At 42.5% G+C, this 72,089-nt stretch overlaps 1 long non-coding RNA gene across 1 annotated transcript; it reads right to left on the bottom strand.

Moving 5' to 3' along the window:
• Positions 1–8,004: 8,004 nt before the first annotated feature.
• Positions 8,005–36,640, bottom strand: LOC147635946 (uncharacterized). Its single transcript, XR_015266466.1, has 2 exons — positions 36,500–36,640; positions 8,005–8,227 (listed from the first exon to the last, which is right to left on the bottom strand). It is a non-coding gene; the product is annotated as an uncharacterized LOC147635946 (long non-coding RNA).
• Positions 36,641–72,089: the final 35,449 nt, after the last annotated feature.

The following is a 72,089-nucleotide window of genomic DNA, read 5'->3' on the forward strand; positions in this document are numbered from 1 at the left end:
CTACTACGTTCCAAAACTTTATGGACCCGAAGTCGATACAAAACCCTCGTCTAGGGGTGCCATAAAAATAGTATGCATGTTAAGAGTCGAAGAAAGAAAAAAACCTAAGAGTTGAAAAAGCAATGTGTTGGAGTTTTCACTAGATGGAGCCACTACATGGGCCACACCTTTAGTCCCAGGCTCATAGCATAATTCACTACCATCATCACTTCTTTTTTCATATCTCACACCTTAGCACACACCAACACATACACCGAATAACCTCATCAATGCCAATCCTCCAAGTGCATCTCTAGATGGGGGTACCATGGCAAGTGCAAGCCTCACCCATAATATAAGCCATCACCTGGATAACCATCAACCTTGGAAATACTCCAAAGAGCTTCAATGTATTCAACCATTGCTTCAACATCTAGTTCAACACAACCACACCACGTTGCCCTAGCCTTGAGACATATCTCCCCCAACAAAGAATCTCAGCCTCTAGCATCAAGCTATGGGATCTGGGAATATTATCTTATCTTTCATGCCTAGAAGGTCCAGCCCACCTATGCAAAGCATTCATTGGTGATCTTGGAATTCATTTTTTCCCATCGCAAGGGGCACGCTGCACAACCTCCTTGATTCGCATGGCCCCCAAGCCACTTCCACAATTGAAAGAAGCTTTGCATAAAGAACTTCCATAGTGCATATACCTTTCATGCCACCTCAACAAGCTATCTACCTCTAGTGCTACCCAAAGCCAATGACTAATCACCTTTCATACCATCTTAGCAAGGAGCATTCTGGTGTGACACTAAGTGAGAACACGACAGCGATAGACGAGCTACTACACCTACATCACAGATTTGCATTGCAGCTCAAATGCAAGACCCAATGACACATGATTCAATAAGGCTAAGGTAAGTTGTTGACTTGAACACCATGGTAGAGTGCATCAAGTGCTATTCAATAGAGGCTAAGGTATGGCACAGTGCATTAACACCATGGTAGAGTGCATCAATTGCTATATAATTTAGTTGGGATATGAGAGTCCCAATTCAAACTTCCTCTTCTTCTCTTCATCCAACCATGAGGAGTGTTTTCTAAGATTTTATTACATATGAGGAGACAAATTCTTCTTCATCTTGGGACATCCATAGTCCCACTCTTTGCATACATCCTTATGAATAATGGGTCTTAGCCATGGCAGAGATTGGCAGCAGCAAATACTTTTTAATACCTGGCAAAAACAAGACTTCTAAGAGAGTGATTGTCCTATGATTTGTAGCAATGAGAACAACCTTACCAACTCCTTTCACTGGATATGAGGAGTTGTTTTCTCATGTCATTGTGCCTCCTTGAGAAGCAGACTTAAGGGAGAAAAATAAATCACGCTAAGAAGTAATTTTCTTGCTACACCACTATCAAAGTGCGAGACATGATGATTGAACACATTTATTATGCACTGTAATTATGATCCTTTTGTCCATGATGTATGCATGTCAGTAACAGATCATGTTTCAGCACTTGGTGGTGATGCATCAGCCACCACAGCCATGCCTGACTCTTTCTTCTTTTCCTTCTCGAGCCTTTTTTTACATTTATATAATGGCCTAGATTTTGACAGTAGTTGCATTTTCTTTTGTTAACCACATATGGTTAACACATTCCTATGACAACTATGTCTGCACACTTTTGTAATAGACATCCGCACTATATTGTAAATCCCGTCATTTGATGAGGGAAACACCCTAAAGATGCTCCCAAGTCTTGATCTTCAAAGGACAAACAAGAGAGTCTCTGTCAGTTGGCCAAACCGTAGAGAAAAGCTAACTATGTTCTGGGCACCTCGAGGTACTTACTCCCAGGCGGCCTAGTGGGAAATGGCTCGGAACTATAAAAGCCAATTTCTCTTGTTTGTAACTCATTCTCCTATTTATGCAATAGAAGTGGAGTGTTCTCTCTCCCTCCCTCTTACAACTCTAATCTAACATGTGTGGTGTGCTTAGGGTTTGGGTTTGGGTTTGGGTTGGGATGTGATTAGTGCTAGCTCGTTCCCTCTTGCTTCTTCTCTCCCTCTTGCTTCTTCTCTCCCTCTCGCTTAAGTGATTAGGCTATCACCGCGATTGTCTATGGAAATCCCACACAATATTTGCGAGAGAGAGGTTGCACCAACTGTAGGATTAGCAATCGCCTCAGTGTGACAAGTGCGGGAGGATCGCGGTGCCCAACGAGTAGCTACAGTGGAGCTCTTAAGCATAGCACAAGCTCGATGGACCAGCAACTTCCCACGACACGTTAGGGTGAGCTTAACATTTTTTATGCCGCTCCCTACCGGGCAATCTCTAGGTGATTAGGAATATCTAGGTGATTAGAACCACGGGCACACCTTTCGCCCTCACCCATGCACAACACTTGCGATTCTCACTAGGCTCTGGCATTTGCGCACACACCGCACAAAGCTTCATCATCAACAACCATCCAAGTACATCTCTGGATGGGGAGACCATGGAGGGCACAAGCCTGGTCAATGCCTGGTCAATGGTATGACCCATTGCCTGGAACTTCTTAATCACCCCTGCTTCACCCAAATAATTGTGCTTCATGCCTAGTCTATCCTATCCATACCTTCTTCTTATGCTACCCTAGCCTTGGACGCCAAATGATCCAAAGTAGCTTTAACTTCCATACTTAAAAGTTTCTCCCCCTATGGATCCTCGCCATCAACTACAAGTCTCATCAACACAGGATCCCATTGTGTTCAATGAAAGAAGAAGACAAACCACTAAAAGAGAAAGATAGAGAACCAACCCCCAATAAATCAACAACCACACAGGAGCCAAGATGCCCATTAAGGTGTCATGATGAAGATGCTATAGCTACATGTACATCACCATCAAATATAGCATCTCGGAGTGCAAGCAGTTTCCATGAGAGTTACCTCCTTGTCCCTCCGGAACCCCCCCCCCCCCCCCGCCACTTGCCTATAGTAACACCATTGTTTTACTAACCCCTCAGTAACACCACCACCTACAACTTGGATACTCGTCATTAAGAATTCTGTGCTAGTCTTCTCATTCAAGCACTTTGAATTCTCTCATAAGGATATTAAAGAGCCGCAAAGGCAAAAACAAAACAAAAAACAAAAAAACAAAATAAAGAGTACAACTAGGCACATACAAGAAAGCAACTTCATAAGAGTCCATACCACTAGATGGATACTTATAGATGGATACTTAATCGCCAGTACTCCACTAACTTCTTTCTATCTTTACTAACTCCCCCATTCCCTCTCAATTTCGCAGAGACATGAGGACCAACCAAGTGGTGCGACACTTCCCAGCACACCTCACTAACTTCTCACCGATCACGAGGACATGATCGAGTTTAGGAGAAGGAGTATGTTAACCACATATGGTTCACATTCCTATGACAACTATGTCCGCACACTTATATAATGGGTGCCCCACACTATATTGTAAATCTTGTCATTTGATGAGGGAAACGCCCTAAAGATGCTCCGAAGTCTTGAGCTTCGAAGGACAGACAAGACGATCTCGGTCAATTGACCAAACCATAGAGAAAATCCTTATAACTATGTTTTGGGCGCCTTGGGTCACTTACTCCCGTGCGGCCTAGTGGAAAAAAGCTTGGAACTATAAAAGCCAATTTCTCTTGTTTGTAACTCATTCTCCCATTTATACAATTGAAGTGAAGTGTTCTCTCTCCCTCTCTCTTGCAACTCTAATCTATCATATGTGGTGTGCTTAGGGTTTGGGTTTGGGTTTGCGTTTGCGTTTGGGTGTAATTAGTGCTAATCACTTGTTCCCTCTTGCTTCTTCTCTCCCTCTTGCTTGAGTGATTAGGCTACCACGATCGTCTTCCACGGATATCCCACACGTTCTTCGTGAGAGAGGTTACACCACCTGCCGCCGTAGGATTAGCAACTACCTTGGTGTGACACGGCAGCGGGAGAATCGCGACAATGACCGGTTGAGATGGACCTTTTGAGCATAGCTCGAGCTTAGTGGATCGGCAACTTCTCACAACACATTAGGGTGAGCTTAACATCCTTTCTTCTTAAGCTTATAACTTCCCTTCACTACATCCTTTCTAGCATTCTACCTTTCGCTTATAGTCACCCCTTGAGGAAAAGCTTTGCTTTTATCTTTTTGACTGGTAACAAATGCATGATCTCCCACACACATACTCGTTCAATTTTTCTAAGATTGGTCTTCTTATAGAACTCTACAGCTAACTCATCAAAAGTAAGGGCATTGGGCTACCCTTCATCATGAATCGAAATGTAGATGCAAATAGTACGAATCCAATAGAGTTGTGAGAATAATAGATAGCAAAGAATTGTCTAGATAGGCCTCATTGGTACATGCAAGCTGCTCCCTGTATTTCTCATTTATACGCTCGGATTGTAACTGTTTTTGGCACAAGTAGGTCATGTGTGCCTCATTACGTACCTGGCAAAACGCAACAAAGCATATCCTAAGAATGCTTCACAATTTTACACGAGTTAATATAAGGAATAATGGTCCTTTTCACTGAAAGTGCCAACAAAGAATTGTCTAGATAGGCCTCATCGGTACATGCAAGCTGCTCCCTGAGATCTTTAATCCTTGTGAAACAAATCTTTCTCATTTATATGCTTGGACTATAACTACTTACATAAGTAGGTCATGTGTGCCTCGTTATGTACCTAGCAAAGCGCAGCAAAGCACATCCTAAGAATGCTTCGTAATTTTACATGAGTTAATATGAGGAATAATGGTCCTTTTCATCACTGAAAGTGCCACTAATACATGGCTTGTTCCGTTGTGGGAGGAGTGCAGATGGATACCACAATTACATCAAAACTTGTATCACCATCCAAAGTACTTGTATTATGATATTGCGCTAGTGAGATAGAGCATACTTTAATGCCAATAACAATTACATCAAAACTTGTATCACCATCCAAAGTACTTGTATTATGATATTGCGCTAGTGAGATAGAGCATACTTTAAAGCCCTTTGGTGACTAATACATTGCACCATATAGGACCACAATGGGTAGTTGAAACTATCAAGCTTATTCAAAGCGGAAAGCATCCCAAATACATCACTGCTTGCCATTTGAGCATGCAAATGTCCCAACTATCTACAAATACTATCAATGCCCACTGAATGCAACTGAGATAGTTACCACAGTAGATCACTTGTGACAAAGGAAAGCTATAAAGTATATGAAAAATTGTAGGATATAGAGTGTGGAAATGATACTTAGAATGAATACAAAAATCGATAATAATGTTGAGGATGTTGTTGAAGCTCTTGAATATGAGCTCAAAGATACGATGTCGAAGCTGACAATGGTCTTGTCTGCATACCAAATGCGCTGCTTGCTGGGCAAAAAAACCAAAATCGGACAAAAATAATTCAAACTTATACTCCCCAAGGATGTCTACAAAAACCTTACAACATGTGAATGAACCCCTAAACGTGTCCAAAAAGCTCCTAAATGCGACAAAAATTTATTAACGTAGTTAACTTCACACTCTAGAGTATACCTTCTCCACCTAAGAGGATAGCTCAACCTAAGGCAATCAAAAGAGAAACTTGAGGAGAAGATGACAAGGGAGAGAACCAAGAGAACCTATGCTCTAATACCAATTGTTGGAGTGGAGATCAAAGTAACAACACACATATAGATGTAAGAGATAGATGGAAGCACAACACAAGTAAATTGATGATAATGAGTGAAGTACACATAAAGTGACAAAATAAGATCACTTACACTCATACGAGTGCGTATATACCCTTGGAGGAAAAGAAACCTTCTAAAGCGGAAAAAGTGTCCCAACCCACTACTAGCCTACGTCCACACGTCACTGCTATATAAATGACTACATAAGAAACAAGAATTTATCTCACTAATGCCAATATCAAAAATATTCCACATACGAGCACCAAAGCCAACTGTATTTCAAATACCAATGAGACAAAACACTTGAAAGAAGGGTTTACGTGACCCAATTGTGTCTCCACAATAGAATCCATAAATGTTGGGATTAAATCCCAATATCTATAGATAAATCCAAATCCATATAAGCAAGCAAAGTCATATCCCATGCCAATTTATGATCCGAATATAATTCCTGATGTTTTTGTCCCAACTTCCAAAAAGTCAAGCGACTACTATTTACACTCCCGATTGGGTTCCCGACCACAAACTGTGGAGGAAGAGCTAGAGTCAAGTCCAAAGAGTTTCAAATCTTCTTTGAGTAACTATACACAACTAAACCTCAATCAAGCCATAAGCCAAGTCATAGACCCCAATCACAATACCATCATATGGTTTATGAGTCAAATCATGAACCCCACATGGAATAGCATCATATAGTCCATCAGCCAAATCCTAGACCCCAAGTGTAATAATCTAAGATACAGACATTGGATTCCAAGCAAAATGTTTTCATATTATCCAGTCTCACAACCTCCTCACCCACAGGCCAGACGGTGTATCCTCTAACCACTTGGACCATAGAACCTCCCACCATGAGGTCCAAAATTTTCACGATGAACTATACCAAACGGATCTTACCCAAGAATCTCTAGTAAGAATCACAATACACACCTACTACCTAGATCCACATGGCTATGAGTTCTCAAGCTATTCATATCAACAAAATCTAATCGCCACATATAAGCATATGTATGATTTGTATGACAAGATACATCCATAATTGAAACATCTCCGATTGAGATCTCATCCTCGCTGCAAGTAGACATAGCCAAGTGAATACTTGACTAGACTTGAGTGATATCTAAAACAAAATTTGATATCCAAAGAACAATGCCGATAAACCAACAATGGAATAATCATTTCAAATCATCATAGCAAGAATATTTATACAAGTTAATATTGACTTGCAATTTAAAAAATCCTCAAACAACTCCAAAAAATATGCAATGTTCTCCTTGTACAAATATACAAGGGTTAGGTGTTCAAAAAGACTTAAGTCAAATACTTAACTACTTTGCCAAAAAGCATACTTAGCTTTACAATCAACCGAAGTCATCTTCAAGTCAAAAAAGCAAGCTTTCTTAGCACATCCAAATAACTCAAAAGCAAGATTTCTTCTGTAGGTATCATTGCGGGTCAATCAATTGGAGAACCAGGAACTCAATCAACATTAAGAACTTTTAAATAATTCAAAATCCATAACTCATCCCAATCTTGGATATTTCAATGAACAGATTTCATGGACATAGCCACTATACAAATATTGTCCAACAATCACGAACGAAGATACTCCAAGATCTGGCTTTGTCTAGAAAACAAACTTATCCATAGCTTATTCTTCCAAGGGGATTATTTGCACTTACTCTTGACGCATGTCTGGCTCCAAACCAGTAAATGGACCAGCCATGTTTAACTACATTAATAGCCAATGTTTGACCCAAGAGCAGAACCTTTTTCTTCCTCAACAAGAAAGGATGCCTAGGCTTTGACACCAATGTAGCCTGGGGAGATTTACACTTAACTATTGACGCAAATTAACTTATGGATGACCACAACCAAATTTACAATAAAAATTTGAACCACAAGCTATGATAAAAGAGAGATGCAAATGCAACACCACAAGCAAAAATGGACCAACGCCCCCCCCCCCCCCCCCCCCCCCCCCTCCTTTGAATTTTTTTTCTTTTGCCAAGGAGTGTTTCATATATACGAGCCAAGGATCTCCTCTTCTCCGTGATTGAATAAAGGCCAAATTATCCAGAATACAATAACTTCACAACAAAAATCTTCCCCCTGCATAGATAGCAGAGAATGCAATTGAATCGATAAAACCAAGAATACTCTACAAATACCCGCAACAATGAGGATACACTATGCATCTAAAAGAAATGTAACCAAGCAGAGTAAGAGCTTGCCTTTTTAGAAATGTTAATCAAGACACCCTAGTCATACCAATGTTACTGTGTGAAGTACAGGTACAAGACACTTGGATGGATATGGACTGGTTTGAAAATAAACTCCTCACAACCATAAATTAATACAGAAAATATGAAAGCCACACGTCTAGAAGACATTATCACACTTTTGATACATCAAAATCCAGCAGCTTGATAGCCAGTTTCAGTACTACGTCACGGTTTATTGTGTGGTTCAACCACATTGTAAAAAAAGCCCAGCTCATCTCGACTTCCCAGACTCCTTATCCACCTTAGGGCTTTGCCTTTGTTTCTGCACGGCAGACAAACCGTGACATCAGGAAATGGAATACTTGAATGCATGCAAAGATTATCACATAAAACAGCTCCTCTATAAGATATCATTGAACTCTTAACCCATGAATTGGACACATGACAGTCATTGGGCAATTTTTCTCGTAGAGTATGATTTTAAAAGAAGGGATTGGAAAACTTTTGTGGTATTTTGGTAGCAATCTAGACACTGCTGACCTCCCAGAGGCTCCCAACATGGGCTGCCAAACCCTAACCCTAAATGGTAGCCCTAACATCATGACATGCATTAAAATTTGAAGCTGATGCATGTGACATGACACTTGCAACATCACTTGATTGGAGCCACACAAAATTTGATTTCATTCAAAATGAAAAGCATTTACAAACTGTCAGCATAGAATTGTGAGGCTGTTTGAATTAAAAAACACATTGTTTCAAAGAAATGCACCACTATCACACCATAAGGCCATGCAGCATCCAACGAGTCAAACAAAAACATAAATCAACAAAAAAGTCGTGAAGCATTCCTGAAAGTAACCGTCCTAGATTTTAGGAGTGTGATCCTTTGCATTCCAAGATAATCCCCATTTCCCAAAGCTTGTACTTTCCTAACATTTAGATGTCCTGGAGTCCACCAGACCCCTTTCATACTAGGAAATGTCTAGGCTGGTGACATCCTCCCCAGCTTCTTAAAAATTATCTGCAACTTAGTTTCAAGCCATATATCCAAGATATAATCATGTCCCATAAGGTTGATACTGACGGCTAAGGCTCATGGTTAATAATACCAAGTATACTCCCTATTTATGACCAAACAGTTATTTATAGTAGCAATAGCCACTACGTAAGTGAGATTTGGGTTATTATAGTTCAGAGTGAGTTATTCACTATGTGGTCTATGATGGACCAGGATTACCATCGAGAATGTGATTGGATTCGACGATTCATGGACTGTCATGCCGAAGGCCGAAGGCATTGGTGGTATACCAGTGCTGATTGGCATAGTTCATCGGATTGGAGCCTTAGCCTCCGGCACGGAAGTGATTCCAGATGGAATCTACGATTGGGTGGTGAGCTAGCCTCCACCCCTTCTATTTGGTACTACTCTGGTTGTTTGTGTTTAGGGAGATCCTCATGGATCTTTAGGAAATCTTGGGGGGATCTTACAGTCTCTCTTGCATATTATCAAATTTGTGAATGATCTCTTGTGACACACCTCACTTGTGGCAATGACACTAGCAATGATGGTGTGGGCGCGATGACATATGGCAAGTCATGGGCCTGGCCGCCAACAACTGTAAAACAAACTGACCAATAGCATTGGTGCATATATATACCTGGGTAGCCAAACTGTCATAATCATCTACTTTTCTCAAGCATTGGACTTCAGAGAGCGTTTGTAGGTGGAGTGCTAGCCCCGACTCTAAAGTACGTCACATGGCTGCAATTGATGTTTTCACTCAACCATATCCATTGTACCAGAGATTCACTTGTATTACTTCTTTCATGTACATAATACAGGCAATAGTTTAGGATTCGTGTGTGTTGTGCATGATTCTGCCGCACTCTTCTTTCTATCTCTGAAAACCCTAGCACATAGGCACAAGTGTTCTACAATTTGGTATCAAAGCCTAGTGAACCTAAAAAATATTTTTCTTTTCCAACACATAGGGTAGAGTCCCTAGACTCCAGGAATGACACAACTTCGGGTTTAGAAAAAGTCGTTATTTGGGTTCTTTCTGGTAGTTGTGGCATAGACACCCACCTATCCCACCCAACTTTTCTCATTGTCAAAGGCTTTCATCCTTCCCCATCATTCTTTATCCCTGGTTTCACATGACCTATTATGGATCCCGCAAATCTTGCAAATTTTTATACCTAGATGAATCCAGTAACATGCCCAAATTCACCTTTTAGGAACATGCATGTTATATACTCATGGTAGTCAACCCACAAGACTATATAACTATCAACTCCATTATGCATAGTATGGACTAGATACTAGGACATCAACACTAACGTCATCAGTGCCCAATAGTGGGTGTAGAACTCTGTATCAAGATATGTTCTCTCTCTCTCTCTCTCTCTCTCTCTCTTCTCTCTCTCTCTCTCTCTCTCTCTCTCTCTCTCTCACACACACACACACACACACACAAAAAAAAAAAAAATAAGAGCATATATTCACACAAAGCCCTTCGTACCGAGTTTCTGTCAAACCTCCAGAGATGCAGGGTAGACTCAGCCATAATGAAGCCTAGCACTAAGGGAAGTAGCAAATAGAAAGAATTAGTACAGCAAATAAGTAGTTGATAGGGCAAATGCACCTCTAAAGATAGAAAGAATAAGCACAATATCAACTAGCCGCAACTCGGACGAAAACTTCACAATGTGAAATCTGCATGTCCGTTAATACAGCTTAATTATATACCTGAAAGCTTGCAAATTTAATTCAGGTCTCAAAGCAAGCACAGAGGCCATGTCTAACCATCTCCATTGGATAGAGTCAACACCTCGAGCACTTAGCGTTTCAGATTTGGATTCTATCGAGGCTCATGCGCTTCAGCAAAGTCGTGACAATTTCGAGGGTGAAGTGTAGAAACTTCTTGGAGGACGATTTTTCACTCCTTTAGATGGAGGTAAAGATGTACTGGACGAGCTTCGCTCCTGATTGCACAGTCATCATTCCACACCTACACATAGTCAGCATGAGAGACATTGTTCGCATCCCCGACGATATCCTTCAGAACGTCCCTCTCTACCACGGATTCACCGAATAGTTCCCCGTTCTTTACCTTTGCCGACTCGTGCTACCAACTTGCCGAGTTCTTCCTCCATGCCTCATGAGGAATTAAGTCAGTTATTGAAACTTGTAAAGCCTCCCAAGTTCGGCAGGAGGTTGGACAAAGAAGTCGTCAACAACTAGACCTGTGGAATGGCTGCCACGTTGGCGGCAGTAAGTGGTTCCGATGTTTTTCAGCTCCATTTGGTGCGTACAAATTTGACAGTTGCCACCCTCTTGTGGTGGGATGATTGCTACAAGGCGGTCTTGAAGCAGGTTATTTCTATGGACTATTATCATGAACTAAAGCGGCACTAGAAGCGCTTCGCCCAAAAGTAAGGTGAGCAAGTAACCTATAACTATTTGGCCCTCCTAGCTCTATTTCACATGATGAAACCCATGTCCAAACACCAGACAAGTGGAAGAAGACATGGGGACATGGTCCATAAGGTTTGATTAAGAAAAAGCACCATTCTTGGTCAAAAAGCAAGAAAAAGCAAAAAGTCAAACAATGTTGACCGTGAGCCAAGGGCACCATTGGAAAGAGGAGACTGAGGCGGACCAAAAATCTAAAAGTCATTTTTTCAAAAAGCAGCTCCAGGGCCAAAAAGCAAGGCCCTAAAGCTAGAAAAGAAAAACAAGAACTTTTGACTAAAGTTATATTTTACTATTAAAAAGACCAAAAGCAAAAGCATCACTTTTTGGCAAAAAGCAAGGCTTCCCCAAGTATAAAAGAAGCATGAGCCTCTCTTGAGCATCAAGTTGAAGAAGAACCTCTTTCATTGCATTGCCATCTTCATTGAAGCGTGGAGATCATCTTCTCCATCATCATCTACTTGATCATGAACCAAATCATGGAATTTTTCATCACTACCCATTGATTCAAAGTGCCTCCATCAACCATTGTGCCACGTCATCACCTATCCGTATGATTGTACGGTTCCGTACAGCCACACGAAACTGTGCGGAACTATATAGACTGCAAATTTTAGAAACCCTAAAAATTGCTTTTTGGAGGTTTTTATCGCCCGAAAACCATTAAAACAAGTTTTATATCAGTTTTCTTGCCAAAAGAGTTTTTCCATGGTTTTCTTCATCGACAAGACTGTAGAAGCTGTGGAGATTACTCATGGAATGAGCAAGTGATTCTCGGACTCGGACTCGGACTCTCGGACTCGGACTCGGACTTGATCATTGGATTGGAACTAGAACTTGGACTTGATCAATGGATTGGAACTAGAGCTTAGACTTGATCATTGGATTGGACTAGCACTTGGATTACAACTAGAACTTGGATTTGGATTAGATCTGGTACTAGCCTGGTGAGAGATACTTGTGGGTCGTCCCCGTGGTGTGCTCGGCATTAGAGATCTCATGCCTAGACATAGACATCGACGTCAACTTGGATATCCTACATCGGCATATTTGTTTGCTTTTGTATTCATTATTGATCCTCGCCAACGTGCCCATGGATTGTTCCTGAATAAATTCCTGAAAGGAGGCAGGGCCTATTCCCCGCTCAATGTGGTGTATTGTGCAAGATCCCGATTCCCGATTCCCTATTCCCTTCTCTCTCTCTCCCCCCTCTCTCTATATATACCTCTTTATCTCTCAGAAACATGGTTGAGCCTGTCACGGCACACCCCACTAGGCTTACATAACCGACCACCTAGCACATCTCTCGAAGCTTCTGCACATGCTCCCAAGGACCGTCGATGGTAAAGGCAGGTTAAGCACTTTGTGGATGGTTTGAAACTGTCCTTGCATGCGGAGGTTCGTGCTGTGACGGGAGGCGGAAGCGTGAATTGGAATCGTATAAATGTGAACAAGATTTTGAGCACTTAACAATTGAGCATTACAACCACAAAGCTGAAAATGACAGTACACCACATAAAGGGGCCGATGATAGGCTGACCCCCCCCCTTTAGGTTATATTACCAAAAGAGTCTGCAAAGTACAAGATTATGGGTGCCTGGGGATTCACCACCAGCCTGCACCTGATTCTACCAAATACATCATGTATGAATACATCTCAAACAAGAGAATCTGTAGGTACATCCGCCCTACACTCAGGTACATCCGCCCTGCACAAGCCTCTTCACAGGTACATCCGCCCTGCACAAGAGTATCACAATCCTCACAGGTACTCCGCCCTGCTCAGGATGTAAATGGATCTTTAGGCCCTGTTTCCACGCGAGAAACTGATCCAGAAACCTGTGTTCTCCGCGAGCAAGTGTTCCCAATGCTTGCCCTAAACACCTGTTACACCAGGAATCCTTGAGACACATCCATGCTCACATATTCCATTGCTGTCCAGCCTGTTTTATGCAATAACCAGTCCAAAACAGCAACTTTCCATCGCGAGAAATCCACCTGTTAAGGGTCCTACAGTCCTGTGGAGGTCCCTAGAGCTGTCCTGTATTGTCCAAGTTGACTTTGGACACCTGTAACCAGCCCAAAACTCGCAATAACCAGAAAATACAGGTCTGAAATTTACCAACCAGCCCTTTAGAAGAGTGTGGGGATCATTATCCAAGCTTATGTGAGTCCGGGAAGCAAGCAACCAGCCCTGTAGCAACTCCCAAAGCTTCAACCAGCTCTCCAATGTGTTTAGTTATGAATAAAACAGCCCAAATGGCCTCTTGAAGGAGGCGCCTTTCTCCAGTGCCACCTATGGGGCTTGGTGGGTGCACAAACTGGCTGACATGTGTCCCCCATAAGGTGTCCAGGTAGGTGTCCAGCCCATAGTGCTCCATTTGTCCTGTTTGTATAAGTTTAGGTCCAACCAAATGGGAAATGGCCATAAGTTGTCCGGACTTCATTAATTTTGGTCCAACCAAATGCGAACGCATTATAAGTTGTCCGGCCACTTATTAATGAGTGTGGACCTGCAAACTAATAAACTTTAGTAGTAAATGAAATAAACTATAAATTAAATGTGGACGCACTTACCACCTGCAAAACCCATAAGCCCACAGTTTTAGGCCCAAACAGGTGTGCACACACGCGTCCACAAGGTGCCCGGGCGTCCCCGGTCCCTCGGGCTTCGCAAGCCAAAATAACAAGCATTGTCCAGGCAGCAAGACAATGTCACACAAAGTAAAATAAAGTTATGACATGCATCATTTATGCATTGTGCACATGTAAACTTGGAGAACCACCTATCATCATTCTTGTACTTGAAAATATTCCGCCTGCCATCATAACACACCATGTGTGCATGGCCGGAATCCACACGGGCACCGCCCGAAAGTCCACAAATGTCCTGCCATGTCCTTGGACTCATATGCATCCACTCATATGATCCATACACATGCCCAGGTATAATACATACATGCATCCGCATGTTTCTAGGCCTGACACGCATCCGCATGTCCCTAGAATATAGGGATTTGTGACATCCCCCCGGCTTCTAATCAGTTGACCGCAACTGAAAAGCCTCCAGATAGGCCTTCAAAAGATCTGGGTAATCCTCGAAGTAGGCCTCATCCATCCATTTCGCATCCAAAGCTGAATAATTCTTGAACTTCACAAGGTACCTACGAACAAGTTTGCCTCCCGCAAGCTTTCGTTCCTTGTGAAAAACAATCTGTTCAGGTTGAAGAATCTCTTCCAGCTCATCCACCTCGGGTGGGTCTTCCAAAACCGGCTCAAACGGTGTCGGTCCTACATAAGGCCTCAATAGGCTCACATGAAAAGCATTATGCATGTTCCAATGATCTGGGAGTACAAGCCGAAATGCAACATCATTGATCTTCTCCAAGATCTGAAAAGGTCCATAGTACCTGTTGGAAAGTTTAGGATACTTTCCCTCTTTTCCTGGCCTCTTCCGAAGGCGTGCCTTTTCAAATTTCAGCAAGACCCAATCACCTTGTTTGAATTGTACATCCCTTCTATGCTTATCAGCTGCCTTTTTATTCTTGGTTTGAGACCTCTCTATGGCTGTCCGTACCTGTGCAAATGCAGTATCCAAGTCTCTGACATACTCATCTGCTGCAAAAATCTCATCCTTTGTACGAAGGATGGGTGGTAGTACCACCTTGCCATAGATAATCTCAAAGGGCGCCTTGCCCGTAGAAGTATGTACCGTATTGTTGTAGGCAAACTCCACAAGTGGCAAATACTTCTCCCAATCCGATTTGCGGTCGGATACATAAGATTTCAGCAAGTCAAGGACGGCTGAATTTGCTATTTCACTTTGCCCATCTGTCTGTGGATGGTAAGCTGATGAGAAGTTCAGCTTTGTACCCATATTGTCAAACAATGCGCGCCAAAATAAACTTGTGGTTCTAGGATCTCTATCCCCCACAATAGATTTAGGCATGCCATGGTGTTTGAATATCTGTGCCAAAAACATCCTTTCCATATGATCTGGCTTTATTGTCTTGCGCACGGGAATGAAATGTGCCTGCTTGCTAAACCTGTCAATAATGGTCCAAATAGCATCATTTCCCTGTGGCGTCCTTGGCAAATCCATAATGAAATCCATAGCAATGCTTTCCCATGGTTCATTTGGTATAGGCAAAGGTTGAAGCAATCCCGGTGCTTTATGTCTGTCAAATTTGACCTTTTGACATACCATACATTCACGTACATATGCTTCAATATCCTTGCGAATATGTGGCCAAAAGAAATACCTCTCCAAAGCTTGTGCTGTGGCCAAAATGCCTCTATGACCTGCATATGGAGGAGCATGGCACTCATCCATAACCTTATGGCGAAGGTTCTTTACCACACACATACGATTTTGCATCATGAGATATCCATCTCTTATGACATAAGATGGGACAGCAATACCCTCTTGCAAATCAGCCCATACATGTGCAAAATCCTCATCCAGATGATAAGTATTACGCATATCCGATAAGTCCTCATGGTATGCAACTGTAATAGCATGAACCTGTGGTCGTCTAGATAAGGCATCCGCCACCACATTCTTTTTCCCTGGAGTGTGCAAAATCTGAAAATGAAACATTGAGAGGAAATTTGCCCATCTCATATGCTTCTCTGAGAGCTTACTTTGAGTCAAAAAGTATCTCAAACTTTGATGATCAGTTTTGACCATAAAATCAGCCCCTAAAAGATAGTGTTTCCAAATAGTAAGGGCATGAATTACAGCCAACAACTCCTCATAAACCTGTAAGTGAAGCTCTGCATGTTGCAAGCGTCTGCTCTCATAGGCAATGGCATGTCCTTCTTGGTTCAAAACAGCCCCTATGCAGTCCCCACTTGCATCACATTCCACGACAAAAGGTTTGTGCAAATCCGGAATAATGAGTACCGGTCCCGAGATGATTGCACTCTTCAACTTTTGAAAGGCATCTCTCTCTTCTTGTGTCCATTTAAAGATTGCTTTCTTCTTCGTTAAGTCATGTAAGGGAGCGGCAATGAAAGCAAAATGCTTGACGAACCTCCTGTAGTAAGCACATAAACCAAGGAAGCTCCTCACTTCATGGACTGATTTCAGCTCTGGCCATTCTTGCATGGTTTGTATCTTTGCGGGATCCATGCGCACACCATCCTTTGATACAATGTGACCAAGATAGTGAATTTCTGGGAGGAAGAATTCACTCTTTTTTGCATTTATGTAGAGCTGATTTTCCTTGAGCTCTTTAAACACAATAGCCAGGTGCTCACGATGTTGGGCTTCATTCTTTGAGAATACAATAATGTCATCAAAGAATATACCTGTGAACTTTCTATGCTTTCTGAACACCTTGTCCATCATCCTGTTGAAGGTAGCGGGTGCATTTGTAAGGCCAAAAGGCACCACCAAAAACTCATAAAGACCAAAAGCTGTTCTAAATGCAGTCTTGTGAACATCTTGAGGTGCCACTCTCACTTGATGATACCCACTCTTGAGGTCTATTCGGCTGAAACATGCCGAACCTTCAAGCTTGTCCAAGATGTCATCAATGCGCGGAATCGGAAATCGATTCTTGATGGTTATCTTATTGAGGGCACGGTAATCAACACACATCCTGTAAGTACCATCCTTCTTTTGCACAAGAAGTACCGGCGAGCAATATGGCGAGGAACTAGGCCGAATCAAACCCTTTTCCAAAAGTTCATTCACCTGTGCCATAATCTCTTCTTGTTGACTAGCACTCACCCTGTATGGTGGCCTATTAGGTGGAGAGCTACCGGGAATTAGATCTATGCAATGATCTTCCGGCCTCTCTGGTGGCAACCTTGCTGGCAAAGCATTTGCAAAACAATCTTTGAACTCATTCAAAAAGTTAAGCTTGTCTTGATCTAATGTACTAACATCAACACTAGAATGTTCAATGGTATCACGTACAAAAACCAAGTAAGAACAAGCTGATTTCTTTATTGCCTTATTAATTTGTACATGGCTTACAAGAGGTATGGTACCTCCAGTAGTACCAGCATCTATAGAGTGCTCACGGCCTCTATGTACAAAGCTGATTTTCTTCTCTTTGTAAGCCTTAACAGGCTCTAAACGGTGATGCCAGGGCATCCCCAACAAAACATCACAACCTGTAAGAGGAGCCACTAGAAAGCTCTCATAGTCGAGGTAGTCCTGTATATGTACACGGAGCTTACCAATGACCGGAGTTACATCAACATGTTTGTCCTCAAAGGTGGCATCTGCATTCATTTGCATTCCCATGTCTTCCACATTGAGACCTATGGCGGCAGCCATCTGTACGGATATAAAGTTATCTGTGGAAGCATCATCAAAAAGAAACAAAGCGGGCTGATCCTTCAATTTGCCCCAAGCCTTGCATATGACTCTACTCTTGGGCTCATGCCCTGTATTACCCTGCACATCGGGTACAACATTCACAAGAGGCTTTTGCACATTAGGCTCAGCATTCTTAGGATTCTGTGGGCATTTAGGATATATATGATCTTTACTGCCACACTTAAAGCATTTTCCAGCCTTCCTGTACTCTTCCAATTGCTGTTTTGAGAGCCCAAAATTGTGGCGTTTACCCCCCGGCTTCTTTTCGGAGTCATCCTTTGCATCTCGGCCATCTTTGGGAGCATTCTTAGGTGGCTGTCCACCCTTTTTCTGGTCATAACCAGCCCTGAATTTGCTCTTGTTTTGACCTGCAAATGGCTTATTTGTGGGTGCTTTTATGTGCAAGTTCTCCGCAATCATGGCTGAGTGTATAAGCTCTTGTATGGTCTTATTTGGGTACACTCCCAAGCTTTGTTGAATGATGTGATGGAGCCCCGATTCAAACTTTCTCTTCTTCTCGTCCTCTCCAATCTTCATGAAGGGAGTAACCTTGAGGAGGACTTTCCAAAACTTTGCTATGTATGAAGCAACGGACTCTCCCTCATCTTGGGACAGCCAATCCCACTCCTTGCGTACATCCTTTGCAAAGTTTGGTGGTAAGAATTGATCATAAAACTGAATTTTGAAAGAAGACCAAGTTGGGGCAGCACTTCCATCAAGTATTTTTGCAAGCCACCAATCACTTGCCGTATCCTTGAGATGCATTCCCACATGCCTGAGCATAGACTTTTCCGAAAAGTCTTCATTGCAAAAAGCTATCTCAAACTGTCTAATGAAAGCAAGTGCTTTGGTAGAGTCCATCCGTCCCTGAAAGTTTTCAAACTTTACATCCTTGTCACCGGACTTGAACTCTCGAGGCTTCTTCCTTCTATATGCATCCCTATGTACATCCTGTTCATCTGCATGATGATGATGCCGCGATAAAGATTCACGATCCCTCTTCATTCTCTCTTGAGTCACACTCTCCAAATGAGTGGAAAGCTCAACACGAGAACGGACATGTCTTCTTGGAGCAAAGCGGGAATGAGTAGAGGATCCCTCATCCTTACTCTTCTCTTGACCTGCATCAAGCCTAGCACCAGGGACTCTTGTCCTTTCAGCATTTGGCACTTGCTGTGCTCTTTCTGCTTGTTGTGCATCATGTGCATCACCATGGGCAGCCATGAGGGGTGGCTTCTTGAAAGCCAAACTACCATCTGCTTCAGTGTATACATCACCCTTAACCATTAGGTATGCAAGTGCAAGCTCTCGGGGTTTCTCAACATCCATTTCCTTTGCAATTGCTTCAAAAGTGACTTCATGGACCGAAGCCTTTGCCTTCGCAGCCAACACCCTTTGTACATCCGGGTCATTTTTCAATGACCTAAGCTCTTCGGTTTCAGCCCTATAGCGTCGCACTTGACGCCTCAAAGATTCCAAATCAGAATGCATAGTGTCATGAGTACCTGCATCTCCATAGACATCATTGCCTGCAGCATCTCTTGCATCCCTTGTACCATGAAGTTCACGGTCCTGTGTGTTCTCCACACTGTCAGAAATGTGGCTGTCCATGACACTCAAATCAGGTCACCACTTATGATTCCAAGCCTCAAACCGTTTTCCAATGAGGGGAAAAACTGAGCTCTGATACCAATGTGACGGGAGGCGGAAGCGTGAATTGGAATCGTATAAATGTGAACAAGATTTTGAGCACTTAACAATTGAGCATTACAACCACAAAGCTGAAAATGACAGTACACCACATAAAGGGGCCGATGATAGGCTGACCCCCCCCCTTTAGGTTATATTACCAAAAGAGTCTGCAAAGTACAAGATTATGGGTGCCTGGGGATTCACCACCAGCCTGCACCTGATTCTACCAAATACATCATGTATGAATACATCTCAAACAAGAGAATCTGTAGGTACATCCGCCCTACACACAGGTACATCCGCCCTGCACAAGCCTCTTCACAGGTACATCCGCCCTGCACAAGAGTATCACAATCCTCACAGGTACTCCGCCCTGCTCAGGATGTAAATGGATCTTTAGGCCCTGTTTCCACGCGAGAAACTGATCCAGAAACCTGTGTTCTCCGCGAGCAAGTGTTCCCAATGCTTGCCCTAAACACCTGTTACACCAGGAATCCTTGAGACACATCCATGCTCACATATTCCATTGCTGTCCAGCCTGTTTTATGCAATAACCAGTCCAAAACAGCAACTTTCCATCGCGAGAAATCCACCTGTTAAGGGTCCTACAGCCCTGTGGAGGTCCCTAGAGCTGTCCTGTATTGTCCAAGTTGACTTTGGACACCTGTAACCAGCCCAAAACTCGCAATAACCAGAAAATACAGGTCTGAAATTTACCAACCAGCCCTTTAGAAGAGTGTGGGGATCATTATCCAAGCTTATGTGAGTCCGGGAAGCAAGCAACCAGCCCTGTAGCAACTCCCAAAGCTTCAACCAGCTCTCCAATGTGTTTAGTTATGAATAAAACAGCCCAAATGGCCTCTTGAAGGAGGCGCCTTTCTCCAGTGCCACCTATGGGGCTTGGTGGGTGCACAAACTGGCTGACATGTGTCCCCCATAAGGTGTCCAGGTAGGTGTCCAGCCCATAGTGCTCCATTTGTCCTGTTTGTATAAGTTTAGGTCCAACCAAATGGGAAATGGCCATAAGTTGTCCGAACTTCATTAATTTTGGTCCAACCAAATGCGAACGCATTATAAGTTGTCCGGCCACTTATTAATGAGTGTGGACCTGCAAACTAATAAACTTTAGTAGTAAATGAAATAAACTATAAATTAAATGTGGACGCACTTACCACCTGCAAAACCCATAAGCCCACAGTTTTAGGCCCAAACAGGTGTGCACACACGCGTCCACAAGGTGCCCGGGCGTCCCCGGTCCCTCGGGCTTCGCAAGCCAAAATAACAAGCATTGTCCAGGCAGCAAGACAATGTCACACAAAGTAAAATAAAGTTATGACATGCATCATTTATGCATTGTGCACATGTAAACTTGGAGAACCACCTATCATCATTCTTGTACTTGAAAATATTCCGCCTGCCATCATAACACACCATGTGTGCATGGCCAGAATCCACACGGACACCGCCCGAAAGTCCACAAATGTCCTGCCATGTCCTTGGACTCATATGCATCCACTCATATGATCCATACACATGCCCAGGTATAATACATACATGCATCCGCATGTTTCTAGGCCTGACACGCATCCGCATGTCCCTAGAATATAGGGATTTGTGACACGTGCACATCAGCCATATGATCTTTCAAACGCAGTTCGTCTTTCTACTACCCTCCACGTGCGAGAGAGTTCGAAGTCTAGAACTCTACAAAATACCCAACAGCGAAAGAGCAAGGAGAATCCTCAAGATGGAGTTGTTTAAGCCATGGATAGCAATAGTACTAGTGGAGGGAGAGTCGCAACGGATATAACTCTCTCATGAGGAGTTCCAAACAAAGCAACCAGCCGATCGATGTTTCAAGTGTGACTCCACCAAGCACATCGCGAAGAATTGTGCAAGAACCTTGGAGAGGCAATCCGAGGCAGTGGCTTTTTCAAAACCAGAGGAGCAGTCTAAGGAGGAAGCTTCTTCAGAACCGGCGGATGGAAATGCATGTGTGTGTGTCTCAGCTTTTTTCATTTCTCAGATTGAGCACACGCTAGGGGTGCTTCATTGCATTAGGCCACACTCACAAACAAAGAAGTATTCAGCTAGGTCTCTGAGGGAGAATCTTCACAGTTGTCATCTGCACTAGGTGGAAAATCTTTGGACTAATTGACAATTGCTTCAATTTTGGGGATAGTTCAAGAGGAGTCTTCTTGTCACATGCGTGGAAACTCAGTGTCTTCTTTCAACCTTAAGCAATTGAATAGGAACCTTGATACAAATCACCAACAAACATCGAGCGAAAAGAGAGAGTTACTATCTATTGGGAATCAAGGTCTTGCCTATGTGTGAACCCAGTCTTATGGGTGTAACTGTGTGTTTATGTGTGAACCACCTCTTGGAGGGGTTTGAATAATATCTAGATATTTATGTGTTTGACATAGGCAATGACTTCATTGAGGCAACCTCTGTAACCTATAAAGTTGAAATAATAAAGCAAACAATCACATCTTTCAACCGTGTACTCCACTCTCACTCTAAGAGCTTTGTTCTCTTTATTCTCTCTCTATCCTTTTGAACACGCACTCCTATGTCATGAAGATCTTTCAACCTCCATAGCTGAACACTGTACGTGCAGCTCTACCATGAAAATTAACATGGTATCACATGTATCATTTATATGGTAGTGATATGTGGATGTAGGCTAATAATGGACCTGGGCACTTTTTCCCTCTTCAGGAGGTTTTTTCCCCCGAGCGTACGTGTGCATCTTATGTGTGTAAGTCACCTTATCATGTCACTTCACTTATACTTCACTCATTCTCATCAATCTACTTTGAGAGTTGTACTTCCATCGCTCTCTCCTTGCTTGCTACATCTATGTGTGTGTTGCTACATTGATCTCCACTACAACAATTGGTATCAAAGCAAGTTCTCTTGGCTCTCACCGCCTTGTCATCCTCTCCTCGAGTTGCTCTTTTGATTGTATTAGATTGAGCTATCCTCTTAGGTGAAGAAGGTATACCATATAGTGTTCTATGAACTACGTTAATAAAAATTATGCGCATTTTGGAGCGTTTCCGATGCATTTCGGGGTGAGTTCACATGTTGTAAGGTTCTCGCAAGCATCCCGAGGGAGTGTCATTCAATGGGCATTACCAATACCTGCAGGTAGTTGGGATATTTGCATTTGAGGATGCCGAGAAGGGGAGTGATAAGCCTAAGAAGAAAGACAAATACAACTATTGTGGGGAAGCCACGCCATTACATCAATGAATGCAGAAAAAGGTTGAATAAGGAGAAGCAATAGTTAGACATGGCTGTGGCGGATCCATCAGCAACAAGTGTTAAAAAGAAAGAGTCGAACTATGCACAAGATGATTACGCATTCATTATGCATTGCAATTATAATCCTTTTGTCCACGACGTATGTATGTCAATGATGAATCACCATGTCTATTACTTTAATAGTGGTGCTAGCAAGCACATTACTTCTCAGCGCAATTTATTTTCCTCACTTGAGTCTGCTCCTCAAGAAGGAGCAATCACATGTGCAAACAACTCCTCGTATACAATAAAAGGAGTTGGTAAGGTTGTTTTCACTGCTGCAAATGGTGGGACAATCTCTCTTAGAAGTCTTGTTTGTGCAAGGCACCAAATAGAACTTGTTGTCAATCTCTGCCATGGCCCATTACTAAGACAGGCCTAATGTTCAGATTTGTTGATGACACGTATACAATTCATGACCAGAGTGATAGAGACATCACTATGGTATATGGTACTTTAAGCCATGGACTTTAAAGGTTGGATAGGTATGACAAATTGGCACATAATGCTTGTTCACTTTGTAACTATTTGGCCCTCCTAGCTCTATTTCACATGATGAAACCCATCCCCGGACATTAGATAGGTGGAAAAAGACATGTGGACAGGGTCCATAAGATTTGATTAAGAAAAAAGCACCATTTTGGTCAAAAAAGCAAGAAAAAGCAAAAAGTCAAACAGGATTCATGTGAGCCCAATCCAGGACGAGTCAGCCAGGGATCCATCTCAGTCGTCCGAGGTCAGGTGTGCACTGTCTTGCACATGAAACAGTGCCAGTCCGCGCTGCGAGTCTCCCTCTAGAATGATGTCAGTGATTCTATGTATCTGGTATGGTACCGGATGCCAGATCATTGAGTAGATAGTGGTTAGGACAAGGGGCCAGCCCATAGGGCTACCCCGGATCTTAGTGTGGGCATGGGAATGGTGTGGAACCACCTCCATGAGGGCAAGGAAGGCCCAGGCTGAACCCACCAGCCATGGAAGGGCTGTAGGACAGCCCTAGGGCAAGAATAAGGCAAATTCCAGGAATTTACAGCCTTTACATGGCTGTAGGGCAAGTATGGGGCAGCCCATACAGGCTGCCCAGCCCTTGGGATGTGTGCAAAAGGCTTGCCCAACAATTGGAATGTAGGCGCATCACCTCCTAGCTAGCTAGGAATAAAACGCAGCATTTATGGGATTTATTTTAGCATTTATTGCTGAATTTGCATAAGTCGTGGGACTTTAAGGCTGGCCGCCTAGATGTATGCTGGCCGACTGCTCATGAGGAGTAGTATAAAAGGCTTAGCCCACAATCCCATTCATTCATCTCATTATTCACCAAGAGCTCAAGCAAATCAAGGGCTAGACAAGCCAAGGGAGTTGCTAAGCAAAGGGGTGGAGAACTGAAGGTCAAGGGCAGGGATTTCCCAGCCAAGAAAGGTCAAGAATTCTGTATTTTCTTTTCAGATTCACATCATTCTAATAAAGCAAATACACCATCCGTGGTGGGGCCCCTACAAAGGGTAATTGGGACCCAATACTATGTCCTCTCCATCTCTCCCTCTCTCTCTCTATTTTTTGCACATCTCCTTTCAGTTTGTGTGTTAATTTCCGTCGCGAAAAGAGTGCTGAATTCTGAGTATTGAAGTTACCGATTCTTCTCCAAAGCTTCTTCGTGTAACAATGGTATCAGAGCCTACTTCAAGTACAAAGATTCAGCAAAGAAACCAAAATTTTTTCTCGCTCGTGTGCATAGTTTCCAGAAACGCCGTTTCTGGCCCACCGAAACGTTTCCGAAACGTGGAAACGTTTCCGTTTCCAGAAACGGCGTTTCCAAGGTGTTATTTTTCCAGGGTTTAGAAACCCGCGTGCTGTTTTTTGCCGGCATTTTGCGCGCTTGTTTCCGCCGCCTGTTTGGAGCTGCTCTACCCATCTACCTTGCCCTCTACCCCTCTACCTCCACATCAGCCCTCTACCACGCCCTCTACCTCTACTTGGGGCCTCCACCTTTGCCATCTAAGCTCTACCAAGCAAGGAGGAGTCGCACCTTGCTCGTAGCCTGCAGGACCAAAAAAACAGCCTCCACTTCTCGAATCTCTCCGAGTCTCCCGACCTCGAACCGCACAAGTAAGTTAAGTAACATGGCTCGGACTAACAGTGCCGAGCCACAACACCCGCTGCACCACCCATTCTCAAAGCAGAGGGGGGGATCCATCGCTTCCACTTCAGCAGAGGCAGAGGACCACGATCCTACCATTTCTTCATCTGAGCCTGACTCTCATGAGTCGGAGGATGACTCCTCCATGGATGATCTTGATGAGTGATTTTTGGAGCACTTAGCTCTAGGATTTTGTCATGCCAACAGCTGCTGCCAGCCACATGGATATTTTTTGATCATGTTTTGTATTTACTATAGTCTATACATATGGATTATGGATGATGGATGATGGATCTTGTTTTGTATTGACTCTTTTGAGGCTTGAGCCTTGAGCCTACAATTGTCATTTCTGAATTTTGATCTATCATTTGAGTCTTTGACATTGAACTTGAGCAAAGATGTATTTTTCAAGCTTTTGTAATGTTTTTATTAATTATATATGTATGTATTAAACCCTAAAACCGAAACTCCGTTTCCCCGTTTCTTCCCGAAGGCCGAAACTCCGAAACTCCGTTTCCCGCCGTGCTCCGCACCCCCGTTTCCGAAACTCGTGGAAACTATGCTCGTGTGGTTGGTTTTTAGACGCCGGTGGACTACTCCTTTCGGAGTGACTCCTCTCCCTCGAAGGACGGTTGGTTTTTAGCCTCCGGACGTCTCCCACACAGATAGTGGATGGTCACATTGCGTTCCGGAAAGGAAGTGCATTTTCCTACTATGGCGAGCTTCGACGACGAGAGAGACCAAGAACCATGGGACCAGAGTGCACCAGGCAGCCCAGCTAGCGCACCAAGCTTGAGTGTCATAGACATGTTTCAGCAAATGATGCGAGCAATCGCAGAACAGACAGCCAAGTTGGATGAGCAAAAGGCACAGATCTTGGCTCTGGAGGAGCGTACCTGCTCTCCAGCGTCGCGTTTTCCATCTCCTCCTCCCTCTCCTTCCGTATCCCAGATACCAAATCCTCGACACAGGGACCCTCTCGCAGGATCACGGGCGTAGCCAAGCTCTTTGCTTGAGTTGTAGATGCGTGCATTGGAGATCCGACAATGAGAAGACGAAGCCATGCGACACGTGGAACACGAGCGTTACCTCAGAGCATTGGACGCCAGATTGACACCGGTGGCGCCCTCGAATCATTTTCCCGAGAAAATGAACTTTAGTAAGTATAATGGTAAACTCGATCCCACAACTCTCTATTCATGGTTACATCAATTTGAAGCTTACTTTGCCGCAGTTAGGAAAACACATACTGATAGAGTGATCTTAGCCAGTTGGTACTTGGAAGGTGAGGCCATTCCTTGGTGGACTCAATGGGCTCATGCCCACACCAAAGCAAGTATGGCAACTCATGTGTGGGACGAGTTTGTCCGCGACCTTAAGCAGCGGTTTCTACCGCCCCACTACCTTGAGCGACTCGAAGACGAGTTCAGGGGAGCGCGTCAGAACGCGCAACCAGTCCTTCAGTTTGCCAATAGAATTTCGACTTTATGTCTGCAATTGGGCTTATCTGATACGGACAAGAAACGACAGTTTTTGTATGGCTTGGACACACAAATCCAATGGGAGGTGCGTATGTTTAGGCCAGCCACCTTTGAGGACGCACTCTCGCTTGCGCAGAGTGCAAAAATGAAACATAATGGTGGCAAGCCCAAGACTTCCCAGCCGGCTTCTCCCAAGGCTCCCGCCTCGGGGGGCAAAGGCCAGAACCAGACGGGGTCTTGCCCAAGACAGAGCCTGGGAGCCTCTGGCTCCAAGAGCTCGAACAATGCGTCTAAGCTTACTCCAGGCCAGAAAGCGGAGGCAAGCAAGACAGGTGGCAAGTTGAGTGCTGAGTAGCTTTCTCAGTACAAGAAGGAGGGTAGATGTTTCTTTTGTCATACAAAAGGACATACTTCTCGGGATTGTCCTAAGAAGCCTCCAAAGCCCGCCGCCGCCACCTCCACAGCTTCTCTGGTAAGCTCAGCTCCCACACAGACCCCAGCGGCTACCCCTAGTTCTTCAAACCCCGGTGCTTCAGTTGGAGCAATTATTAGCCGAGAGCTCGAAGATAAGCAGAAGGGCGCCCATGACCAGGAGTATGAGCGCAACGAATTGCTCAAGTCCTTTGGCTACATAGGTGGCCAAAGAGTCGTTGTCTTGTTTAATAGCAGCAACGCGGAGGATGTGGTCACGGAACATGCCGCTAGGCGTGCTCGTTTCGAGCTGACTTCGGTGGACAAACAGGTTGAGGGTTTTAGCACAGGCATGACAACGAGCGTCAAGTATGAAGCTCTAGGTGCTAAGTTAGTGATTCAGAGCATAGAGTTTGTGCATGATTTTATGGTTGCCCCTCTTGTAGGAGCAGACATAATTTTGGGTATTCAGTGGTTTCACAAGTTTCTTCCCGATGTCAAGTGGGACAAGCACACATTCCTGATCAATCGGAATGTGTCAAACGCCCCGGTGACCATTAAGTGTGAGCCAAGAATTCTGAACTTTCCGCTCATAAGCCACTTGCAGACTAAGCGAGCAGTCAGAAAAGGCGCACAGTGTGCGATGATTTACATCCAGACAGCCCAGACAATGGCCAATGCTTCCAAGAAGTACTCGGTACTCCATGAAAAGTTCCAAAAGCTTTTTCTTCGGGACAGCCTCCGTCCCCAGCTCCCCCCGTCCAGCCCAGAGGACCACAAGATTGATCTCCTCCCAAGCTCGGAACCCTCCAGCAAGTTTCCGTATCGCCTTTCCAAGGCAACGGAATCGGATTTGGACCGCCAACTCCAAGAATTGTTGCAATCTGGCTTCATCCGCCCCAGCGCGTCACCATTTGCAACACCGATCTTATTTGTCAAGAAGAAAGATGGGTCTTCCCGTTTGTGTGTCGATTATCGTGCACTCAACAAGCTGACTATCAAGAGCAGATTCCCGATGCCTCCAATTGACTATATTCTCGAGAGGCTGAATGGAGCAAAGGTGTTCTCAAAACTGGTATTAAAGAAGGGGTACCACCAGGTGCGGATTGTGGAGGGGGACATCCCCAAGACAACCTTCCGTACAGAACGGGCCCACTATGAATTTGTGGTCATGCCATTTGGCTTAACGAACGCCCCAGCTACATTTAACAGCATGATGATGCGTGTTTTCCGGGATTTGATTGGAAAGTGTGTAATCATATTTCTGGACGACATACTCATATTTTCAGCTACGGTTGAGCAGCATGATGTTAATGTGGAGAAATACATTGCTCGAAAGCAATGAGCTCTACGTCAATGAAAAGAAGTCGGAATTTTATCTGTTCCAGGTGCATTACTTGGGATATATAATTAGTGCTGAAGGCATTCGACTTGATCCGGCTAAAGTGGCCGAGATTATCAACTGGGAAGTACCTCATACAGCCTATGACATCAGATCATTTGTGGGTATATGCCAGGCATATTCCACCCACATCGACAAGTTTTCTGACCTCTCAACAGATCTCACCGATCTGCTAAAGGGAGTGAAAACAAGAAGGCAAAAGATTCGAATGACTCCACGAGCGTTGGAGGCATTCCAGAACCTCGAGGTGGCTTTATCAGAAACGCCTTGTTTAGCTCTTGCGTCGTGGGACGACCCATTTCAGGTGATCACCAATGCGAGTAACATCGCTATTGGAGGTGTATTGCAACAGAATGGTCATCCAGTAGCCTACATGTCTCGTAAGTTACTACCCGCCGAGAAGAACTACTCAGTTTATGTTCGTGAAGTCCTAGCAGTGATACAGGCCTTGAAACATTGGAAACATTTCATGTATGGCCGTGACTTCGAGGTTCACACTGACCATCAGGCGTTACGCTGGATTCAAACAATGCCAAGTGCACAGTGGAGTGATCGACAACACCGCTGGAGTCAGATATTCCAGCAGTTCGGTGGTATGATTGAGTACCTTCCAGGAAAGGCCAATCCAGTGGCCGACGCTTTGAGCAGGAAGGGACAAGTGTCTACGATTCAGACCACTAGACTTGATCTTGTTGGTACAAGACTAGAGGACATGAAGCACACGTACGCGGATTCCGAGGAATTCGGTACACAGTGGGAACAGGCATTGGATGCCACAGGACCATGCCATTTTCTGATACACGATGGTTGGCTTTTCTACAAAGGTCGACTGTGTGTCATGAAGTCGTTCAGGGCAGCTCTTCTCCATGATGCCCATGACGCCATTACAGGTGGTCATAGGGGCATGAATTCGACTCTAGAGAATTGGAACGGCAATACTATTGGCCAAAGATGAGGCGTGATGTGTTTACATATGTACAACGCTGTGACATTTGTCAAAAGGTGAAAGCTCCTCGTGGAAAGAAGATAGGGTTGTTACAACCCTTGCCAATTCCTGAGGATTCTTTCCAAGACATTTTGATGGACTTTGTCACAAATCTACCTGCCAGTCCGAGTAAGCGTAATACGCAGTGCTTAACTATTGTTGATAGATTTAGCAAATTTGTTATGCTTATTCCTTGCAGGGCCAATGTGACCGCCGAAGATGTTGCCCAGTTATTCATTCGGCATTGGTACCCGATTGGCGGGATTCCTAGGACCATAGTGTCAGACCGAGATGCCAAGTTTACCAGTCATTTTTTGAGGGCATTATTTGATAATTTTGGTACTAAGTTGAATTTTTCCAGTGCATTCCACCCACAGACGGACGGCCAGACAGAGATATACAACCAGTTGGCCTTTGATGTGCTGAAGTGTTATATCAGCAAGGTAAGTGGGAATCGTATTTGCCTTTAGTTCAAGCTGTTTTGAATGACTCTTTTTCTTCAGCTATTGGCAAGACTCCATATGAGGCAGCATTTGGAAGACCTTTCTAGTCGTTGTTAACCGAGACTTGGTCTTCAGTACCGGAGGCGAACAGAGTGACGGAGTCTTACCAGGAGATCTTAGAGTCAGTAAAAGACAGATTGGCTAAAGCGCAAGAGGCCTACACTCAACAGGCCAATAAAGACCGAAGGGATACGAAGTTTTCGGAAGGGGATTGGGTTTATCTTCGGATTATGAAGCAAAGATTGAAACAGGTGGGCAAGCGATGTCTAATGTTGTCTTTCAGGAGCTTCGGACCTTTTCCCATCAAGAAAAAGATTAATGAGGTGTCTATGCAATTAAAGCTACCTCCGAGTTGGACTATGCACGATGTATTTCATGTTAGTTGGTTAAAGCCATATGCAGGTCCAACCCCTTCAGAGGTCAAAGAGGAAGCGGAACCAAACATTGTGGATGAAGCAGAAGTTATGGTTCCAGAACACGTCCTTCTGCACCGTTTCAAGCATGGCTCAAGCCGAAGACTACGATAGTTCCTCACGAAGTTTCAGGACCGAGGAACCCATGAAGCAGTATGGCTCGACAAAGAGTTTTTCGAAGACTATCCAGCGTTATTGACAGATTATTTGGAGGCTATGCAGCTTCCGTCAAGTTAAGCAGAAGGGGATGTCACGTGCATCCCGCACTTGGATGCCACGTAGACATTTCTGTACAAATGGTGCAGGACCTGGGATGGTGAACTAGTCCCATGTGAGCCCAGTCCGGGACGAGTCAGCCAAGGATCCATCTCAGTCGTCCGAGGTCAAGTGTGCACTGTCCTGCACATGAAACAGTGCTAGTCCGCGCTGTGAGTCTCCCTCTAGAATGATGTTAGTGATTCTGTGTATCTGGTATGGTACCGGATGCCAGATCATTAAGTAGATAGTGGTTAGGACAAGGGGCCAGCCCATAGGGCTACCCCGGATCTTAGTGTGGGCATGGGAATGGTGTGGAAACACCCCCATGAGGGCCAGGAAGGCCCAAGCTGAACCCACCAGCCATGGAAGGGCTGTAGGACAGCCCTAGGGCAAGAATAAGGCAAATTCCAGGAATTTACAGCCTTTACATGGCTGTAGGGCAAGTATGGGGCAGCCCATACAGGCTGCCCAGCCCTTGGGATGTGTGCAAAAGGCTTGCCCAGCCATTGGAATGCAGGCACATCACCTCCCAGCTAGCTAGGAATAAAACGCAGCATTTATGGGATTTATTTTAGCATTTATTGCTGAATTTGCATAAGTCGTGGGACTTTTATGCTGGCCGCCTGGATGTATGCTGGCCGACTGCTCATGAGGAGTAGTATAAAAGGCTTAGCCCACAATCCCATTCATTCATCTCATTATTCACCACCAAGAGCTCAAGCGAATCAAGGGCTAGACAAGCCATCCCTAAGCAAAGGGGTGGAGAATTGAAGGTCAAGGGCACGGCAGGGATTTCCCAGCCAAGAAAGGTCAAGAATTCTGTATTTTCTTTTCAGATTCACATCATTCTAATAAAGCAAATACACCATCCATGGTGGGGGCCCTACAGAGGGTAATTGGGACCCAATACTGTGTCCTCTCCATCTCTCCCTCTCTCTCTCTCTATTTTCTCCACATCTCCTTTCAGTTTGTGCGTTAATTTCCATCGCGAAAAGAGTGCTGAATTCTGAGTATTGAAGTTATCGATTCTTCTCCAAAGCTTCCGCATGTAACAAAACCCTAGGCGATGCACATGAAGTTTGGTCAAAGTTCGGGGATCTCTATGCTCGGGATTCCTCCATACAGGCACTTACGTTGCAATGTCAACTCTAGAGTCTGGTGTTTTCGACACGCAATTCTATGCAATTGTTTCTTCTGATGGCCAAGGTCATCCATGACCAGTTTTACTAGCAATGGGTACTGCCTTGTCCTCTACTAAGTTGGCTGCATTAATCCTCATGAAGCTTCCTCCAGATACGATGTGGTTTCTCGGGCTTTACGGTGCCAGGTAACAGAAACCAAGCTGGATTTTGATGACCTCAACTGCCTTCTCTTGGAAGAAGAGTCCGTTTCGTCCTCGTCTCACGTGGTAAGGTCACGGTGTCTCTTAATGGTCAAGATCGGGCAGATGCTACAATGCAAAAGAAAGATCGAAGTCGATGCTACTCTTGTGGGAAGAAAGGTCACTTGGCAAAGGAATGTTTGTCCAAGAAGGATGATAAAGCCAAGGTCAAGGACAAGACTTCATCAAAGAAGAAGGGCAAGAACAAAGAACAGGAAAGAGACTCCGATTCTTCTACTTCCAGTGCTCCCAAGGCCCTCCCAACTCAAGAGAACCTGGATGGTGTGCTTCTCTAGCCATAAGGACATGTTTCCCCCCATGTGTCGTCAGCTAGAGGAGGTGTAAGTCGGAGTTCCAAGCATGATTTTTTTTATTTAAAAAAAAGCTGACAGGACAAGGTCAGTTTTGGTAGCTATGGATTGAATGGGTTTCAAATTCATTGCTTGTAGCAGAGATTATGGATTGGATGTGTTCCAAGAGTTTTGCCCGAGGTTTTGATACGTGATGTGTTCACAGTCCGCTATTGAGAGATTATGAGAATGGTATGTCCGTCAGCTCATCATTCCATACTTGGAGTTCACTGCACACTGGTGTAGGAATTCGAAGCCAAGCAGATTTCTTTACTGTTCAGGGTGGCATTATGTTTTGAGGAGACGAGTTGGCAGGTGCATCTTTCACAATGTAACCGATATCTCCAGTACTGGGGTGTCCATGGTGGCGCCTTCATCAGCTTTTCTTCTTCATACATTTGCACATTATGAGCTGCAGAGAGGGTGTTAAAATATGTGCATCTCATGTGTTATGTGGCGAGCTCGGTCTTATATAAGGGTTGGCACTTAACACTTTATTAAAGGCTTCCCTATGTAAAGGCTCCTCTCCCCTCTTGTTGTATTTCATTCATTCTCTGCGCATGATTGTCTCCACCCATTGCGTGGCGAGAATAAGCCTTGTGTAAACCTCTTGCTATAATTCAAGTTGATCGTTGTCTGGCATCTCTCTTTGCCATCACTCCCTCTCTCCTGTGTTTTGCTTCCGCATTGTTCAACTCTTAACACAAAACTCTCTCCTCTCATGCATTTTGCGTTAATGTTCCTACAAGGTACTCAAGGGTTGTGATTAACTGCATGAAGGCTTCCGCTATGTCGCAATGCCTAGACCAATGTAGTCATACTCCTGCCATGGACATGGCAGATCACAAGCAACCTCCAAGGATCCCTTAGCACAAACTTTGGTGGTATGGGACGCCAAGGCTAACTTGATAGGCCTATGGGAGTGAAACCTTAGCCCCTGGCTCGGGTGTTGTTGCGGACACGACCTATGGTTGGGTGGTGAGCTTGCATGCACCCTTCTATGTTGTTTGTACTAACCTTGTTTATGCATGTTTATTAGGAGATCCTCATGGAGGAGTTCTTACAAGCAAAAGTCAATTTTTAAATTATTGGTCAAGTTTATGTGTACACTTATAAGGCTAAGTGTACACATTCACTCATCCATTTGAGTCTCTTTACAACCTCTTCTTCCCTTCTCCTTTCTTTTTTCTCCTCTATTCTTTTTATCTTTCTCCTCCTCCTCCTCAATATTCTCCCTTTCTCTTCATTCCATTCTATTTTAGAAATTGTGCATCTCAATGTATTGAGGGTGTGCCCATTTATTGGGTATTTATCCATTTTCTCCTATTTTGTCGGTCGTGAGCTGTCAGGGTGTGCCCATTTATTGGGTATTTATCCATTTTTCTCCTATTTTGCAGGTTCTGAGCTGTCGGCCAGCTTCTACGGCCAATCAGCCACCTTCCTAGCATCACTTGTGTGAAAATATACCCAAAAGGGTATTTTACCCAGCCCAAAAAAAGAGCTATTTACTCATTTAAACTTTACTTTTTATCTACTAGCCGACCAGCACCCTGCCTTTCCATATAAATATGAGGCGCCTCCTTATGAACTGAACCATCACGAGTACTTCCCTGTTGGTCGCCTGCTTCAGGACTACACCTCAACCCTCTCTGCTGCTGGATTGGTCGCCTACTTCAGGACTGCACCTCTACGTTCTTCTGCTCCGACTGCTGCTGTTGGTACAGGCCGCCTACGACAGGTGGAACCTTTCTCTACTACTGCTGAACTGGTCGCCTACATCAGGGGTGATCATCAGCGTTTTTCTCTCGAGTTGCTGCTACTGACACAGGCCGCATATATCTGCGTTTCACCTCAGCATACTTCTACGTTTTTTACTTCAGCAGCCATTAGGACATAAGCGCTTACTTCTGTGCTTACATCAGCGCTTATATCTCAGCTCACATCAAGCATATATCGACGCTTACATCAAACTTACTTCAGGTCTGTTACCTGCGCTTTTGGGACAACAGCCTTCTCTGCTCGTTCGGAGTCTCACTTAGAGCTCTTGTACTCGACTTCATCATTTATATACGTATCACCATTGCATGCTATGTGATTTGCTCTGATCTTTCATATATTTGGTCCTTTGGTCTCTTTTGCCCTCACGTCAGTATATAAAGGGGCCTCCTCTATTCACTTGTTTATCCATCTAACCTATTTGACAGGCACATGGTTTGCACCATTTGCTGGCTGATATTGCCATTGTAAAAGCCTCTTGCTACATAACACGATGTTAATTGTTTGATGTCTCTCTCTCTCCTTTGCTCTCCCTATTTCCTATTTTTTGCTTCTGCATTGTGCAACTTTATCATGGTATCAATTGCTTAGGTGACCGGCACTTCAAGGCAGCAGCAGTGAGTTTCCTTACTGCAAGAAGTTCAACATTTTGGGAGGAGAAGAAGGCTTGCGTTTTTGCTACATATGTAGCAAAGTGCTGCGTTTTGTGCAAATTTCCAGGCGGCTTCATTTTCCTCACTACTTGGCTGCTGCGTCTTCCTCCTGAAGGCTGCGTTTTCCTCTTGAAGGCTGTTGTGTTTTCATCCCGAAGGCCGCATTTTTTCACATTGGTAGCTGCATTTTCTTCTAGGGTGCTGTGCTTCAGCTTTGGTGGCTGCGTTTTTGTGTTGCCAGCAGCTCTTTCTCTTCTATACTATCTTCTCCATCATCCGTTGGTGGTGGTGGTGGTGCGTGGGCTGCATTTTCAGCCCTAGGCAGCAATGGAGGTGTTGCTTCCCGTGTGCTTCAGCCTTGCCTTCGCTTGAGAGGGGGCTGTCGGTCCTGTGCTTTCGCGATGTTGGCGTTTGGAGAAGATATCTGGACAGCAATTTGTGGTCCTCTTCGTTGTGTGCGGAGCACCACACACTTGTGGCATATTCAGCCTACCTCTTCTTCGATGGATCTACCTACTTTGTGGGTGTTTTCCATCAATTTTTGGTGGACTGTTTGCTACTGTCCAGTCCCTTCCTCAGAGTTTTGCGAGGGGGCTGCTTGTTCCTCATACCTCATTCCGTTGGAGGAGTGTTGGAGATTGGTTGTGGAGTGTTCAGATCATCAGTGGCACAAAGGCTTGCTTGCAAAGGTGCGCTATTGCCGTGGATATGGGTTCCCTCTTGGAGGAGGCATTTATCCTTGTTTCTCAAGAGCACGAAAGGTTCAATCCTAGTGGATAGGATCACGCACTTGCTCCAGTGCAACAAGCGAACTAAGTTTCTATCACTCTCCGGAGGTGATGTGCATACTCAGCCATGATAGAGACTAGCACTCAAAGTCTTCTCTAAGGTATAACAACAAAGAATCACAAAACATAGGAAAGAACCGAACTAGAGCGAGAAAGAAAAGACTTAACAAGGCCTACTCAAAGTTAAAACAACAAACCCTATTCTAAGCTAAACAAGCCACTTTTACAAAAAGAGCATTGAATTAAGGATTAAGTGGGCTTTTCAGCTCCCCACTTCTATAATACTGACTCCTTATCATTTTAAACATTCCAAAAACTGAAATACCAAAGGTAAACACACTACGATTTATGAAAGAACGGACCTTTTTCAAAATCTTATTGAAACTATAACCTTTTTTGATAGGCAGCAAAATAAGATGGCAAGATTTAGAGATAAAGGCAAATTTAGTAGAGCAAAGATGAGAGAATCTAAAAAGTTGAGAGCAGAGATCGTCTACAAAATGTCTCACATTACAAAGTTTGTGAAGACAAACCGGACAAGTATTGGCAGAAATAAGGCATTCCATAATATCAAACTCATAAGTAAATAGATAAAAATTAGCAAGAAAGACGGCACAATTTGTTTATGGGTTATATGACGGTTTTGTACTATGGGACATAGTGTGCTAAGCATATTTAGATGTGTGTGTCCTTGTGCCCAAGGAGTTGAGGAAACCCGAAACGATTATCCCTGGGGGCGTCCTATCTACTGATTTCTCACACATTGCACTTGTTATTTCATCTTGCGATTTTTGTAGCTTAGACATCTAGTGACCCTACAGAGCTCCCTATTTTAAGTACTCCTTTTGTAATAAAGATTAGATGAGGGATGAGCACAATGGAGTGTATTTAATGCCATTGTTGATTTTATTAATTTCAATAGTTAAGCAGTTTACTTCATCCCCCAGGCGGGTGGCTATAGCAGATTTGACCTATATGCCATTTAAAATCTCACATATGCAGAACACTTTAAAATATGATGGGAAATCAGCATCAGTCTTTCAAAGTCTAAAAAAGTGAGGGAAATTAGTAGCAGTCTAAAATCTCTCTCTCTCTCTCTCTCTCTCTCTCTCTCTCTCTCTCTCACACACACACACACACACACACACACACACACACACACACACACACGTATAACATTCCACTGATCTAACTTTAACGGCTAAACTGAGAGAAAGTGAGAGAGGGGTTAGACGAGTACTGCATCCATGAAGTAGGAAGCGACCATGACGGTGACGAAAACACCGCCCAGAATGACCACGGGACCGGTCGCTAAGCTCCACTTGGTGGCGATCACCATGTCTAAGGCAAGACGAAACGCTTCTCTCTGTGCTCGGGACACAGAGACCGTTTGGGCCACCACTCCCTTTATATATACTTTTAACCTTCTGTCCGCTTCAGACGAGTCCGCGGACCATTCAGAGAAAAGGGGAGGTGCCCGCAGATGTGCCATTTGATGATTATGAATAGGGGGCATATTTTGTAAAAAAATGAAAATTGATTGATTAGTGAATGAGTTTTTTTTCCCGAAGGTGTTTGTAAGGTTTTTCGCATTACTTTTCTGTATTATCTTAAGGAAGAGTTTCACAAAGCTGCATGTGGCAAGAATTTGGAGGTTTGGGAAGGGGAGGAGGAGGTTTGGGTAGAATTTGAATTTGGAGTCTCAAAAGACGTGCAAAGCACGGGTTACCCACTACTTTTATCAAATGTTGCATGCAGTTTCTACATAAGTTATTTTGATAGTTATGACAATCTAGGCTTGAGGGGGGGCGGGGGGATACAACCCTTCATGAAGTGTTGCTATCAAAAGACTATCTAGCACTTGTTGAATAATTTTACATCCAACATCGATGAAGAAGATATGGACGACGAGCAGTAGCAACAATAAGCCCAATTCGCCACTAGTAGCAATGGAGGCACCAATCACATGCAAGAGATCATCATCAAAGAAGCCCATGCAAGACACACATTCGAGTAGCACACCGATTACACTAGAAAGACGGATAGCGGCAATGGCGTAAAAATATAAGAGAATTGTTGTTGTGTGTCGCTCTCATGCAAGGCAAACTCTACCATCACAACAATGATTAATCTCTCTCTCATCCCCTTAAGTGTGCAAAGGAGAGAGTATGGGACATTGGAGATTGATGTGTTGGGTGGTTGAGCGAGTACAATATGGAGAATGAGATAGAGATGAAGGAGCAAGAAATGTGGATAATAGCCATATTCAACTTGTTCACGCAACTTCTAAAACAAAACAAGAAATGTGATAGCCACCACTAAGGGGTGAGCATACTTAAATGGGTCTGACAACACATTCCCTTCATAAAACATGGGGGATTGAAAAGTTTTTTAAAGAAATAAGTGCAAAATATTTTTTTGCACTTTTTTGCTAACTATAATAAATTACAATTAGACTATTTGATAAAAATAGGTTTTTAAAAAATAAAAAACCTATTGTATAATGAAACATTCGTATGCAAAAGTTGCATACCCTTGTGAAGATCATCCTTTTTATTCCACTATAGTTCTCCATGTCATGATGTGCATACTCATATCAAGAAAAAAGTGTGGTTAGTGCACGCGTTTGACATGATTTCAATTTATTAACTAAAAATATCTAGTGTGTTGAATAAAATTGAGTGGGTTGATAGAGGAAGAGTTTGTCCATAGCCTTTGCGCGCTAGGATCACTTCTTCTAGGTCCATATACAACATCCTCTCCAAATCCAAGAATGGATCCTTTTCTTCTAATATTTGAGCAATAATGGTCTTCAAAGTAGGTTACACAACCCAATGGATTTAAAAAAATTTATTATAGAAAACATTGGACACCTCTTTCACATAGCACATGAGTTGATGTTATCTCCTAGCTAGCCCTACAACAACATTCTCTTGAAGCACAACATTCTTCTCCATCACAAAGTGATAAAGCACCTCAGTGTGCTGCTTCATCCTAACCTGATACATTGGGTTACTCGCCAATTGTATTATTTGAACCACTTGATAAAATTACTTCATACACATATCAACAAACATAAGCGTAGACATAGGCCTTGAGCAAATTAAACACAAGAACCATATCATAAACAATAACCATAGCATCAATACAAGATTAGGTAGAATCTCGTCGTGTAGCTCCCTTCAGAACATGAGTTATTTTGATATGTATTTAAAATTAGCCCTTGGAGCTAAAAATATTGTCTCGTCCAAAATTAGGCTTGCACTTTTCAAATATAGAGTGGTTCACACATAGAGTGTGCATAAAGTGTGTTATACTAATGAATCTATTTCACATGCGCTAATAGAGGTGGATAAAAATGTAAGGTCCATTCCTCTCCATAACTAAAAATCTCAGTCGTTTTTTTTTATTACACTTCTATGTTGTAGAAAGTAAACTTTTGAATTTTACCCAGGTAATAGGCTAGAAAATTTCTTAAGCTGCCTATTATACAAAGATATAAATTACTTTTAGATTCCAAGACCCAGAGATAGATGATAATTAAATTTTATAGGACAATGGTGTAGTAAATATTATATAAGAGAATTTGTATTGGGTAAAGAGCTATAAAAATTCTTAAATTGGACATTATCAAGAGTTATGCTGATAAATCTTGATTTCAAGCTGGGCATGGTACATTATTAAGAAATCCAAGAAAAATAACAATTATTAGGAACAAAAAAAAAAATTGGTGCTTTTTGTGAGTGAAAGGTGAAATTTTGGTCGAGTGTAAGTGACCATAGGTGTGTACGAATTGTAACCTTAGTTAATTAAGCCTTATTGGTAAGAGGCCTACGTGAAGAACCTTCTCAAGTGGCTTGATTGCCCATCCCCGGCCATGTATCCACCATACCTCCTTTTGGAAAGAGCAAGATACTTCTCACCTTGCCTCTCACCATCCCTTTTCCATTTTTGACCATACCCATAATATCACTATTGTATTTGGGTTGTCTAGAGACTTCTCTTTCCTATCCTCTTACTAAAAAATATGCCTACTTCCCTAGCCCTTGGGAGTTTCCTTTTGTCATAACAATCCCTCCCTTTTGTTGCCTATTGCCTCCTACTTTGGAGTAATTTATGGAGCTAAAAGACAACTTCCCACTGTCACAAAGTCAAATCGTGTAGTTTCCTTTTGTCATAACAATCCCTCCCTCTTGTTGCCTATTGCCTCCTACTTTGGAGTAATTTCTGGAGCTAAAAGACCACTTCCCACTGTCACAAAGTCAAATCGTGTATATTGTAAGTAAAATTTTGATTTTTCTCTAAATTTCCACCAATTAATCTTAATTAAGCTTTCCCTAGGGTTTAATTATGCTGCTAATGTGCTGTTGAGTATTGCTTAGACTTTTCTATGCTTCTTTCTTTCTTTTTCTCTTAATTTTTAAATTAGAGAGCTCTTTATCATCTTAAGTTAAGATAAAAGAATTCAATTAATTAAGATTAGTAATTAAGCATAACGAATTAGGATAAGTAGAGAAGTGAAACTGTGTGAATATCTCTCATAGAAAATCTTCCTTTTCTTTATGTTTTCTTAGTTTTTAATTAGCTTAAACATCTCTTTTATGGTTTACATAAAGATTAGAGACAGCTTCTCTTAATCTCTCAAAAAGAGTAAAGTAATTCCTATTATTGTCATTGTTTTATCATGCTATGAGTTGTGGATTAATATGGCTAATTATGTCTCTCTATAAGTAAAGAAAGGTTATTTTGTATTTCTGATTTGGGATTGAGAGAGGATGAATTAATTATGTATATTTAAGCATAGCACTGGCTATGGTTTCCTTATCTTTTACTATGAGAGAAGCAAGGGTTTTACGAGAGTGTAGGAGATTAAAGAGAGTTTTCATTCCTTCATTAGTAGAGAGCTTGGTGTGCATGAGAAAAGGATTGTCTTCTCTTAATCTAGGTCTTGTTGTTCCTGCTTAGAGCTAATTTACAAGTGATGATAATAAGAATATTATTTAAGTACCATAGTACATATGTAAAAGGGAAATTAAAAAAAGCATGCCAATTACTATGATAATTTTCTTTGTCATGGAAAGAAGTAAAAAGGATTAAGTTGGTTCCTAAAATGTTGTAATGATGTCTTTATATGCAATTGTTATGTTAAAGAAAATGAAATGAAATCTAAAAAAGAAGATTAGAATCAGAGCCAATAGATAAGATAGACGAGGGTAGTGAAGGAGTTCACACTCATCATGGAAAGTGGCGAGTCTAGGGTCTAACCAACCCTGACTCGGGTCCTTTCGATTTGGCTTGGGTGAGGTTAGGATTAGCGGACCTAGCTGTGGAGAATCCCTCAACCAAATAAAGGGTTTTAAATAAATTCATTTCGGAGCTCACCACTCATAGCAGCTTTATACTAGTAGCTTTGATGGAGAGAGAAATCTGGGATGGAAAAAGGAGCTAAACATTAACAAAATCTAAAACCTCTTCCACTTAGGGGCATAAAGACAATGAGTTTATATTGCAATCACCGCAAATCAATCACTAACACAAGTTGTACACCAACTTTGGTGGAACGGTGCCACAAATTCAACTCAACGAAATACAACACAAATGATTCAATGAGGTGCAAAACCCTCCAACCTAACAAATCCAAGAACTCACAGTAGAAAATATAGTGTGCTTAGCCTAGAATGAGACAAGGGGTAGAAATTATTAAGGATACAACAAAACCATCATATCCTTAACAATTGTTAAGGATATGACAAAACTGTCACTCCAATGCTTTTATTGTCGTGGACCACACAAGATAGTAGATTGCACACCTTGTCACATCAGCAGTTGCCAACACTTTGAAACCCCTATATGTCAACAATGTGTGTTACACCACTTGTTTAAAGACTATCCAAAACTAAACACTGCAATGCCAAACACAATAGAAGCTGCACCTCTCAACATTGCTAGTGTTCATAAAATGAACGGTATACCATTAAATATGTTACCACACACGACTATAAGCAAAGGTGCAAACCAAAACAAAATTAGTCAATGTTGAAACTTCAAAATGGTCAAATAAAATCTTATAACACATCAGACCAACGAAGATCCAAAGTTAAAGGATGAATCCCAAAAATCAAAATAAGAACTAAACGGAGACAAACAAGCCTAGATCCAACCAAAAGCTCAACCAAAGAAAAGGGATATGGAACCTCAGAAACCCAATAAAACTGAGGATGTGGAGGTCGAAACAAACTCAGATGAGGGTAGGAAAATAAAAACAATCTCACCAAAGGGACTCAAGTCAACTCAAAATGTAGGAACATCCACTGTCCAAGAAACAGTAAAACTCACATGTGAAACTAATGATGTTGATAGAGCAAAAACCAAGTTTTTATAGTAGAGAAAGAGATTGGGAGATGCAAGTGCTACATGGAGGGACAAAAACAAAAACCTAAAACAAACCTCTATCCTATGCCACAAGATGGGAAAACAAGGGATTAGAAGCAGAGAAAGAGATTGAGAGATGTAAGTGCTACATGGAGGGACAAAAAAAAAACCTATGTCCAATGCCACCGCATGGAAAAATAAGGGATTAGAAGCACGTGCACCCTCCTAACCTAATGAAGAAGAATTGACTCCAATTGATAATTTCAAGAGTGAAATGTGGGAGAGCATGGTAAGACTGTGGACCAAGTTATCCGTTGACTACTCTCCATTGATTTCCAAAACATTCACACAAGAGAAACAAGACCAACGACAAGATTATCAGTTTCCCTTTCAAAATGAACTAGATTTGCTAAATGAAACTTAACCTTTGAGACAAGGTGACTAGAGAGAACTTAATGTATTGTATGGAGGTGGAACAATGTCATTAGCTTATTTGCAATAATAAGCTAGAGGCAAAAGAAACCAAAGTGTCCATGTAAATGAGATGACACAAACATCAACACAACCACTAGGAAGGGGTAAACAATATGAATCTTTGTACACAATTAGTGTTGTGGATCTTAACAATGACCTTTAAACTCGATCAAACTTTGGCAAATAAATGCAGACCGAAAAGTGATCTAGGAGAGTATGAGCTGAGGGATAAAGATCAAATGAATGAATTTGGAGGTGAATGGGCCTTGTGCATCGAAACATCTATGCTACCTCTTGAGGATCCAATCAACATTTGGCTAGATTTCCTAGTGGGGCAACCCACACTCACTCCTAGTCAAATGAATGTGCTAGATGCTAAAGGCCAAGACCTCAAAGTCTGGGATTATTTCTCACACACAATTTTCACTAAGGATGATACACTAAGGATGATGACATCAAATGTGAATTTCACGTTACCCCTTTAGGAACTAGAAGAGGTTATCCTAGGTGGTGGTTAGTTGGTCAACACTTGGTACTCCATTGATGAAAGCAAGAAAACTATCCTCTTGGAGACCCTTGAAACATCCTTCACATTGCTCTTTACGACCAAATGAACCCTTGCCTTAAAGTGAGACCATAGAATCTAAACTCATCTTACCAAAGCCAAAACAACCAAAAGCTCAATAACTCAAAGCCCCATAGCATGAACCATTCCAATGGATTCCTAGAATAGAAAAATGGCTTTGAAATGAGCTTGGGAGTCCAAACCATCCAATCTCAAATCTATCCTTACTACATGCAACAAAATATCATTACATATGAGCTATGGCGTTGTCTAGGTGAGCGAAGCTTGCACACTCATGAATGGATTTTGTGGAGTGACACTCAAGGCATGCCATGTCCAGGATCTTTTGAATGCATAGTTTATGTGGAGTCTAGCCCCTTGAAATGTAAGATTTGTGTGTTGACTATGTGCTAGAAGTAGATTTTATCCTAGGGAGGGATTGGGATATTTTGGTGTAAGCTATACCAAACTTCATTAGCCAAATGTGTGCCATGAAGATTTCTAACAAAGAAGTGGTAGTGCCATTCTACGACAAGGATAAACTAGCACTCAAATGCCCTTTATTATTGGAATTAGGGTTAGGGTTTCAACAATGCACACACACAAGATAGAGAAGCTTGAGAGCACACACACTCACTAGAATAGAGAAGCTTGAGAGCACACACACTCACTAGAATAGAATGAGAAAATGTGTGCCAGATACAAAAGATAAGTACACACCCCAAAATGAGTAGATAAGAGGGTGTATATAATGCTACAAATCCCCCCTAGAGTGATGATGTGAACATGTACAAGGTATGGCCAATCAATCCTGAAAAGGCAATAAGCCCAAAGCTTTACGAAAAGGTTTGAACTTTTCACGAGGAAGAGCCTTCGTGAATAAATCTGCCGTGTTGTCATGTGTAGACACATAGATCAAGCTGATCTCTACTGTAGAGAGTCTTTCCCTAACATAGTGGTAATGCACCTCAATGTTCTTAGTGTGAGCATGAAACACTGGGTTCCTAATGCGCTCTAGCTGCTCTGTCAGTGAAAATGGTAGTGCTAGATGACTGCCAACACCCAAATCAGCCACCATAAGACGTATGAGCCACATACACTCAACTGTAGCTGTAAAAGGTGCCATGTACTCAGCTTCACAACTGGAAGTGGCCACTGTAGGCTGCTTCTTTCTAAGCCATGATATACATGAATCACCAAGGCGAAAGCAAAACCCACTAGTGGACACTCGTGTGTCATAACATCTAGCCCAATCTCAATCACTAAAAGCATGCAGTTGTGACTCACCCCCCTTTGGATAAAACAATCCAAAATACTTAGTGCCCTGCAAATAGCGGAGAACCTACTTGACAGCCTGCCAATGCTTCGTACGTGGGCTATGCATAAATTTGCTCAACTGTGAGACCGCATACTGTATATCCAGTCTCGTGTTGCATACATAAAGAGAAGAGATCCAACAACCTGCTAATACAAACTAGCATCTTTAAGACTAAGTTGAGTACCTGTCTCCATAGGTGTAGCCACAGGTTTACAGTCTTCAAGATTAAACCTCTTCAATAGCTTATGTATATATTTAGATTGTAGCATAACAATGCCATTATTGTGCCACATAAACTGAATCCCCAAATAATAATGCAAGGACCCCAAATCTGACATCTCAAACAATGACTGCAAATCAGCCTTAAAGGCTGAAATCTGATCTATATTGGATCCCATGAGCAGCATGTCATCAACGTATAGAACGATGACCAAAAATGTATCCTTACTTCTCTTCACATAGAGGGTACTCTCTCTTGGACTGTTGCAAAAATCATTTGCAGCCAAGTATGCATGAATCTTCTCATACCATGCTCTGGGAGTCTGCTTAAGGTCATAAAGAGCCTTTCTCAACCTACATACTTTAGACTCTTCCCCTTTCACATCCAAACTAGGAGGCTACGATACATACACCTCCTCATATAAATCACCATTCAAGAATGCAGTCTTAATGTCCAACTGATGTACATTCTACCCATGATGTGCTGCCACCCAAAGCAATGAGACACCTAATGGTAGTCATATGAGATGTGGGTGCAAAGGTCTCATCATAATCAATGCCCTTTTGTTGGGCATACCCCTTTGCAACAAGTATGGCCTTGTAGCGATCAATGCTACCATCTTCTTTGCATTTTAACTTGTAAACCCACTTAGTACCAATGGCCTTCTTGCCATGAGGTAGATTTGTCAAATACCAGGTGTCATTATTGAGTATAGAGTTATACTCATCCTACATAGCATGCATCCCAATGATCATCATATTGTGTTTCCTCGAAGGAAACAGGTTCCTCCTCATTAGATAAAGTAGAAATGAGAACATGATCCACATGAGAATAATCTGCATGATGAGAACCTGCACGAGTTCTGCTAGGTAAAGGAGCTACCAACTTGCTATCCCTCAATGTCTACATAAGCCATTTTGGCATACGCCTAGATTCTTTTATGGCTGCTCTCTCCTCTTCTATTACATCCTCAATAATTGCCTCATTAAAAGGCTGATTTGCAGGGCTGATTTCGTACATGCAAAGGTTGAATGTCAGCACTTGGTTGAGCATTCAATTGCTCCACATATGGTTGTCCTCCATTTAACAAAGGTAGGAGCGAATCATACAGGTCATGTGAGCATACATTCTGCTGTTTTTTGCATGAAAGCATGGGCTGAACTGAGTTTTTGACAAAAACAACATCTCTACTTACTAAAATCCGCTTTCAGGCCGGATGGTAGTATATCCCTTGCTTTCTGAACTGTATCCCACAAATATGCATTTAACTACCTTATCACATCAAGCTTACTACATTGTTGCTCATGCACAACAGCATAAGCAAGACAACCAAAAACACACAAATGAGCCACAGAATGCTTCCTGCCACGCCAAGCTTCATAACGAGTTTTAGACTGCAAGGCCTTGGTAGGGCATTTGTTCAGTTTGCACACATAGTTGCCTCTAACCAAAAACCATGAGGTAAATCTTGGGCTTTTACCATACATCATGCCATCTCCATGAGAGACCTGTTCTTTCTCTCAGCCACACCATTATGCTGAGGTGTGTATGGCATTGTACATTGATGCCTTATGGCTTTTTCAGCCATATATACATGGAATTCCTTAGACATATACTCCCCCCTCGATCTGAACGAAGGGTGCCAACTGTACATTCACATGCATTTTCAGCCACATGGATATGAAGTTCTTAAAGCACATAAAAACCTCCGACTTCTGCTTTAATGGATACACCCAGCTATATCTAGAGTAATCATCAATAAAAGTGACAAAGTAGAGATATCCCCCGATAGATGGTGTCCTCATAGGACCACATACATCATTATGTATAAGCTGTAATTTCTTAACAACTCTCATAGATCCATCCTTTGGAAATGATACCCAATGCATTTTACCAAGAATACACCCCTCACATACATGTCTAGTTAGGGTTTCAAGAGTTGGCAACTCAGACACCATATCATGCCTTTGAAGGCGTAACAAACTGCCATTTTTCTAGATGGCCAAATCGTGCATGCCATAATTCCGCATCACTCATAGCACTAGTCGTAGACACCGACATCATGTTGCAACTTCTCAAATACATCCATCTTATATAGGCCATGAAACAAGGTACGTGAGGCAATGATTGAATAACCATCATTTCTATCCTAAACTGTACATCTGTCATCCACAAATTTCACTGTCAAGCCTGACAAGGCTAAGGCTGAAACTGACAACAAGTTCTTCTTGATGCCTGGCACATATAAAACTTTCAAAAGAGTAAATGTGCCCCCATTTGTATAGCAGTGTGAGCACAACTCTACCAACTCTTTTGACAGGATATAAGGAACCATTTGCACATGTGACGGTTCTTGCACTTGGGAGGACAGATTCCAGAGATGAGAACAAACCTTTTTGTGAAGTAATGTGCTTACTAGCACCAGTGTCAAAGTACCAAGCATTCGATTCTGCCCCACTGACATGCATACATCATGAACAGAAGGGTCATAACTGCAATATACAGTCCATGCCCAATCATCTTGAGCAAAACTTATAGATTCCTTCTTCTATGCAATTGGTGCAGATGCATCAGCCCACCACATCCATGCCCCATTCTTTCTTTTTCTCCTTCTCTAGCCTTTTCTTGCACTCTTGTATGTAGTGCCCTGGTTTCCTGCAATAGTGACACTTACCCTTCTTTTTAGGCTTATCACCTTCTTTCTCTGCATCCTTACCTGAGGATTCTGATTTTGGCTTATAGATAACATGCGAAGAAGCTTTACCTTGCCTTTCTGATTGGCAACAAAAGCTTGGTCACCAACTCATATATTAGATCTGTTTTGCCTAGACTACTCTTCTTGCAAGAGCACTGAAACCGGCTCATCAAATGTAAGGGCATTTGGATTTTCTTTTATCATGAGTTTAAGGGTAGAGGCAAAACTCTAATATAAGAATCTGGCAATGCATTGAGAATTGTGGGCACCAATGTACTATCAGGATATATCTCATCCACATTAGCATGCTGCTCCTTAAAATCTTTGAACTTGGTCAAGACGTTATCCATTGAGTCTCTCTCATTCATGTGCTCAGACTCCAACTGTTTGTGTAGATATGTAAACGTGCTTCATTGCGCACTTGGTATAATGCAGCAAGTGCATCCCATGCCTGTTGTAAAGTCTTACATGACTGAATATGAGGAATAATGCTTCGCTTCACAGTGTAAGCAATGCATGTGCCTGTGCATCTCTTCCATTCCACTCGTTTGAGTAGCAGTTGGGAGGTACTGGTGGTGCATGTGGAGGAGCCACATCTGTATATCAGATTCTACTTCAGATGTACCTACAGCACATCGTTGCACTGGTAGTTGTGAAACAGGATGAGTTTCACTACCACTGACCACATTCCAAAGGCCTTTAGCAACCAGTACATGCCTCATCATATAGGACCACAATGGGTAGTTAGTCCCATCAAGTTTGTCCTCAGCAGACAACATGTTGAATACATCACTGCCAGCCATGACTTTCTACCAAATGCAAAATCTTTCAACATACTGCAAAACAAGTACTCACTGGATGAAATCTTGGATGGCTACCAAACTGACTGAATCACCTGCAAAGTGTATGAAAAATAACACAGAGTAGAGAATAGAGTGTAACTGGCAAAAGTATGTTGGTCGATGTTGTTGAAGACACTATAGGTGTTGCTGCACACCAAAGCTTTGCTGCTACACAGCCCAAACACCCAAAATCGAGCAGAACTAATCCAAAATGATGCCTCTCCAGAACATCTATGTAGAAACCTTGCGGTGCCCAAAACACACTCGAATCGCATCGTAGACCCCAAAAAATTAGTATACTTTATATACAACACACTACAATATACACCTTCTTCTCCTAAGAGGGTATCTCAATCGGAGACAGAAAAATAGGGTCGTAATAAGGAGGGAGGCAAACTACTAGATCAAGTGTCAAGGAAGCTATCTCTGATACCAATTGTTGGAATTAGGGTTAGGGTTTCAACAATGCACACACACAAGGCAGAGAAGCTTGAGAGCACACAAACTCACTAGAATAGAATGAACAAATGTGTGCGAGATACAAAAGATAAGTACACACCCCAAAATGAGTAGATAAGAGGGTGTACATATGCATGGGGAAAAAAACCTCCTAGTGAGGGAAAAAATGCCCCGGTGATCCTAAGTGTGTTCACACACTTAGGATCCTAAGTGTGTGAGGGTGTACTTATGCATGGGGAAAAAAACCTCCTAGTGAGGGAAAAAATGCCTCGGTGATCCTAAGTGTGTTCACACACATCACTACCATATAATGCCACATTTATGACCTTGTCTGAAAGAGACAATTGGCTTCTATATCAAGAGTCACTCCTTCTAAAGACCCACTTTTCCATTGAAGATCCTTTGTGATGAACTCTCTAAATCTGCCATAACCCCAAACAAGGAACGAGTCCTAAATCTACATATTTAGAGTCCTCAAACTACAAGTCTCCATAAAGGTGAGCATTCTGTTTCTTCACAACTCGGAGTAAAGGCTACATCTTTTGAAGGAAATGCCATCCGGAATACAACCACTGTGTCGAAAGAAACTCTTCTACAAGCGTCCCAACAATGAAGCAACAAGATCTAAAACACCAAACCTCGTCTACAACAGCCACTCCTAGAAACAATTTCTAATCACCAACAGTGGCATCAATGGTTAAACCCAAGTCTAATAAAGAAACAAAGGACGAAAGTTCTACAATAACAAAAAATCCTTGATCGACATCACTAACAAAATAAAAGCCTTAGACCAAGGGAACCCCATCATCCTCAATAGGCCCTCTACTTTTGCCACTTCTATGAACCTTGACCATAATAACTAAGCTTATCACTGCAGCTGCCGACAAAGGAAAAGCTATCATGGTGACCTCGTCCGTGAGACAACCCCTCTTGCTAAAGTCCCTAAGTCTACAATCACAAACGCAATCTTATCCATAAAAACCCATAACTAAAGCCTTGCCAACTTATATCAAAACAGGTACAAAATCTTCAATTCCAGAAAAAAAAAGCTCGTACTTTGCCACCACAAAGACCATGAAGATATTTCCAAAGCATCAAAAGGTGGTGGAAAAGCAACTACTTCAAGCACAAGGATTCTATGAGGGTTGCAATCCTATTTTCTACCTAGTCAAACTAAGCTACATTCACATAGAGAAATTCAAAAGCATGGCAAGATGACAAAAATAAGGTAACCTCAACCATGGTATCAAAAGCAAACACACAAGAGAATGCCAGTAAAGGAAATATGGATTCCCAAGGTAATACTACAAGCCCAAGGATATCATAAAGGTGCAACCTAAGTTTGGATCCCAAAAAGGCAGACCGTGCTCCCAAACAAGAAGAGGGTTGCACCTAAGAAGACATCTACACCAAAACAAAGATACATGCTTGATGCCCAAGAATCCACTAAACCTACAAACCTCCTTAAGACTTGCCCTTCTCCTCAGATATTCTCCACTTTTGGATGAAGAGCAACTGATGGCCAGATTCATTCAAGGGATGAACGATCCATTAGACACATTAGTAAAAAATGCCAAACCAGTCTCAATGGCAGAAGTTAGAAGAATGGCAAAGGACTTTGCCAAAGCATTTGTTGTTAAGGTCCCGCCGAATCCTGCACCCTCAAACTTTAAAAGTTTCCAGACCCTGGGAAGTGCTTCAAACTTTCTACCCCCAAAGAGGCAGCAAGGCCCTAATCAGAATCAAGATGCTAGGAGATTCAGAAGTGAAGGAAGACCCTTCCCTTAGAACACTTTCTCAGGAGCCCCACCTCTTTCAAGGATTCAGAGAGGGATGAGCGTAGAAGTGAGAACAGGTGTTTTGGGTGTCGGGGTTTCAGTCACTAGCTTAAACACTGCCCGACTCCTGCCATGTCAAGAGGACAGGGAAGTCAAGGCCCCAGAGTGCAGAGACCAGCCCCTTTGTGTATCAGTCAAATTAGGGTCCGGTCTTGCCAAAATTAGGGCAATCCCAGGAGGACTCCAGCTCAACCATCTGCCTCTATTCAAAGTAGTCTTAGAACTCCCTCCCAAAACTGGGGTAACCAAAGAGAAAGAGTTCTGCCCCAATCTGTAGCAGCCAGAACAGTTTACGATAGCAGAAGTAGAGAAAGAGGAAAGAGGTTAGATTTATGTCACGATTGAAAACCAAGGGCCACATCGTCAATTCTCTATCATCCATACTCCAGCCGAGTATAAGGGTAAGCCATTCAAGCTTTTGATTGATTCAGGCAGTACTCATTCATTTATTTCCCCAGGATGCTTACGTAAGCTAGTCTTAGGAACAGAAATCATGGAAACCTATGCAAGTTGAATTGGCCAGTGGTGGGAAGATTCTTTTCACTCCATGAGACAGATCGTATTCAGTTTAATCTAGATGGGAATGTAATAGACTGCCAGTTCAAAGTCTTACCTTTGGGAGTTTTTGACGGAATCCATGGAATGGATTGGCTCCACAAAAATCAAGCTGACATTCACTGTCACAATGGAACCATTTCCTTCCGTGACCTTCACGGGAACAAAGTTCAAGGAACTAGAATTTTCAAATCCCCAGATCTGCAATTAGTAAAAGCTTCTAGGTTACTGAAAGGACTTAGAAAGAAGCAGCTCATTTGTATTGTCAAAATGAATTCGGTAGACACAAAGTTAAAGGCTAAAGAACCAGAATGGTTAAGTGAGTATGATGATTTATTCCCAGCAGAGCTAACTGAGATGCCTCTGATTTGGGAAGTAGATCATGAGATAGAATTGACTCCCGCCGGAGCTCAACCAGTAGCCCAGCGCACATACAAAATGCCAGTCCTTGAAGCCATTGAACTCAAGGAACAGCTTAGGCAGTTGTTAGAACAAGGGTTTGTAAGACCCAGTGTTTCACCTTGGGAGCGCCAGTTCTCTTTTAGAAAAAGAAGGATGGAACGTTAAGACTCTGTGTGGACTACAGGGGTCTCAATCAGCTGACAATTAAGAATAAGTATCCTATCCCCAGAATTGATGAGCCTCTGGACATGCTAAATGGAGACCAGACTTTCACAAAGATAGATCTCAATTTAGGGTATTACCAGATCAGGATTAATGATCAAGATATCCCGAAGACAGACATCAATACTCGCTATGGGCACTATGAATTTACTATCATGCCGTTTGGATTGACAAATGCCCCAGCTACATTCAATCGCTTATGCAGGACATTCTTAGAGAATACTTGGATGATTTTGTTCTTGTTTTCTTTGATGATATTCTGATTTACTCAAAGAATGCAGCTGACCCCATGAAGCTCATGTCCGTAAAGTTCTTGAGATTCTAAGAAAGCACCAACTCTTTGCAAAAAAGAGCAAATGCACTTTCTCTGTCGACCATGTTGAATACTTGGGCTTTCCGGTATCCAAAGACGGAATTTCTCTAGATTTTGCAAAAGTCCAAGTAGCCATAGATTGGCGTGAACCAAAGACAATGAAAGAAGTTAAGGGATTCTTGGGATTAACTGGTTGGTATATAATTTTTTTACCTAGGTATGCTCTCATAGCTTCCCCCCTGATGACTGATCTTCTCAAGAAGAATACCCCGTTTTAATGGTTTGCCAGGTGTCTGAGCGCTTTTGATAAGCTGAAGACCACCTTGGTAACCAATCTCGTTCTGAAGTTGCCAAATTTCTCTCTACCCTTTGAGGTAGACTGATGCAAGTGGTTTTGCCCTGGGAGGTGTGCTCATGCAGAAAGGTCATGCAGTGGCCTATGAATACCGAAAACTCAGAACACATGAGAGAAATTATGCTATCCACGACCTGGAGCTACTTTCAGTAGTCTATGCCCTAAAGTTGTGGTGGAGACATTACCTACTGGGTCAAAGATTCACTTTGATGTGACAGATCATCAGAGCTTAAAGTGGATCTTCACTCAGAAGGATCTCAACATGCGCCAAAGAAGGTGGATACAGACCTTGCAAGAATTTGATTTTAAAATCAAGTATCGCCCAGGCAAAGAAAATGTGGTAGTAGATGCCCTCAGCAGAAAAGCATCCTTGCTTGCAATCACAGTGGTGTCAAATCCATTGATTAATGAAGCAAGAGAGAAGATCATGCAGGATAGATTCTTTGGCCCTATTGCTATCTTACTTATGCAGGAAAGCAAAACTCCTCAGGAGTTGAACCGAGTTCAAGGGTACAGCTTGGATGAAGGAATTATGTATTATAATAGTAGGCTATGCATTCCCAATGATGAGGGGACTAAGGGTCAAATTCTGAATGAAGCCCATGATAGCCTTATAGTAGCAGGACATCCAGGTTTCATCTCAAGACCTACATGTTTGTAAAGAAAAGCTTCTTTCGGCTTGGACTAAAAAAGGATGTACTTAATCATGTACGTCAATGCCTGATATGTCAGAAAGTCAAAGCCGAGAGAGTAAAAATGCTTGGGAAACACATCCCCCAGATGAAGTGGGAATGTATCAGTATGGATTTTATTACTGGACTACCTTCAGTGCAATCAGGTTACAACTCCATCTTCGTGGTAGTTGACAGACTAACCAAAGTTGCCCATCTGATTTCAGTAAAAGAAACCTACACTACAGTGGATGTGGCCAGAGTGTTCCTCAAGGAAATCTTCAGATTGCATGGCCTCACCAGGAGAATAGTAATAAGTGATCGAGATCCCAAATTCACGTCAAGATTCTGGATTACATTCTTCGAAGCAGTAGGAACTTTCTTGGATCTCAGCACAGCTTACCACCCCGAGACTAATGGTCAAACAGAAAGGGTGAACCAAGTAATCGAAGATATACTTCGGTCATGCTGTGGTAGGGAACCCAAGAAGTGGCTAAGCTATCTGCACCTAGTCGAATTCACCTACAATGCTTCTTATCTCATCGAAGTATTGGGATGAGCCCTTTCAAAGCTCTGTATGGACAAGACTGCTTAACACCGTTAACTTGGTCCGACCCATTGATTAGGGTTGAGATGTCCAGACAGATGCTTGATGACATGGAGCAGTAGATGCAGTCAATCCACAAGGATATAAAAGCTGCCCAGGATAGACAGAAGCAGTATGCAGATAAGAAGAGGTCAGACAGAAAATTCAAAGAAGCAGATATGGTCTTCATTCGAGTACGCCCCAAAAGAAGTTCTCTATTTCATGGGAAGTACAAGAAGTTATCCCCCAGATTCTGTGGTCCATATCTAATTACAAAGAAAGTAGGTTACTTAGCCTATGAACTTCTTCTGCCTCCTCATCTCAAAGTACATAATGTATTTCATGTCAGCCTACTTAAGAAGTATGTACCGAGCCCGAATCATGTGCTTAATGATGAACTCTTAACTTCTTCAACCCAAGGGCAGATGGAACTCCAATTTGAAGAAATCCTTGATGTTCAAGAGAAGGTTCTCAGCAGGAACAAAATTTTGAGAGAATTATTAGTCAAATGGAAGTTCTATCCTTTTGAAGATACCACTTGGGAGAAAGAAGCCAAACTGATGCAAGATTACTTCCAGTTTGCCAGATGAGGACATCTCGCATTTTTCAAGTGGGAGAGGATATAAGATTCCTCCCCAGCCCCTCAAGATGTCCAGTTTCTTCCCTTGTAATCAATCCCCTTTTCAGAATAATAAAAGATCTTGTTTTTACCTGTTTTGGCTTAGAGAGAGAAAATAATCTAGAGAGAGATAATAATCTAGAGAGAGATAATTTAGTTTTTAGATATCTTTGGATGAAAAATATCCCTTCTTATTAAAATAAATTATAATGTGCACAAAAGACCTTAGCCTAAGGATCCAGATTTTCTGAAAATTTTGGATTAAGGTTCTTATGGACCAATAAGATTAATCCAAATGTAGGGAGGAGATAAATTGAAGAATAAAAGAACCCCCCTCCCCTCCCCCCCAAAAAAATGAGTAAATGGTCATGAAGAGTGGACTAAGGACCAAAGAAAAGAGTAAAAAGACTAAATTTTGACACCTCAGAGTGGGATCTCCCTTCATGAAGTAGGCGCCTTTTTTCTCATCATTACTCCTAATTTTTAATCAATTAAATGAGATATTTTCATCTCTCCTCTCTCCTATTTCAAAACTAGATCCAAAAAGTAAGCGAAACTGATCCAAAAATGGTAAAAAATTGACCAAACTGATCTGGAAAATTCTAAAATCAGTTTGCTTGGTTATTTTCTCACTTTTTCCTATAAATAGAAGCCTCCCCCTTTGTAAAAGATTAATGGTGTTTATGCACTATTACTCTACTCCTGTCCTGAGCCATCTACATTGAATTTCTTAGTAATTCAATTGTTTTTGGCCTAATCCTCTCCAAAGTGAATTGGTGGCCACTCTTGCTTCAAACAAGAGTAGAACCCTCAATCCCTCAAGCCAAAGGACAGCTTACAAGCTTCATGTAAGCTAATTTTTTTACTTATTTATAAATTTTAAATCTATGGTTTTCTTGATTTTTATGTTTTGTAGTTGATTTGAATTAAATTCAAATGCTATGCCTTGATGAAAAGGCCACCCCCTTCTCTTCTTTACATTCCAGCCTTTCTTAATCCTAGAAAGATTAACTAAGGGATTAATTAAACTCTTCTTATTGTCTACTCTCTTGATGAATTTAAAAAATTGTGTAGATAAGGGTCTTATGAATCTAATTTGGGTTAATTTAAGTAAAATAAAGAATACTAAAAATGAGAAATGGTCAGCCATACAAAGGAGGTTATGGCAAAATTTTCTAGAATTTTGTGGAAAAGAAAGTTTATTTTTATGTTATTCCAAAAGAGTAATTCCCACCATTTTTGCATCTAAAAGAAATATTCTAATTACTCCATGTACATATTCAACTATGAATATGCATGGATATCACTAATATGAATTTCTATGCATAGAAAGATGCATAATGGAAAAAATTTTAATTATAAAAGTGTTATTCTCTCATTAAATTTAATTTCTATGCATAGAAAGATGCATAATGGAAAATTTTTTAATTACAAAAGTGTTATTCTCATTAAATTTAATTTCTATGCATAGAAAGATGCATAATGAAAAAATGGTGTGCTTTCGCGGTGTACGATGAGCGAGGGTCGACCCTGAGTGAAGTGCCAGGACACCTAAGGAGGATCTTCTGACTAGGCGATGCACGGGCTCGCGGTACCTAGGACACCCATGTGTATGTCGTGGAAGATATGTATGATGGACGAAATGATTATTGTAATCTGTTACTAGATCTCGTTGGCTGACCAGTGGGTCTCAATGGAGAGTCCAGAGTGATACTGTTTTTTGAGAAACAAGGGACTGGATAGAAATTTTGAGTTATGATATCTGTATAACCAATAACTATTTGTCAATGGATTATTTTATATGTTAAAGTTTTAAAGAGGAGTGTGTGCATATCTGTATTCGAAAGCAAAAGTTAAGAAAGGCATTCAATTATGGGTGGGTGAGTAATTGTCAGGTTCTACCAATTCCAGTGGTTGGGTGGTGACTGGAATCAGTGGAGTTTTAATAATTAAATTGAAATAATAGGAATACGCTTAGAATTCGAGTAGTTAAATAAAACCTTGAAGAATTTCTCAAATGAGTAGATCAACAGCTGTGCCTGATTTCAGTTAGGAAAAAAGCGTTGATTTCCACATCACATCTCATTCACTCACATCTATCCATTTCACATCACGTCACCTCCATCACATCACATCTCATTCACTCACATCTATCCATTTCACATCACGTCACCTCCATCACATCACATTCGATCATATCCATCACATTCATTCTCATCACCATCCCATCACATACATTCTATCCACATCACATCACATCACATCTATCCACCATATCTCATTCATCCCATCCACATTACATATCCACATCATGTCTCATTCATACACATCTCATCTCATGCATCCACATCCATCCAATCGTTCACGTGTACGACTATCCACATCTATCCATACATTCACATCTATCACTTCACATCCACATATATTTCACATCACATCACATCTCTTTACGTCACTTCACATCTCATCCACATAATCTTGAGGTTATATTTCAACACTCCCCCTCAAGCTCAACATGAGCTTGCACGTCATCAAGGCCCTAATGCTGCCCTAAAATACTGGAACTTGTCCCTGCTCAATGCCTTTGTGAAAATATTAGCAACCTGCTCATTGGTCTTAACATAGACCAAGTCAATCTCTCCTGCAACCACTTTCTCCCAAACAAAATGGTAATGCACCTCTATATGCTTGGTGCGTGCATGATATGTTGGGTTCCTAGCGAGCATGATACTACTTATGTTGTCACAATATATGACAACCCTATTCTGTATATGGATCCCAAAATCTACAAGTAGGATTCTTAGCCAAGCCTCCTCACATGCGGCAATGGCTGCTCCACAATACTCTGCCTCCGTGCTCGACAAGGCTACGGTAGGCTGTTTCTCGCTACTCCAGCTGATCATAGCAATTCCAAATGAAAAATCATAACCACTGGTAGATCTCATGTCCATGACACTACCAGCCCAATGTGCATCTGTGAACCCATACATGCATAGCTCTCCACCTTTGTCATCACATAGGCCATAACTTGTAGTTGCTTTCACATACCGTAGGATCCTTCTAACTGCATCAAGATGGCTCTTACACACAGTCTTTGCATAAACTGACTAATCACCCCTACTGCATAACTCAAATCGGGGCGTGTGATGGTTAGATAAATAAGACTACCCACCATCTTACGGTACATCGTGACATCCTGTATGTACCTCTCATCTCATCAAACATCTTCACATTCTAATCCAACGGTGTATCTCCTAGCTTGCATCTAGTCATGCCATACTTCTCAAGCATATCCAAAGCATACTGCCTTTGTATCATCCAGATTCCTGCAGGAGTATCTATGACCTCAATGCCTAAGAAGTACCGAAGTTCTCCTAGGTCTTTCATGTCAAATTTAGCAGACAACTTCTTGATTGAAATTTCAGCCACATGACTTTCAGTAATAATCAAGTCACCCACATATATGACCACCACAACCATCTTTCCTCAACATGCTTCACATAAAGTGAATAATCATCCCTAGATTGGCTAAATTTCAAATGCAATAGTGTCTTGCTAATGCACTCACACCATGCACGAGGTGCCTACTTCAACCCATACAAGGCTTTCCTCAACCTGCACACAAATTGTGGATTTTCTGGTGCACATACCCATTCGATTGTTGCATATAAACCTCTTCTTGAAGATCTCCATTCAAGAATGCATTTTTTACATCCATTTGCCATAGTTTCTAGCCATACATGGCTGCCAATGCAATCACCATCCTGAACGTAGTCATCTTTGCAACCGGACTAAATGTCTCACATCATAGTCTAGACCATATGTCTGTGTATACCCCTTTGCAACAAGCCTTGCTTTATAGCATTCTACTGACCTATCTGACTTACATTTCACCTTGAAAACCCATTTACAACCAATGGCTTGCTTTCCTACCGGCAACTTCACAAGATCCCATGTCTTGTTTGCGAATTAACGCATCCATTGCTACCTCCCATTCAGGCTTTTCAACTGCATCCTGAAAACACATTGGCTCTTTGTGTTGTACCCGAGACACCATATATGCATAATGCATCCTTACGTAGCCATTGTATGTCAGCTTGTCCACTGGGTAATGGACTCTCTCTGATCTCCTCACTTGCGGTGCATTCTTCTCATCCACTCTTGCATGAGGTGGCACATACTTCTCTGCTTGTCTTGTGCCTAGTGTCCTAACATGTGGCAAACAATGCTCTTCATCCATACTCTCCTCACCTGAGCTCTCTCCCACATCTACCTTCTTCTTGCCTTTGCTAAAACTGGCTGTCTATCACGTAATATCCTGCTCCACGGTTCACACTGCCTGTGCTTTCCTCACTCTTTAACAGACCTGACATAGTCTTGCTTGATGGCTTTGCATGGTGTACACCTGCTCGTGTCTCATGCTGCTCCTCATATGCATCATTTATCATCACAGGCTTTGGTTTGTACCATGGTTCATGTTCACTGAACCTCACATCTCAACTCACATATACCTGCCTTGTGGTCGGATCATAACACTTATACCCTTTCTTTTCAACCGGTATCCCAAGAAAATACATTTGACTGCTTTAGGCTCCATCTTCTTCCTTATTTCACCCGGCACATGCAAATAACAAACGCAGCCAAAGACTTTCATATATGCAACTGTTGGTTTGACTCCATAAAGCCTCTCATAAGGCAAAATCTCATGTATCACAGCCGTTGGTGTCCTATTCATGATGTGTACTACTATATGCACTGCTTCTACCCTATATGACAATGGCATGTTCATCTCATTCATCATTTCTCTAGCAACTTCGGCAATCACCTGATTCTTCCTCTTAGCCAACTGGATTTTGTTGTGGAGTGTACTGACATGTAATCTATCTCAGTATGCCCTGCTCTCTCAGGTATGCATCAAATTCATGCGAGAGGTACTCTCCCCCACCATTTGTGTGTAGGCATTTTATATGGCAACCAAACTCCTTCTTAACCATTGCCTTATACTTGAGAAAAACCTCAAATGCTTCGCCCTTGGCTTTCAGAAAGTGCACCCATGTCATTCTACTAAAATCATCAGTGAATGTAATGTAGTAACGTGACCCTGATGGCATCACATTCTCACATGGTCCCCAAATGTTTGAGTGCACAATTTCCAAAGGATACATACTCTCCCCCTCTTTGGAAATGGGAGTCTATATTGCTTACCAAACTGGCAAGCTTCACATACATGATTAAAGCCTATGCGACCAAATTTGGGCAGCCCTCGAACAATTTCCTCAGCCGACTCATCTTGTGTAGATCCGGTCCTTGCATACATCCCAATGTGTAGACATGGATTTCCAACATCCAAAGCAAATAGGTGACCTTTTTCCAGCCCCTTTCAAGTAACTTGCCCAGTCTACCATCATGAAACTCCTCAATAAAACATCCATACCAATGAAAACGACTTGTAACCCTTGATTGGTCATCTGTCCAATGGAAGCCAAATTCTTCGTGATAGTGGGGACATACAACACATCTCCTAGCTTGTTCTGCGTACCATCCTATTCTAGCAAAGGAACTGTCCCAATGTGGGTGATCCTATGCATAGTGTCATCACCTGTGTGACCACATATTCATCACTTGCAACTCATCCTTCCTATCAAACCACTCTCCATGATATGTCATGTGATTTGTAGCTCTCGAGTCAAGAAACCAGTCATTTGAGAGCTGCGGCTCAGCCATGCTACCCAGTACATGCTCCATAGGAAACAAGTGACCACTGGACTTGTTGGCATACATATTGCCACTGTCATATCCTGCATAATTTCCATATTTTCGGCCTCTACCTCATCCTCGACCATATTACTGATTTTGCTTGAGATAGCAATCGTGCTCAAAGTTTCCATATTTGCCCAGTAGTGACACTCTCCATCTCTCTGCTAGTAACTTGTACGATGTCTACCACGGGGTTGTGCTCTCCCCCTGCCTCTAGGCACATAATCACTGCCTCTAGATGAGTATTCTCCTCGACCTACATTATGATTGTCGCACTCACACTGCCACGACCAAAACCACCCCGGCCTCGATTGCCTCCTCGGCCTCGACTATGATAGAACACCTGATCCTTGTTGCTTCCACTACTAGAAGCTCCGAGTCCCAACTTAACTTCTTTGGTCATGCATAAGGCAACTAATTCCTCAAAGTCCGGCATAGTACCTCGCACAGAAACTGATGTATCTAGTGACTTATATTGTGGCCCCAATCCATTCAAGGTGACCAATACAAGATCGTCATCATCCACCTGGCAATTGATACTAGCCAAATCCTCTGTAATTTGCCTAATCTCAGCCACATAATCTGTAATGTTACGGTTCCCTCGCCATATGCCATGTAACCACTTCCTTCAACTGAATCTTCCGTGCTTCCGTACTTGTTCTATAAAGCTTACGGATGATCTCCCAAGCTTCCTGTGGCATATTTGCCTTCTTGATATGTGGTATAAGGGACTCCGATATACAAAGCGAGATCCAATGCAAGACCTTTCGCGATCTCTCTATCCATTGCTTGTAGGCAAGCTTCTGCTCATTTGATGGATTAGAATCTGGTAACCACCGTTGGCAACTATCATCACCCGTTATTACAAGCTCCCACATGCCTTTTCCTTGCAAAAAAAATTTACATCCTGTAACTCCACACACATTGTAGTTGTCTTTGGTGAGCTTTTCACCTACTATTTGCGTTACTTAGGTTGTCTCACCCGTGATGCAAATCAGCAACAAAACCAGCAAAAAAAATTCATCAGAGTATCACCATAAAGTTTCGGCATGTACATCCACTCACCATAAAATTTTAGTAGGTGCTCATTCTCAACAACGTAGCACACATGTATCCAGGCATAAGTCAACCAAGTTTTTCGCATTCATAGGGTATCTGAGGCCCCTCGGGCAAAGATCACAGATACCGTTGCCTCCACCTATCTCGATTTGCCACCAACACGGCAAGGAATGCAAGAGGTAGTGAGAAACCCGCTCTAGATGCAATCCGCTTGCATCACCCACACTTGCCACAATGCATTCCAACCGCTTCCAAGTGCTTCTAGTGCATAACCAAGCTTCAAATCCTCTAGTTTTGCCAAGAGAGGAAACCTGTAATCCTAGTTTTGGGAACACTGCCAAATCGGGACTGCTCCAAATGCTCACAGAATTGGATGATTCTTGTTTATGTCTCCAAGATAAGTTCAAGAGGGCTCTAATTATGCTCTTGATTGCATGAGATGCTCCATAATTAGCTTGTAATAAGCAAAATACAATGCCTCTTCAAGGAGGAAGGCCTTACTGTACTCACAGGCCACGTTTTTTTGAAATAGCTCACTTGAGTGAGCTTCAAGGCTTCCAAATAAGCTCCAAGAACCACAAAAATACTTGATTTTATGAGATTCAAGTATCACATACCTTCCATAAGAGCCACGACTGTGTTTTTCAAGAGTGCTTCTTCTTCTCTTTTTGGGTTTTTGCTTCCTCTTTTGGCAGCAAGCCCTCTTTTAGCTCTTGCTCTTGATTAGACCTTGTTCACACCCTGTGTGTGCTTCTTCACCTGCTTCCTTGCACTCTGAGTTGTACCCTGTGCTCTGTGCTTGTCCTTGTTCACTGCTGTTCTTTTGCTCCTTATTGTTCTGATACCACACTCTTGACAAAGTGTGCGTGGACAATGTGATGAAAATGAGACAATGACACAGAGTTCTTCAATCTTCCTCTATCTTCAGCTTCTTCATTCCATAGTCTGTTGAGTACACGTACCTTATTTTCTCTACACTCTTTATCTCACTTATTCTAAGGGTGAGTTCACACCACTGACACCCACACGCAGTTACATAATCGCGAGGTTATATTTCAACATTCCTCTATTGAGAGGTCATCCCCAATATAAATTGGCCTCAGGTCTTCGTCAGAGCCCACTAGATTAACTTCTTTCACCTTGGCTGTACCATCATATACGAGGAATATGGCTCTCTGTTTTGAGACCTTTGGCTCAAGTCATATTGTATAAAATCTATCGGCCATCTTAAAGGTTCTGAAGTGTTTGGGGACTTTTTTAGTCTCTTTCACTTTAACGCTTTCCTCTTCTATCAAATTTTTGGCTTCTTTTTTTGCAAGCACTAACTTCTTGTTGCGTGCAGACCAACAAAGCTTTTGCGGTTTGGGTTGGGGGGTCAATGGGTTCCATTAGTTTGGGGTGTTCATGTGGATCAAAAGGGAGTTATTTGTGAACTCCTTTTTCCAAATTTGGTTGAAGTGTTCATGTGCTTCAACTGCCCCTATGTATTTAAGCCAGTGGGTGTTTGAATCAGTAGTAGGGAAGACATAGCATTCTTGTCTAGGGAATCCATCGGGTTTGTGAGTTCTATGTGAGTGTGTTCCCCGTGATGGTTCCGCATTATCGGCCTTTTCAGGATCATGACTGGAGATTTCAGGAGTATGCGGTGCTAAGAATGTAGAGAGACGTAATCTCCTGCCCATTGGTTATCAAACTGGTTCGTGTGTGCCTTGGAAGTATGTCCAAGGTAGTAAGGATATGCATCCAATCCTGAGAGTCTTTCAGATCTAAAAGGGGTGCACATTTCTCACTATCCTTTTCCTCATCCATTATTTTATGGAAAGTCTGGCACAGGTGGACTGCAACGGATCGGGTGGTTGTTACTTCTGCGAAGGGTCGGCCGCTCATGGGATAAACCTTCCAAGTGTGTAGGTTGACCTTGACTGTTTGGTCTTTTCTCTGGATGTAGATGTGGTTGGTATCCCAGTCATGGATCATTTTTGTCTCCCTCATAAAGGATCGTCCAAGGATATAATCGTACAAAACTAGCTGTCGGGCGAAGTTCATCACCACAAAGGTGTGGTGGAAGGTGGTTTTAAGGATCTTGATTTTTAAATCCTTCAAAAGACCTATGGGTCTAGCGGTGGCTCCATCAGCGAGTTTTACCAACAAGGTCGTGTCATCCATGGTTGGCACCCCCCATTTCCCCTAACATTGTTTGGTGACAATGCTCAATCCTGCGTCCCCATCCAGGATGGGGGGGCATGAGTTTTACCAACAAGGTTGTGTCATCCATGGTTGGCACCCCCCCCCCCCCCATTTCTCCCAGCATTTTTTGGTGACAATGCTCACTCCTGCCCCCCCATCCAGGATGGGGGGGCATGAGTTTTACCAACAAGGTTGTGTCATCCATGGTTGGCACCCCCCCCATTTCTCCCAGCATTTTTTGGTGAAAATGCTCACTCCTGCCCCCCCACCCAGGATGGCAGTGACCTGGAGGCCTTCAAAGGTTATTGGTAATGTCGCATTGAGTTCATCACCTTCGAAATATTGTCCGAGTTTGTTGACTTAAACCATGGGGGTGCTAGTGATCCCATGGGGTTCAATGAGTTCATTTTCCTTAGTCTCATTAGAGCTATCTAGCTCCACAGATCCGTGCACCCCTACTCCGAGTTGCCCCTCCATTTAATCTTTTAGATCCTTCCAAGCTTGGGCTAGCTTGAAGCAAGCTTGAAGCAAGGTGCCAATGGGGATTTGGATCTAAGAAGAGAGGAAGGAAGTGAGACCTGAAATGTCTCTGGGAGAAGATGATGTTCCTTGAGGAAGGTCACCTTGGCTTGTCCTCAAGCTCTTGTTTGTATAGGTTATTGGGATTTGGACTTCTGTGTCTGTCCTTTTGAGATGGTCATCCCCTAGATTTTTTAGATATTTAGCTACCTTGTTTCCTTGGTGGGGGGGTAGTTGTCTCGCACTGGGTGTTGTTGCTTGTGTTGGCCTATTAGGGAGATCTCTCTGTTATAGGTCACATGTTGGAAACTGAGGGGCATGGCTCTAGGTAAGCTATTGGAGGCTCATTTTCTAGTAGCTGAGCTTGGTAGTCCCGGACCAATTCTTGGGCTGCCATTAGCCTTTCCTTTTCCTCAATGGGATTAGGGTATCCAGCTAGCTTTTTGGGGAGCTGGTTAGGGTCAATTGGCTCCTTGGAACGGGTGGCTGAAGGTAGCAATTGTTTCTCTTTTGATGAAGAGGTTGTTGCATGGGTAGTTGTGCCATCTTCCAAATTGCTTTTAATGACTACCCTTCTATCTCCTTTGCCAATTTTCGTGGTCTTCTTTGCGAGCATCTAGTCACGTCGTGTGCTTGTTCCAGGACATTCTTTTGAGATAAAACTTTTGTGTATCCCTGGTTTTGCGAGGTCCATGCCTCTGCTCTACAGCATGAGTTGTGGCCCTTTGTCTGTTCTGTAATCTAGTCACTGCGTTGAGAGGGACCGTATGGATGAAGCCGTCTCTTACACTTAGCAAGTTAATACTGGTGCTGTGATTAGCTTCACGAGCTTTTCCTATTGTGCCTGCTCTCAGCAGGACAATCCTTATACATGTGGTCTATCCCACACTCGATGCATAAAGGGGTTAGTGTGGAAGCATCTACAGAAGTACTTGCCATCTCTTTTTTTATTGGACACTCAGCTACTCGATGAGGTCATGTGCAATGGTAACATTGCATGGGTGGTCGTTTAGCCATAGTATTCATGTCCCGTCCCCCCGTGGAGTTGGGGTGGCTAAGTATAGAGGGTACATTTGGTCGCCCTCCATCATATAGTGGCTTAAATTCTAGGAGGGTGGACTGTTTGGCGGCTCAAGAGGCTCGTATAAGTGGGTCCTTCAGAGACTTCCCCCTCATCTCTTTCTTTAAAATTTTTTGTCAAGGTGAGATGATGAACATGTGTGACATGTGGTAATGGGGGTTGAGGTGGAAGTACACAGGGTGTAGTAAGGTCATCTCTGGTACCCTAAGGATTCCTCTTTGGGACACTTCCTATCCTGGTGGTTGAGGTGCGTTATGAATTGCAGGTCCTGGCAAGACCCAGTGGTTGCCTGGGGCCTCAAGCTTGAGTAGCCCTTTGCTGCCGATAGCAATTTGTAATTTCATGACTGGCCCATCTTTGGCAGTATGTACAGTAGAGGGTGAGACGCGGTCACAGATGTGGACACTCCTTGCTAGTATGGTTAGCTCGACACACAGATCGGGCACCACACTAGCTCCCTCTTAGAGGGTAGAGATGGGATTGACGAACTCGATCATCCTGGCCTTGGCCGGTTCTCTAGTGTTGGGTCATTTGCCTGCATTAATGGAACGGTGGCCAGCGGTTTGACCTGTTGTCCCTGAGGTGGACTCCTTGCTTTTTCCCTCAGATTTTGTGCTAGTTATTTTGAATGAGGCCTCAAATGTACCCTTGTGAAGTTCTCAAGAACGCGTTCCCTTGAAGTTATCCCTCGAAGTCCATAGCACTCCTACAGCATTGCTTAAAGGAGGTATGGGCCAGGGCATACAAAGAATTATGTAAGGATACGTCATCTAGGCCTTCCAGAAATCTCCCAATTAGCCTTTCATCAGAGAACTTGTCTCTGGCACTGCAACAAGAGTAGAGATACCTTACCTTATTGATGTAGTCTTGGATGGTTTCACCGTCCTTTTGTTTGACATTGTGTAATTGCGCTACAGGACTCCATCGGGTTTCTTGATGAGAGTATCCAACCTTGAAGGCCTCTTTCAAGGCTTCAAAGGTGTCCTTATCTTCTATCTTCAAGGACCTAAACCATTGGCCAGCTTTGCCATCTAGGGGGAGGCCAAAGGCACTCACCTTGACTTGGTCATCTACATGGCTGAATGCTTCGTGGATCTAGTTAAACATCTCTTAGTGCAGTATAGGGTCTCCATTTCCATCAAACTTAGTGATTAGTTTAGAGATATTAGCTGATTTGTTCTGCTCCTGTTTGGGTCCTTGTGCAGGCGGAGGTGGTGTTGGGGGCGTGATGCCGGGAACTACCCACCTCCCTATTTCCATGGCTATCCTTAAAATTTCAGGGGTTAGCCCTACCATGGTTGGAGCGGGTGTTGGTTGGGGAATAATAGGTGGAGGAGCTGGCCAAGTGGATAATAGACCATTGGGGGTCCTTGTCTCATGGGAGGATTGGGCAGTGCTTCATATGGCTCCATATGGTATCCTGAGTATGGCTCCATATGGTATCCTGAGAATGCTCCCTGAGGAGGCGAGTATTACCGGGTAGGCTCCATATGGTATCCTGAGTATGGCTCCATATGGTATCCTGAGTATGCTCCCTGGGGAATAATAGGTGGAGGAGTTGGCCGAGTGGATAATAGACCATTGGGGGTCCTTGTCTCATGGGAGGATTGGGCAGTGCTTCATATGGCTCCATATGGTATCCTGAGTATGCTCCCTGAGAAGGCGAGTATTGTCGGGTAGGCCCTCTCTCTCTAGTAGGATATCTTGGGCCCTTGGAGAGATGGTTCTTGTCCTAGGTTTAGCACTGGTCTCTGGGCTTGGTATGAATTAGCCATTCTTGAGGCGGCGGTCATGGCCCTCCAGACTGGTGTTGTGGTACTTTCACTTTGCCCTATCTCCGTTCTAGGATCTAGAGGCGGCGTGGGCTCTCTTCAAGTTGGTTTTCCATACCTCTATCCCTGGGATGTGGCTTTTCTAACTATGCATTTCCCAAGATAAAGCTATGGAGTCTCAAAGCAAGGCTTATTTGTGAATGGGTAGGGGATGTAGCATCTTGCTCTAGGACAGGTGGTATGTCCATGCATTGAGCCTTTGGTCCTCTTGTCTCTAGGTCAAGAGTAACTCGTCCTGTGCTAGGATGATCCTCACTCTCAGTGGTGCTGTCAAATACTGACACCGTTTGGCTCCAAGCTATGTTGACCGATGGGTTTGATCTTATGAGTGAGGGAGCATCGTGAGAGTTTATATCGTCGAATAGAGGATTGTTTCGCACCAATTTTCCCAAGCATAAGTGCATGAATGTGTGGAATAGTAGTGCCCCTTTGGGGTGGACACTCTCTCAGGCATGACAATGATACTAGAGGTGTTGTTTCTAACAACAATATTGTGGTACTAACAATAACAACAACAAAAAGAACGATGACACAAAGAATGATGACACAAAGACAAAGCAAGATTTCATACCTACAAATGTGAAGTGCTACAACTGTAGACAAAAATGACATATCGCATCCAATTTCCTAAAGAAGAAGAAGAAGTAACCAACTGCACAAGGCAACATGATTCACGAGTGAGGAAGATGCAGAGGATGACTTGCTCTCTCTCGAGTAAGAGGGTAATTCTGAACATGTAGATAGCTTCGATGATCCAAGTATGCCTAAACCCATTGTAAAGAAAGTATTAAAGAAAAAATTAAGGATAAGGAAGTAAATATACTGCATGACGACAGAAGTACGCATGATTTCATTTCCAAAAAGCTTGTGCATGCTCTTAAGTTGAATGCTATTCCTTTAAAGCATAAAATTAAGACTGCTTTTTTAAAGAACAAAGTATAACTATACTAAGGAAGTGAAAGATGTACCTTTACCATATAGGCAACCTTCCACTTTTCTTGTTGCGCCTTTGCACTCATATGATGTTATTCTCGGTATGCCATGGAGACACAAGCACAATCCTCACATTGATTATAATTCTCATGATTTATATTTTGTATTCAATGGTGAGAATGTATGTTTGAAAGGATTATGTGAATTTAGTGGTTGTGCACTCCTTAGTGTTAACCACTTTGGTTAACATCATTTTTCAAGCGTGGTTACGCTTCTTGTAATCTACCATTTTGTAACCACACTAAGCGCTTATTGAAAAAAGATAGATGGGATGATCGAGTTTACGGCTTGTGTAATCATCGGTTGTAGTAGGCGAGCTAGATGTACATAGAGATAGGAAGCCAATTTTGGGCCCCCAATTGTAAATGGGCAACCGGCCATTGTAAAAAGTGAGCTCATGTATATAAATGATTTTATGGAATATGAAAGGTGACAATCCCATTTGTCACAATTGAGTCTTGCTCTCTCTCTCTCTCTCTCTCTCTCTCTCTCTCTCTCTCTCTCTCTCTCGTGCTTATGGTTGCATGCTTGTGTTTGTGAATGCTTGCTTGCTTGCTTGCTTGATTTTTGTGCATGCATGGAGTGGATGGTGCTAGTCTAGCTTCTCTTCTCTTCTCCTTTCTCTTGTCTTCCTCTCAAGATCCCTCTTGCATGCACATTGGCATTGAGTGGAGGTTAAGCTTTCTATAGCTCCCTTCTTCCTTGCTCATTACCTCGCTTGTGGATCTCCACTTGGGTGACACAAGTTGTGGTAGTGTGAGCCCCTAGCGGCATCACATAGGGGATTTAACCCTCATTAGGGTTGGCTAAATGCAAGTCTCCAAATCGACCCTTGCATGGTATTATTCTCTTCTTCTCTCCCTCTCTTGTGTAAGGTAGTATTTTTTGGGAAACATCTTTGGTGCCACTGCCGGGGGGATGAGCATTTAGCTTAGGGTCCTCCGTACATTTCACTTGCTAGAGCCATCACATTGCCCGGTTGGAGTGCAAATCCACCAGCGGTTTTATGTTGGATGTATTTGTTTTCTTGTTGTTAGATGTTTACTCTTACCATGGAGCAATGGAGATCAATGGAACATGAGGAGCGTCAAAGTCTTCATTGGATGCCGGAGACACAAGTAGGTGCTGGAACTTTGTTCTCTTGAGATTCATGCGATTTTTAGTTTTGTTCAAAGCATTTGTTAAGTTTTGCACAATTAGCTTAATCCTCTAATTAATCTCAATTAATTAGGTTTTCTTAGGCATTCTAGGCATCATTGGGTAGCTAGAGACTAGCTCTAGCCTCCTACGAAAAGAAAAACTCAAAAAAACATATGGGAAGTACCTGAATCATCAGAAATCTAAGGAGGAGAAGAGGTGAAATTTTCACTTTGGTCTGGTTTTTGAGAAGCGTACAGCCATACCCTTCTCAGTGCCATGGCCGTGGCAACTTTGTCACTCCCATTTCATTCCCCATAGCATATCTTCTGGTATCTCCAACATTAAATTGAGTAGAGGGTATTTAAAAAGGAATAAATTGCATTAACTAAGCATAAAGAGCATTAAACAAGTGTACAACTGTACTGTCATGAATTTCAGTGGGTGGCTGGCAGCACCTACACCATTAAAGATCCCTCTGAACTAAAAGCTTACGGCCATACCATTTAAAGAGTACGCCTGCACCATCTAGAGTGAACGTCATTCCTTCCCTAAAGTCACGCTCGTTCCTTCTTCCCTGCCAAAACAGGTGAGCATACGGTAGTTCCTTCTGCTCTGCCATGCTGCCTGTGCCTTCCATTTTTGCAAGCGTACGCTTGTACCATCTGGAGCGTACGTACGTTCCTTCATCTTCCATATGCACACGCCCATACCCTTCTAGTAGCCACGCCCATGTCTTCCTGGAAGCATATGCCCGTACCCTTCTAGTAGCCACGCCCATGTCTTCCTCTGGAAGCATATGCCCGTGTCATCTTTGCCACGCCTGTTCCATTCCCTTGTTGGGAAGCATACACCCGTGTCCTCATCTAAGCGTATGCCCATTCCATTCCCTTGCTGGGAAGCATATGCTCGTGTCCTCATTTGAGTGTCCTCATTTGAGTGTACGCCCATACCTTCTTGAAAGTGTACAACCATACCTTTCCTTGTTGGGAAGCGTACACCCGTGTCCTCATCTAAGCGTATGCCCGTTCCATTCCCTTGCTGGGAAGCATATGCTCGTGTCCTCATTTGAGTGTACGCCCATACCTTCTTGAAAGTGTACAACCATACCATTCCCATTTCACCATAGTGATGCACTTTCGACTAGTTGATTTGCAGCACACTTAACCTTATCCTTCTTGGAATATTCTTCCCTAGAAAAATAATCATCAAGTTGTCTAATCCATGATGACAACACCATCCTTACATCTTTCTTGCCATCAAAATTCTGGAATGTAAAAGCTTTATGGACTGGTTTTCTTCCCTTTTTGTTGTTCTTGCTCTCAAAAAGCCTCCTTGATGATACGTCGAATGTTGAGTTTAGTTTTAACACTTTGAGATGGTTTCCTGCTAGAGATTAATTCTTTCACTTCTATTCTCTTAGCTCTTTCTTGGTTTAATTAAGCTTGAATAGATAGGAGTTTCTCCCAAATAGAAGGTGGTTATAGGTTTGTCACGATGAGGATGGAGAAGGAAAAATAAAATTGTAAGCAAGAAAATAATATGTGTAGAAAAATACTTATGGCCTTGCTTTAAATGTGATGAAAATCGTATATTATACCAATTTTTACGGAGTAAGAATCAATAACTTCAAGTATCAAAAAGCTCGTAAAGTGGTTTTGCGAGCTTGGTAGACCTCAAGAAAAGATGTCGAAGAAGCTCGAAATGTGGATGAAGTTGATGCTCAATTGCTCTCGAAGCACTTTGACAACTTCCCAGAATAGTAAAGCTTTAATTTATGCAATTGTTGGCAAAAACCCTTGGAGTGAAGCTGACCAATAAACTTTGCTTGGCGTAAAAGAATGGATTTGATAAGCTTTTGGTTTTAACACATAAGTGAAAACTTTTATAAGCTTTAGTATTAAAATTTATAGCTTTTAGAGAGCGCAACCTAAAGCTAAGGCTTAGCTTTTAAGCCTATAAGCTAGCCAAGCTATAGCTTATACCTTAGCTATTGTAACCGAGGCGGGGCCGTCGACGGCCGCAGTACAAAACAGACCAAGGTAACAAGGAATCGACCACACGAAATAGGTGAGAAGGTTTTTGAAGAAAAGCGATGCAGAAAAAATTTCCCCTCACCCTTGCTTTTGCTTGAATCCCAATTTTAATGCTGTTATGATTCTGAGAAGAGGAAGATGATGTTTACTCCTTGCTAATTGCATCTAAGAGGTAAAGAGATGAGAAAGGTGGTTTGTGGGGGACTTGAGAATGGTTCTGGAAAGTGGTTTTGATAAACAAGGCCTTCACCCACCAATGGTCCAAAAATCTCTTTCCAATTCACATGTACCTTTGATAGTGCCTTGGAACCTTTTGCCTCTTCCCCCTACAATTATCTCTCTTGATTTGTTGAGGCTTTAAAAGTCTCCAAATTAATTTCCATGGCCTTCTTTGCTCTAAAAGATTCCATAAAAAATTTGTTTTGAAATTTTCTCCAAAATTCTTCTCCTTGAGTGGTCCCCAAAGCTCTAATAGCCCCATCAGGACCTTTATGACACTTGGAGATGAAATCTTTTTCTCAAACTCAAAAATTAGAATAAACCATAGATTTGAAACAAATTAAAAGCATGAACCTTACGTAATTAAAAGCATGAACCATAGATTTGAAATAAATTAAAAGCATGAACCTTACGTAAACAATTTTTTACCAAAGTTAATAAACATGAAAGATCGAAAATAAGAGAGAGATCACAGTCGACACAAGATTGGGTTCAATCTCCCCTAAATGAGTGTGGTCCATCATACCACCCATCCATATTTAAATATATTAAAGCTTGCTTTTCCAAAAATAAAGCTTAAGAGCTTCTTGAGTTCTTGAGCATACAAGCTCTTCAAAAAATATAGCAAGCTAGAAATATCAAGTCTTGGGCCTACGAAAAGCTTAAATACTAATTGGTATGTATAAAGGTTTGAGGCCTTATCCTTCCAAAAATATAAATGCCAAAATATGTAACCATAATAGGTATTCACATGTCTTCCAAGATATCTCATTGTGATCCAACATATGTTCCACTCGCAAATAGTCTGCATCGCCTACATCAAAATAATATTAGTCAGTGCACAAAGCCAGTTAAACACATTAATCTTGACTATATCATACCAGCGTACACATCTGATTAAACATATTAATCCTAGAAAATGATATAAATAAAAGGTGCATCCCACATATAAAATATCCCCAATAAACATACGTCATACATCTGGAATTAAATAATGGCATCACCCACATTCCCACACATTAATCCTGACTATATCATACCAGTGTACACATCTGATTAAACATATTAATCCTAGAAAATGATATAAATAAAAGGTGCATCCCACGTATAAAATATCCCCAATAAACATATGTCATACACCTGGAATTAAATAATGGCATCACCCACATTCCCATGTGTAAGTAATGATTGCATAGACGTCCCCACTTGGCTATAGAGGTTATGACTAATAACTTACTTATTTGTTGTGGAGATGAGAGTGGTTCCTTGTTTAGAGCTTCCCAAGGGAGGCACTCCAACCAGTTGTTGAAGTAGCTAGCTGATGTTGCAGCTTTCGCCATTTTTTCCTACAATGTTATTGTAGCTCTCCAGGGAAAAACCCCTCGCAACAAGAAGCTATGGGGTATGAGACAAACAACCTGTAAGCTCTAACACTCTTTCACTCTCTCACCACACACACACTCAAGAGATAAGATAGAGTAGAGAAGCTAGTGCTCCTTGTCTC

Source organism: Cibotium barometz, chromosome 8 (assembly GCF_041138505.1).
Source record: "Cibotium barometz isolate CiBa-2024 chromosome 8, ASM4113850v1, whole genome shotgun sequence".
Lineage (NCBI taxonomy): Eukaryota > Viridiplantae > Streptophyta > Polypodiopsida > Cyatheales > Cibotiaceae > Cibotium > Cibotium barometz.